Below are 72089 nucleotides of genomic sequence, written 5' to 3'. Positions count from 1 at the left end.
CTGCCTTGAAGGGCCTCAGAGTCCAGTAGAGACTTGGTCACACAAGTAACTCTGTCTACAGGCTGACCTTTAAGAGCACAGACCAAACACACTGATGAGCTCCAGTGGTTTTCTGGTAGCATCTTTAGAATGTTCAATGTATAGTATCATGTCACCAGCAAACAGTGACAGTTTTACTTCTTCTTTTGCGATTTGGATTCCTTTTATTTCTTTTTCTTTTCTGATTGCTATGGCTAGGACTTCCAAAACTATATTGAATAAAAGTAGATATTACTCACCCATTAAAAATAACAAAATAATACCATTTGTAACAACATGGATGGACCTGGAGATTATCATGCTAAGTGAAGCAAGTCAGACAGAGAAAGACAAATATCATATGATATCACTTATGTGTGGAATCCAATAAAAATGATACAAACGAACTTATTTATGAAACAGCCTCAGAGAACTTGAAATCAAACTTATGGATACCAAAGGGGAAATGTATGGGGGAGCGGTAAATTCGGAGCTTAGGACTGACATTAACACGCAACTATATATAAATAGATTACTAACAAGGACCTACCATATAACACAGGGGAGTATATTCAATATTTTGCAGTAACCTATATGGGAAAAGAATCTGAAAAAGTAAACCTGTGACTGATTTACCTTGCTGTGCACCTGAAACTAACACAGCATTGTAAATTAATTAAACTCCAATAAAGATAAGTTAAAACGTGCAGATCAAATGCTAGGGTGTGTAAGGAAAGTGGGGTTAAATCCCAAACCCATGGATGGTGGGGTGAGAGATGGTGGAGGTGAAAGGTGGTGGTTAGGACCTGGAGAAGCTTCTTGAAGCAGTAGGTCAGATTTGAATTGGTCCTGAGAGATTCGTAGGCTGGAATTCTCTAATGCATTATTGAAAGAAAGTTTGGTTTTTACTGTTCTACTTTTTTCTTACTTACCTGGAGTTTACTATACCCATCTTTCTGATGAGATAAGTAGCAATATACCCGTAGAAAATTTAGAAAATACAGTCTGAAGGAACAGGAAAAAATGACCTAGAAGCAAATATAGATACTTCATAAATATAAACTGATGAGACAGGTGTGTCTCCTAGATTGAGCTGGTTCTGGCTTCAAGTGCCCATCTCAAGCAATGAACATACATCAGGAAGTGTGAAAAATCACCTCTGATAACACTGATGGGTGACCTGCTATTTGTACACTTTTATAGTAATTGTATTAGATTCTGAGTGATTGCCCCACTTCTTGAAGTAAAGCATAGGATGACTTTGATGTGTTTAAATATTTCCAGGTATTTCATAATTCAGCAATCAGAGAAATCCAGTGAAATGGTAAAGCAGAAGAGGCAAGCATCATGAGTTCAAAAATAGTCAAGCCAAGAATCATCTGTCACAACACTTAGCAGCAGTCTACATTCCCAATTGCTCTGGGCTGTAATTCTGCTCACAGCCCTTATCCAAACTTTCTGCTGCTTGAAATACTGTGGCAGAGATGGTAAGCTCTCAGTGTAGAGTTCAGACCTGATCCCATGAAGTGGAAAGGATGTTGGAGCCCAGGGGAAGGTGTGGGGTCAGGAACCTTTTTTGTTGTATGTATGTGTATGCTTGTGAAGGCTCCAATCATTCTCTTGATTTTTGAATCACTCAAGAGCAGCTCACAAGGGGAAAAGATGGCATGGTTTCTGTAAATTCTTCTGCACAGCTTTCTTATGGCTATGGAGAAACTTTGCTGAAACATTTCATGCACATAAGGAATGGTTTGGCCAACTATGAACTCCAGGACCAAGTAAACAGTGCTCAGGCATGCTAAGGTGGATGGTCTCATCACTGTTGGATGGTGATGGCTGGAAGGATGTTCGAGAATAAATTGCACTGTGATAGCACAGCCTTCAAAGTGTAAAGTACAGATTCCTATGTGGCTTATGCACCAAAAATGAAAAAATTTTTGCATAGCTAAAATGCCATTTGAAAAGTGTATATATTTTTAAATTGGAAAAGAGACGAAAGAAAGTATATTAAACAAAGGTAATACTTCACGCACATTAAAATGTGTGAATGTTAAATATATTTATATAGCAGCAACTTAGGCTGAATTACTGCTTAATCAAACCATTGTGGTTGATGGCAAAGCAATAAAAAAAAGTAAATTGCTTAATAATATTTAATGAGACATGCTTGTGAATTACCTAGAGTCCATTCCATAACTCTCAAGGTATTAGAGTAATTAATTGTTGTCCATACTTTTAATCTCATTTTAGAAAAATTTCCCCTTGCTAGTCAACCTGCTTAAACAATCTAGGCCTATTATATCATATTTAAAAGATTTTTTTTTAGTGTGAATCATTTTTAAAGTCTTTACTGAATCTGTTACAGTATTGCTTCTGTTTTATGTTTTGGATTTTTGGCCCTGAGGTATGTGGGATCTTAGCTCCCTGACCAGGGATTGAACCTGCATGCCCTGCATCAGAAGGCCAAGTTCTAACTATTGAACCACCAGGGAAGTCCCTATTATACCATTTTTTTTGGAATCCAGAGTTTTCTTGGCAGTGGAATGAATTATTACATGGAAAACTGTATTTTTCATCCTTTTGGGGTAGATCAGTGAACAAGTTTGAAATGTCAGAAGGCCAGCTGTGGCTTTTGTCTACTTACTCCTTATGTCTTAGGCTGCGGATAAATGTGTTTGGACATGCTATTCTTTGAAAAATTCTGATGGTTTATTTTAACTCACTTGAGTATATCTCACTAAATTGGAGCCATTACATTTAACAGACATGAGGTTGAGGACAGCCTGTGCTAAAGATGGGCCAAGGAATATTGAATTCTCCTGAACTCTAGAAAGAAATGTTTGTGGTTTTATTCATCCAAGTGAAGAACAGTAACAGTGATTTCATATTTTTGATGTGGATTTAGAAGTTTCATGGCTTTCTTTATGTTTCTGGAGCCAAAAATAATTGTTGTTTTTGCACAAGACTTACAATCTTCTCAACATGACCTTGAAAAAGGTAGTTTTTTCTCCATTTACAGACAATGTTCAGAATGGTTTATTAACTTCCTAAAGATCTCAAGTTGAACTTTATATTCAAATGCCCTGAGACCAAATTTCATAAATGCTGCAATTTGTTCAACTGCAGTACATCCTTTGATAATACTGAGATAATTTTTGATACTTACAGCCACTTTCAGAAACTCCTAGCTTTTCCATCACATCAAACAAGATGAATCAGACTGTTGATACCATCACCTTAGCAGTGCACCCAAAATGAGCATGGGTGCCTTTCTGTAAATGTCTGCAAATTTTCATCATATTTCCTCTGTGCAGATTTATAGATCTCTTTTTAAAAAAATTTATTTTATAGTGGAGTCTAATTGATTTACCATGTTGTGCTAGTTTCAGGTGTACAGCAAAGTGAATCAGTTATACATGTGCATGTATCCTCTCTTTCAGATTCTTTTCCCATTTAGGTTATTACAGAGTATTGAGTAGAGTTTCCTATGCTATACACTAGGTCCTTATTAGCTGCCTATTTTATATGTAGCAGTGTAAACGCCTAAGCTATCCCACCCCTCTATTTTTCCCCTTTGGTAACCACAAGATTGTTTTTCATGTCTGTGAGTCTGTTTCTGTTTTGTGCTGTGCTTAGTCGCTCAGTCATGTCCCACACTTTGTGACCCCATGGACTGCAGCCCACCAGGCTCCTCTGTCCATGGGATTCTTAAGCAAGAATACTGGAATGGGTTGCCATTTCCTTCTCCAGGGGATCTTCCCAACCCAGGGATCAAACCCATGTCTCCTATGTCCCCCCCACCCACTTGGAGGTGGATTCTTTACCGACTGAGCCATCAGGCAAGCCCTATTTTGTAAATACATTGATTTGTATCATTTTTGTAAGAGTCACATTTAAGTGATATTATAGGACATTTTAGATTAAGAGATTTGCACCAAACTTCAAATTGAGAGCGCTTAGAAATATTGGTCAAAATGTGTAAAACTCTCAGTTAAAGGTATCGGAAAGCTAAGGATGCATCACAGAGCCAAGGTCCAGGCAAGGATGAGAGAACAGGGCCCTGACTTCATTCCCGTCAGTGTGATGCCAGGTCTGAGTGACTAAAGTGTTCTCAGCTCTCTGGGCTGAGGAAGCTGGTCTCCCAGCACCTGTGGTCCAGGCCCACAAAGGAGGAAATGCTCGGTACCCACCCAGCTTACTGGAGGAATGAAACATTTAAAGGAATTTAAGATGCTTTAAAAATTAAGTCTTTCTCATCTGCAGGACTGCTCTGCTATCCAAGGAGATTTATCCATGTTCCTGCTGCTGCTGCTGCTAAGTTGCTTCAGTTGTGTCCGACTCTGTGCGACCCCATAGATGGCAGCCCACCAGGCTCCCCCAGAACTCCTAATCTTGAATTGGTATAGATGCTGCACTGAAAGAATCAATCATATATGATATTATACGTGTTAGAAAATGAATTGCCAGTCCAGGTTCGATGCATGATACTGGATGCTTGGGGCTGGTGCACTGGGATGACCCAGAGGCATTGTACAGGGAGGGAGGAGGGAGAGGGTGTTCAGGATGGGGAACACGTGTATACCTGTGGCAGATTCATGTTGATGTATGGCAAAATCAATACAATATTGTAAAGTAATTAACCTCCAATTAAAATAAATAAATTTATATTAAAAAAAGATTAAAAAAGAGAAAGAATCAATCAATGTTATTCACCGAGAAACTTGATTTAGAACAAGCGACAGACAGAGCTTTCGAGGTCTCTAAGGCACTAAACATTCCATGGACATTTTTCACAGGGAAGAAATATGAAGCAAGCTTGTCTTTGGTGAGAAGGGGACATTTTCCTGACTGGCTTTCCCCAAACTACTCGCTTAGAGGTGCTGCAAAGTAAGGACTTAGCCATGTCTGGATGGAGAGAGGAAGGGGGAGGTGCTGAGACCAGTTAATGACATCAAGGTGACCCCCTTACTTGCAGCTGCAGTCTGATTCTCCGTTAGTTCCGTTTCAGAGCTATAAACTTTATCTTACACTATTATTATTTTCAAAAAAGATTATTTTTTAATAAGAAATTAAAAATAATTTTGTTTATTTATTTTTGGTGGTACTGGGCTTTTCTTCTTTGCAATGTGAGGGCTTTCCTCTAGTTTCTCTAGTTGTGGCAAGCAGGGGCTACTCTAGTTTTGACGAGTGAGACACCCCCACACATAGGTGCTTTAATAACATGGCTTAAAGAGAGGGTTTTTACTGTACAGACTATTCAGTGGTCTGTGGTGACCTAAATGGGAAGGAAATCTGATAAAGAGAGGTTATATAAAAACACATAGCTGATTCACTTTGTTGCACAACAGAAACTAACACAAGGTTGTAAAGTAACTATCCTCCAATAAAAATTAATTTAAAAAAAAAAAAAAAAAGAGGGCTTTCCTTGCCAGAAAGCAAGAAAAATAGCAGGAAAGCATTGTGACAGTGGGTGATAGCAGGCTTTTGTTTTCTTAGAGAGAGAGGATGTCAGATGTCAAACTGGCCTGCTGGGTGGTGGCTGGGGGCAGGCCAGCTGCCAGCATCCATCCCACTTGTTTTAGTAGCAGAATTAGGATGTGTCCCTCCCCCTGGCCCTCTGAGGTCTAGGTTTGCCCTCTCAGATGCCCTCTGGCCTCAACCTGTTGTGTGGTCTCTGAACAAGGGTCCAGCTGAGTGAGGCCAATGCTTCTTTGCAAAGAACCAGCACTTTTTCCACTCCCTTGGGAAAGTAAGAATGGACATGGATATGGGACTGTGTCATGGGAGGTCAGCCCGCCACGGGGACACCCAGACTTGCACAAAGGATAAAAATTCCCTTTAAACACTCAGTTCTTCTTTTTTCAAAAAGATATATTTTATTTATTTTTAATTTTATTCAAGATTCTGGCTTTATATTTGTTTATTTAGGGCTGCACTGGGTCTTCGTTCCTGCACTAGGGCTTTTCTCTAGTTGTGGTGAGTAGGGGCTACTCTCTAGTTGCAGTGTGCAGGCTTCTCTTGTTGTTGAGCACAGGCTCTGGGCACCTGGGCTTCAGTAGTTGTGGAGCTCTAGAACGTAGGCTCAATTGTTGTGGCACACGGGCTTAGTTGCTGCGCGGCAGGTGAACTCTTCCCAGAGCAGGGTCGAACCCATGGTCCCTGCATTGTCAGGCAGATTCTTAACCACTGGAGAAGGCCTCAGTTCTTCTTATATCCTTTAAATGAGATTGAACTTGCATACACAGTCACACACATGCACACCCACGAAAGTTAGTCCGTCGCTTGTCAGGAAGCCAGCTGTTTAAGGAACATTAGATGAGAGATGATTACATTTGAACCTGACTGTGGGGCCCGTGCACGTCCTATCTGCCTTCTCTGCTTTTTCTTCCTTTTCTAGCCATTATGAATTTATGAAAATACATCCAGTGGGAATACTCCTGTTTGTTTGGAACTATCCGAGATGCTATGTGACAAAATAAAAGAAGCAGCCTGGTCCCTGCCTTGGGGACCCTTGAACTTGGAGACAGACAAGCAAGTGATAAGGCAGTCAGCCCTCCAGTGTTGGAGGTGGGAAAGCTCTCTACCTTGTGAGCTAACTTGCTAATTAGCTCATTCTTGTGATTTTCTGTTTTAGAGGGTTTTCTTAAGCTCACTTGATGAGCTCAGTCTACTTCTTTTCTGTGGGTTTGTTTGTGAAATTCATTAATGCTGGTTTGCTTCATTTGGAGCTTCCCTGATGGCTCAGATGGTAAAGAATCTGCCTGCAATGCAGGAGATGTGGGTTTGATCCCTGGGTCAGGAAGATCCCCTGGAGGAGGGCCTGGCAACCCACTCCAGTATTCTTGACTGGAGAATCCCATGGACAGGGGATCCTGGCGGGCTACAGTCCACGGGGTCACAAAGAGTCGGGCATGACTGAGCAGCTAACACGCTTGCTTCATTTGAGGGAATAGACCTGGAAAGGCACAGTCTAGACCCTGTGTTGCTGGCTGTGCTGTGTGTTGGCTACTGAGGCCAGGGAGCTCCGTGGATGGTCAAGGGGACACATCACAGGTGCAGGGAGGGGTCCTCTGCTCTGAGTGCTGGGCTGGGTGCTGCCATACAGACACAGGCTCTGACTTCAATGAGCTTAACATGTTCTAGAGAGGACCCTCACCCTAACCTTATCCCTGACACGCACAAAGCAGAAAGGAACTGTTTCTGGTGAGAGACAATGAGCGAGGTTTTATGAAGTGGTTAGCAGATCAATTCTGTGCTGAGCAACACACAGAAGGTTCTGAGGGGCTTAGGGGGTGAACAGATCCACAGATGGAGCTGAAGGGGTTGGGAAGCTTGGTTTGTCAGTTTCTGTTGACCTTGGTGTGAACCTGGGCCATGTGTTTATACTTTCCCACTTTGAATCTGCAGTTCTCTTGCAAGTAAGGTATTTAGAAAATTCCATTTCCAGAAGCCTATTTGGAGACACAAGTTTGGCAGCTGGCAAGATAATGAACCCATTTCAATAGAATAAATCCTATTACTATTAATATTAAGCAGCCACAGAATGATTCATGAAGCTCCTTTCAAAATTCAGAAAATATTTAATCAAAAGGAGGGGGAGGAGAGAGAATAAATAGAAATCATGTCAGAAGTTAATTATCCTTGGCTTTCTTTTAAGAACCAGTTCAGCTGTATCTCAGGCTGACTGGTGCTGAGATCAAGTGAATGGATTTATTTTACTACTTAAAACTTTGCATTGGGCTGATAGAAATCTGACAAAAGGTTCTAAACGTCCAGGGAGCTGATGATTTTTTGCTGGTCAAGTGAATGCCCTAAGGTTTGTAAGTTCTGTGTTTGGGTTTTCTTGATCTGTGGATTTTGCTTCTCTCTCTCTCTCCTTCCATCATGTCCCTCATTTCTTCCACCTTCTGTTTTCAACATGGAAATAGATATTCCGTGTGCTCTAGGAGATGCTCTTAAGGGCACAGGTTAGTCCCTTGACATCTTTCAACCACTGACACTCTCTTTTAGTCTTTTTTGGTACCAAAAAAATAAAGACTTCACACATCACCTTCACAAAGCTGGAGTCTCTTTTAAGGAATTCTTGGTCCAGCATCACCAATAAGAGTCTTTCTTTGGCCATCTGCTGGCGTCCCTGTATCTCCCACTCTTTCTCCTCAGGGGGTGCATTCGTGCTGTCTCTCCTGTCCTGGGATCATGCATGGCCTGTTGAGATCATTCTCGGCCTCCTGCATTTTACATCATCTCCCACTGCTATTTTTGACATTCTCTTGCGGTCTTGCACACCCTCCATGGGCATGTGATCCAAAAAGTTCATTCCTATATTTAATTGGAGTCTCCATCCATACCAGTTTGATTGCCCTAGTTTTCAGTAATGGCTCTTAGAAGACTTTGTGTCTTGTTATGCCTTTCTGCATCTGGGAAGGACCTCTCACTTTCCTTCCCAAAGAACATTCCCTTCATTCCCTTTCCTCCTCCCCACCCACCTCACACGTCAGTCCTTGACCACCTGCTTTCTTGCTGCTCCTCTGTTTCTGTTGCCTTTATTCAGAAATCCATCCATATGAATCCTTTGTCACCAGATTCCTTGATAGTGTTTTCAGCTCTTTAGCACAAAAGGTCAAAGGAACTTTTCTGGCAAAGGCAGAACTCTCTCTAAAGGGGAAGGACTTGAGGGCCCCAAGGTGTTCAGTGTGCATTCTCACTTGTGTCCTACTCTTTTGCAACCCCATGGACTGTATGTACCCTGCCAGGCTTCTCTGTCCATGGGATTCTCCAGGCAAGAATACTGGAGTGGGTTGCCATTTCCTTCTCCAGGGGATCTTCCTGACCCAGGGATCAAACCCGTGTCTCTTGGCAGGTGAGTTCTTTACCACTGGGCCACCTGGGAAGCCCAAGGATAGATTACCAGCAGGAAAGTGCATATTTTTCAGCTTATGTGGTGATCAGACTCGAAGTCCTGGAGACCACATCTTTATGGAAAGGGTTACCCATCCTTATCCAGACAGAGCTGGAAGAAGACAGCACCTTCCAAGCTTCCTTATATATTTCATAGCAATTTGAGTTTTCCATCTTGGCACATCTTTTCAGTCAGTAGGGCTTGAAAAGGGAAATGGAGTGAGTCTGTGTGTGTGAGAGAGACGTAGAGATTCAGCAGCAGAAGCCAGGCCAGATGGCGTCTGTCTTGCAGGAGCACCTCCTCTGTCACCCTCGACAGCACAGGGTGATGCCAATCTTCCAGCCACTGGTCAGCTCCCTCACTCTCAGAATCAGCTCCCTCACTCTCAGAATCAACTCAGAAGTAATAAGATAAGAATTTTCATGTCTCTCATGAAGAAAAATAAAGGCTCATTTTCCTTCCAAATCCTGAGACCTTTTCTTTCCTGAATCTAGTTTTATGAGAAGAGTGTGGGGCTGTGTTGTGGCTGAGAGAGACGCCTCCACAGAAGGAGGCTGATGTGATGCCTCATCACAAGGCGAGCTGATGCCTCACAGGAATCTGCTTTGCCTTCTGGAGGGACTGATAACCAGCATCAAGCTTATTGGCCACGAGGGGCCTGGGTCCTCAGCACGCACAGGCTTCAGGCTGGGGGGGATCAGGTCACTGCTGTTATCATCCATGTCACCAAAGGTGACTGCCCGTGGCCCTTGAGCGCTCTTGGCTACCAGCAAGACCATGAGAACCTGGTGAGATGGCTATGCATGGCAGTCCTCCTCTGGAAATGTTATAACTATAATGTGTGGGCAAACAAGTATCTCCATCAACTACGTGAGTGCCAGGTGGCAGCATCTCTGATGCTTAGAAATAAAAGATTGAATTTCCTCTTCAGGAGAAGAGACTTCAGGCTAATTGCTCATTGCTCCTGCCTCAGAGCTTTGTCCCTTTGCAGCTCTCACACAGCTGTGGTATAATACAGCCACTTCCCTGAATGCACACACTCAGTTAATAATGATTTACACTTCCTGTTCTGGCTGCCGTCAGAGCAACAGTGACAAATCTCCTTGCTTAAATCTGGTGGGACACAACTTCTTATGGTTTGCTAAATACCCTTCCAAGCTGGCAGTAACTTGCACAAGGGGACAAGCCCAAGCTCATCTGATGGAAATTTTTTCTTATGGTGTTGATACCACATTGTCTAAACCTGTGCAATTTTCCAAAGGTGCTTTGGAGCTTATTGTTGTTGTTCAGTCGTGTCTGACTCTTTGAGACCCCACAGACTGCAGCATGCCAGGCTTCCCTGTCCTTCACTATCTCGCAGAATTTGTTCAAACTTGTGTCCATTGAGTCTGTGATGCCATCCAACCATCTCATCCTCTGTTTTCCCCTTCTCCTTCTGCTCTTAATCTTTCCTAGCATCAGGGACTTTTCCAGTGAGTCAGCTCTTCACATCAGGTGGCCAAAGTACTGGAACTTTAGCTTCAGCACCTTCAGTCCTTCCATTAAGTATTCAACATTGATTTCCTTTATGATTGTCTGGTTGATCTCCTTGCTGTCCAAGGGACGCTCAAGACTCTTCTCGTTAAGTCATGTCTGACTCTTTGTGATCCCATGGACTGTAGCTTACTAGGCTTCTCTGTCCATAGGATCCTCCAGGCAAGAATACTGCAGTGGGTTGCCATTTCCTTCTCCAGGGGATTTTCCCAACCCAGTGATCAAACCTGGATCTCCCGCATTGCAGGTGGGTTCTTCACCAACTGAGCCACCAGGGAAGTGTTTTCTCTGGTGCAAGGATCAGAAATGCATTCAAACAAAATTAAGTCTAGGAAGGCATCTTATTATAAAGGTACTTGTTCCCCAGAGAAGATGGAGGTGGAGGGGCTTCATTCTATAATCATCTGGAGGAAGGTGACAGTGACTATCTATGCTGCTGCTGCTGCTATGTCACTTCAGTTTTGTCCGACTCTGTGTGACCCCATCAGGCTCCCCCCGTCCCTGGGATTCTCCAGGCAAGAACACTGGAGTGGGTTGCCATTTACTTCTCCAATGCATGAAAGTGAAAAGTGAAAGTGAAGTCGCTCAGTCATATCTGACTCTTAGTAACCCCATGGACTGTAGCCCACCAGGCTCCTCCATCCATGGGATTTTCCAGGCAAGAGTATTGGAGTGGGGTGCCATTGCCTTCTATGGACCATCTATGAAGTTTCACTTACTTACACTTGGTTTGGTATGGAGCCCCCAGTCTTAGGTCAACTCAACCTGATACAGTAGTTCTGGCCTTCAGCATCAAGTACTATAAAGCATCTTAGTTCCAAATTAGAATGGTTATGTCCATTAAACCATGTGGCCACCCATAGGGTCAGTCATGCAAAGCTAAGAAGGCAATTGGTTTTGGCCAAGTGATGAATGTGGCTGATTTTCCAGGGTCTATGGATTCAGTTCAGTTCAGTTCAGTTCAGTAGCTCAGTCATGTCCGACTCTGCGATCCCATGAATTGCAGCACACCAGGCCTCCCTGTCCATCACCAACTCCCGGAGTTCACTCAAACTCATGTCCATTGAGTCGGTGATGCCATCCAGCCATCTCATCCTTGGTCGTCCCCTTCTCCTCCTGCCCCCAATCCCTCCCAGCATCAGAGTCTTTTCCAATGAATCAACTCTTCACATGAGGTAGCACAAAGTACTGGAGTTTCAGCTTTAGCATCATTCCTTCCAATGAACACCCAAGACTAATCTCCTTTTTAGAATGGACTGGTTGGACCTCCTTGAAGTCCAAGGGACTCTCAAGAGTCTTCTCCAACACCACAGTTCAAAAGCATCAGTTCTTTGATGCTCAGCTTTCTTCACAGTCCAACTTTCACATCCATACATGACCACTGGAAAAACCATAGCCTTGACTAGACGGACTTTGTTGGCAAAGTAATGTCTCTGCTTTTGAATATGCTATCTAGGTTGGTCATAACTTTCTTTCCAAGGAGTAAGGGTCTTTTAATTTCATGGCTGCAATCACCATCTGCAGTGATTTTGGAGCCCCCCAAAATAAAGTCTGACACTGTTTCCACTGTTTCTCATTATTTCCAGGAAGTGATGGGACCAGAAGCCATGATCTTAGTTTCCTGAATATTGAGCTTTAAGCCAACTTTTTCACTCTCCTCTTTCACTTTCATCAACAGGCTTTTATTCCCGTCCGAGGCCAAGGGCAGCAGCCGGGAGGAGCTACCCAACGCCCGAGGTCAGGGGCGGTGGCAGAGTGGAGCAACCCCACGTCCAAGGAGCGGTGGTTGCGTGGGTGCAGGAGGGCCAAGAGGAGCTACTCCACGTTAAACATCAGGAGGGGCGGCAGTGAGGAGATACCCCTCGTCCAAGATAAGGAGCAGCGGCTGCACTTTGCTGGAGCAGCCGTGAAGAGATATCCCAAGTCCAAGGTAAGAGAAACCCAAGTAAGATGGTAGGTGTGGCGAGAGGGCATCAGAGGGCAGATACACTGAAACCATAATCACAGAAAACTAGTCAATCTAATCACATGGACCACAGCCTTGTCTAACTCGATGAAACTAAGCCATGCCATGTGGGGCCACCCAAGACGGGTGGGTCATGGTGGAGAGGTCTGACAGAATGTGGTCCACTGGAGAAGGGAATGGCAAACTACTATAGTATTCTTGCCTTGAGAACCCCATGAACAGTATGAAAAGGCAAAATGATAGGATACTGAAAGAGGAACTCCCCAGGTTGGTAGGTGCCCAATATGCTACTGGAGATCAGTGGAGAAATAACTCTAGAAAGAATGAAGGGATGGAGCCAAAGCAAAAACAATACCCAGCTGTGGATGTGACTGGTGACAGAAGCAAGGTCCAATGCTGTAAAGAGCAATATTGCATAGGAACCTGGAATGTCACGTCCATGAATCAAGGCAAATTGGAAGTGGTCAAACAGGAGATGGCAAGAGTGAATGTCGACATTTTAGGAATCAGCAAACTAAGATGGACTGGAATGGGTGAATTTAACTCAGATGACCATTATATCTACTACTGCGGGCAGGAATCCTTTAGAAGAAATGGAGTAGCCATCATGGTCAACAAGAGTCCAAAATGCAGTACTTGGATGCAGTCTCAAAAACGACAGAATGATCTCTGTTCTTTTCCAAGGCAAACCATTCAATATCACAGTAATCCAGGTCTATGCCCCAACCAGTAATGCTGAAGAAGCTGAAGTTGAACGGTTCTATGAAGACCTACAAGACCTTTTAGAACTAACATCCAAAAAAGATGTCCTTTTCATTATAGGGGACTGGAATGCAAAAGTAGGAAGTCAAGAAACATCTGGAGCAACAGGCAAATTTGGTCTTAGAGAATGGGTCTATGGGTAAAACAGGTTAAATTAGAAGAAAAGTTACACATAGAGATTAAGTAATCCATGTGGAATGTGCCAAGTTACTTTCCCTCATGAAAAATAAAAAAACAAAAAAGGTTTTTCACTACTTTTCTCTGTTTAGCTCAGTTCAGTTCAGTCGCTCAGTCGTGTCCGACTCTTTGCGAGCCCATGAATCACAGCACGCCAGGTCTCCCTGTCCATCACCAACCCCCGGAGTTCACTCAGATTCCCGTCCATCGAGTCAGTGATGCCATCCAGCCATCTCATCCTCTGTCATCCCCTTCTTCTCCTGCCCCCAATCCCTCCCAACATTAAAGTCTTTTCCAATGAGTCAACTCTTCGCATGATCCTATTTAAGGCTGAATTATAGATTCAATGATCTCTCCCACGCCCTGATGAATATAATTCTCTTCCCCCAAACAAGCTATTTTATTATTAACAGTAGGATAGTATTAACCCAACTAGACACATGGATGTTAGTGATGTGCTTTTATGGGACAGGTCAAATATAGAAAGAAAAGTAGACTTTGGAATCACCCTCCATAATCAGTATGAAATGGAACAGCATTTTCAAACTTGAGTAATGTTTAATCTTTTTAAAATTTTAGTAAATTCTTTATTGTGATAAAACATTGCATAAAATTTAACATTTTAAACATTTTGAAGCGTAAAATTCAAAGGCATCAATTACATTCACATTTTGTACAACCACCACCACTATCTATTTATAAAATCCCAAATGGAAACTCAGAAATCATTGGGCAATAACTCCCCCTATTCCCCCCTCCAACCAGTTCCTAGTGATCTGAAGCCTCTATGAATATGCCTGTTCTAGATATTTCATGGAAGTAGAATATATAGAATTAGTCCCTTGTGTCTGTCTTGTTTCACTTAGATAAGATTTTCAGGGTTTATTCATGCTGCAGCCGTGTCAGAAAGTCTTTCCTTTCATGACTAAACAATATTCCATTCTATGTATGAACTACGTTTTGCTTCACTTGTCAGTGAACATTTGGGTTATTTTTACATTTGAGCTATTGCAAATAATGCTGCTATAAACATTGGTGTAAAATATATATTTTATTCCCTGTTTTTAATTCTTTAAAATACATACCTAGGACTGAAGCTTCTGGGTCATGTAGTAATTCTCTATTTAATCCTTTGATGAACTATCAACTTGTTTTCCACAGCAGCTGCCTTGTTTTACATTTTTACCATCATTTATAGGGTTCCAATTTCTTCAAACTTTGCCAATGCTTGTCACTTTCCATTTTTTAAGATTATAACTATCCCAGGAGGTATGAAGTGGCATCTTACCTCCTGTGATTTTGATTTGCATTTACTTAGTGACTACCGATACTGAGTATTTTTTCATGTGCTTATAAGATATTTATATAACTTTGGGAAAATGTCTATTTCAGCCTTTTGCCCTCTTTGGTAAATTTTCAATTTCAGTTATTATATTTTGAGCTCCAGATTTTTTGCTTGCTCTTCTCTATAGTTTCTCTTTGTTGACATTTTCATTTTGTTCATAGATTGCTTTCCATTTTCTAAGTGTTTATGTGATCATGTTTTCTGGAGACCTTTGGGCTAAAGAGAGTTCTTTAATTTTTTTAAATATAAATTTATTTATTTTGATTGGAGGTTAATTAGTTTACAATGTTGTATTGGTTTTGCCATGCATCAACATGACCTGTGGCAGATAGTTCTTTTAAAATCTTTGTCTAGTAAGTCCAATGATTGGACTTCTTCAGGGATGGTTCACTTCAGTTCAGTTCAGTCGCTCAGTCATGTCTGATTCTTTGTGACTCCATGGACTGCAGCACGCCAGGCTTTCCTGTCCATCACCAACTCCTGGAGCTTGCTCGAACTCATGTCCATTGAGTTGGTAACCATCTCATACTCTGTTATACCCTTCTCGTCCTGCCTTCAATCTTTCCCAGCATCAGGGTCTTTCAGTTCTTTGCATCAAGTGGCCAAAGTATTGGAGCTTCAGTTTCAGTATCAGTCCTTCCAGTGAATATTCAGGACTGATTTCCTTTAGGATTGACTGGTTTGATCTCCTCACAGTCCAAAGAACTCTTGAGTCTTCAACACACAGTTCTAAAGCATCAGTTCTTGGGTGCTCAGGTTTCTTTATGGTCCAACTGTCATATTCATACATGACTACTAGAAAAAGCATACCTTTGACTAGATGGAACTTTGTTGGCAAAGTAATGTCTCTGCTTTTTAATACATTGTCTAGGTTGGTCAATGCTTTTCTTTCAAGGAGCAAGCATCTTTTAATTTCATGGCTGCAGTCACCATCTGTCTGGGATGGTTGCTGTCCATTTATTATGTTATTTTGTGTGGGTGATACATTCCTGTTTCTTTGTATGCCTTGAATTTTTTGTTGATATTTGGAATTTTGAGTATTATAATGTGGGTCTTCTCCTTCCCCAAGGTTTGCCCATTTGTGATTGCTGAAAGTTGTCTAGATAATTCATTTAGTGACTTTTCCAAAGTGTTTAGGAAAGTTGTATTCCTTGCTTGTGGTCACTGAAGTCTGTTCCTTTGGGTTGTGTTAAGCTGATCTGTTGACAGAGGTTTCTTTGGATGCCAAGGATTAAAACCAATAACAACACCCCTTCCAGTCTTGGAATATTGTTCCTTGCTGAATTATTCCTTCAAATGCTGGCCAGTTTTGCCCTGAGCTTAGACATCTGTGAGAGGTAAAAATTAGGGTTCTCTCAGTGTTTCCTGAGCATGTGCCTTGTTTTGCCTATGCACGTGGCTTCCTAAATTCCCCTGAGTACACCGGTGTTATTGAATTTCTTAAATCCTTAATGCACTTCTCCCAGCTTTTCTTCTTGAGGACATAAGCAGTCATTGTTTGCCCTCACCATTTTACCCCTGGTCATGTGTGTTGTTGATCACTTTCCACTACTTTTCTATCCCAGATGATTTCCACATTAGACACAACAGAGTTGAACACCTTGCTTTAGTCCTTCGGGCAGCCTAGAGCAGACATAGAAGATCTGTAAGAGAGATCATCTGGGAAGAGAGATCATCACCTTTAAAATCATCTGTGATTCAGGGGAAGCCTAACATGGGAGAAAATGCTATAAAAATTTCCTATGACTTTCAGCTTGCCTTTTTCCTGATTCAGCATCCTCTTGATGACTGTTCTCCACAGTTCTGACAGTGTTGGTTTTGACAGTTTCTGCTTTTTTTTTTTTTTTTTTTAAATATATTTCTAAGGCCCCAACTCGGTCAGGAACTTGAAACTGCCTATTCTTTCATTTTTCTGATATCTCTTTAATAGTGGTTTACTTTTTTCCCCAAGAAGAGGCACTGGGTTAGTTTTTAATGCAGGACTTGAAAAACTAGAGCCTGTGTAGCAAATATCAGCCTGATGCCTGCTTTAATAAATGAGATTTTATTGGAATGGTCATGCTCATTTGCTTAGGTATTATGTTTGGTATCTTTCCTGCAGCTAAGATGCTGCTGCTGCTGCTGCTGCTAAGTCGCTTCAGTCGTGTCCGACTCTGTGCGACCCCATAGATGGCAGCCCACCAGGCTCCGCTGTCCCTGGGATTCTCCAGGCAAGAACACTGAAGTGGGTTGCCATTTCCTTCTCCAGTGCATGAAAATGAAAAGTGAAAGTGAAGTCGCTCTGTCGTGTCTGACTCTTCACAACCCCATGGACTGCAGCCTACCAGGCTCCTCCATCCATGGGATTTTCCAGGCAAGAATACTGGAGTGGGTTGCCATTGCCTTCTCCAAAGTTGTATAACTTCAACTGGGAATGTGTGGCTCATAAAACCTGATATTTACTATCTGAACCTTTACAGAAAAAGTTTGCAGACCCTATTTTAAAGAAAATGATGTTTGTGGACCTTTTACTGTTTAATTGAAATGGTTTCCTTTTAATTATGCAATAATTTAATAATTATTTTAAATTTTAATTAAATAATAAATAAAAATTATAATTCCATTTAATTATGTTACTTAAATATATATTAACAAAATTGCATATACTTTTTTGTACTTATAACATTCATAAACGCATGAAGCAAATTTATAAAGGAGATAAAAACCAAAAAAAATTGATGCATTAAAGTTAACAAGTTGACTTAATGTAAGGTTCTTTTGATGAGATAAAATTGGTGATGCTGGGTTTGAGTTGAGAAATTACTTACCTCTTTTTAGTCCTTGATGACTTGATTTTTGATTGTGAAAATGATTTCATTATATCATGATTATTACCATTTTCATTTTTCCCATTTAACAATGAACTTGCTAGGTAAGCTAGCAAACATCCTTTGCTCTCAAAAGCCAATCATCTCAATCATGCATCTTTTCTCAATTTCAGGTCTCTAGGGTCAGCACTCAGATGAAGTTTTCCATAAAAGGGATTTATGTAGGAAGGGTTCTCAGGAGAATTGAAAAAGAGAGTAGTGTACACCAGCTAGGGAAAGGAAAGAAATCAAGCAGGTGTCTGATTTCCAAAGATTCCAGTCTCAGACTGCAGTGCAGGGTTTCTTTTTTATTAGCTTCGAGCATCTGTGCTATGTAAGTCATAGGGAAACTCGGTTCTTGCACATTTTTGTATTCAAATGACCATGCAGTTTTATCAGTGCAGTGGGTGCAATGCCTGTTGGCCACTTGGCTCCCTCTTGGAGAAGATGCATCACTTGTCATCAAGTCTCTCTGTTCTTTTCTCATCAGTCCTTGGTGGTCAAGTTACACATTTCTCAGACACACTATGTGATTTCTGGTGTCAGTATTTCCTGAATGCTTTCCTAGTCACTCCCTGATAGCTCAGTTGGTAAAGAATCTTCCTGCAATGCAGGAGACCCTGGTTCAATTCCTGGGTTGGGAAGATCCGCTGGAGGAGGGATAGGCTACTCACTCCAGTATTCTTGGGCTTCCCTTGTGGCTCAGTTGGTAAAGAATCCGCCTGCAATGTGGGAGACCTGGGTTTGATTCCTGGGTTGGGAATATCTCTAGAAAAGGGAAAGGCTATCCACTCCAGTATTCTGGCCTGGGAGAATTCCACAGACAGTATAGTCCATGGGGTCACAAAGAGTCAGAACAACTGAGCGACTTTCACTCCCTAGTTGCTCAGCTCGTAAAGAACCTGCCTGCACATGAGTCTGGGTAGGCTCCGGGAGTTGGTGATGGACAGGGAGGCCTGGCGTGCAGCAGCTCATGGGGTCACAAAGAGTCAGACATGAGAGCGACTGAACTGAAATGAACTGCCAATGCAGGAGATGCAAGAGACATGGATTCAGTCCCTGGACTGGGAGATCCCTTGGAGGAGGAAATGGCAACCCACTCCAATATTCTCGCCTGGAAAATTCCATGGATAGAGGACCCCTACAGTCCGTGGGGTCACAAGAGTTGGACATGACTGAGTGCACACACACACAATAATTCATGAAATAATTTAAGGAATTTATGTCTTACTCTGTGGTCGTGTCTTTAATTATGAAGGATCTCTACTGTTTCTGTTTCTGTTACACATGGTAGAATGAGTTAATGAGTTCAACAGTCAATGGAGCATGACTCTGTCTTTTGGACACGTGGCAGGGCAGGTCCAGGGCAGTGTGATACACTCCTCACCATGTATAAAATGGAGGCTAGTGAGAACCTGCTTTAGAGCACAGGGAACTCAGCTCAGTGCTCCATGGTGACCTGAATGGGAAGGAAATCCAGAAAAGAGGGGATGTATTAATACATATGGGGCTTCCCAGGTGGTGCTGGTGGTAAAGAAACCACCTACCAATGAAGGAGATGCAAGAGATGTGGGTTCAATCCCTGGGTCAGGAAGATCCCCTGGAGGAGGCCATGGCAACCCTCTCTGGCATTCTTGCCTGGAAAATCCCATGGACAGAGGAGCCTGGCAGGCTATAGTCCATAGGGTCACACAGCATTGGACACAGCTGAAATGGCAGCAGGCAAGCATGCATGTATACACACAGCTGATTCACTTTGCTGTACAGCAGAAATGAACACAACATTGTAAAGCAACTGTACTCCAATAAAAATTAAAAAAAAAAATTATTGCCCTAGATGATGATATGGTTCTAGTACATCTGTAAACACAAATCAAACATAAGCTCTAGGGAAAATATTTGATGGAAATGCATTATTTAAAATATTATCTCAAAATAAATAAATTAATTAAAAATATGATCAAGGACATTAAGACTCCTGATTACGTGCTGGTAGGTTGCTTAGGGTCTGTGGACAAGATTTGGAAGGCTAAGTGATGTTAGACTTGTAAATAAGTATGTGACTTGGTATTTAGGTTTTAACTGTCTCATGAGGCAGAATAACTGTGTCACACGTGTATGGCAGAGCCTCACTGAACAAGGTACAGGAGAGGTGCTGTCCTAAAAACTCTGGAACTGAGCCGAGATTGTTCAAGACAAAAGGAATTGTACACAAGCACTTTTACTAAAGGGCTTCCCACATGGCTCAGTGGTAAAGAATTCCCCTGCCAATACAGAAGCATAGGTTTGATCCCTAGGTAGGGAAGATACCCTGAAGAAAGAAATGGCAACCCACTCCAGTATTTTTGCCTGGAGAATCCCATGGACAGAGGAGCCTGGCAGGTTACAGTCCTTGGGTCACAAAGAGCTGGATATGACTGAAGTGACTTAGCACCCACGCACACATACAAAATGGCACTGGGCCATCTTGCAGTGCCAACAAGTAAAGAAGTGCTCAAAGACACACAACACACACACACACACACACACACACACGCGCACACACACACACGCGCACACACACACACACGATATTTCACAGGGACCCAGAAGGGAACTGAAAGAGTCCTTAGTAGCCAGAGCTTGAAACATTTGAGCAAGCATATGAAAAACTGGATTTTACTGGATTATAACTCAGTATAAAATAAATAGCCAGAAGTCCATACTCATATAAAAATGAATGAATAAATAAATGGGAAAAACTCTACAAATATCCTGTACTGAAGAATTCCAAATAATTTAAGACTGACCTTTTTACAGAAAAACAAACAAGTGATTTTTGCAGTAGGTAGAACTTGACTCACACCAGCTTTTCCTTGTGATCAAACTTAGCTCCATCAGTGTTAAATCTTATTGACAGTATATACCCTTGATACGAGGTGATGAAAATGACATTTTCCCTGCTGTGGTTTTCCTCCCCAGTCTAATCATGAGGAAACACAATCAGATAAAACTCAAACTGAAGGACAGTCTACAAAATACCTGACTTGTACTCTTCAAAACTGTCAAAGCTGTCAGAAGAACTGTCAGTATGGAGATGGGTCTAAGAAGACATAACAGCTAAAGGTGTTATGATTCCGTGGATGGAATACAGGAACAGAAAAAGGACAGGAAGTAAAAAATAGGAATTCTTATAAAGTATGGCGTTTAAGCTAATAATGCTGTCTCATTGTTGGTTCATTAGTTGTGACACATGTTCCGTGGTCATGTACATGTATTAATGTACTATGTAATGTGCCGCATACACAAAAATGTGTGATGTTAATTACTGGAGACACTGAGTGCAGGGGATACAGGGATCATACATGTGAAGAGATGATATGCGAATAATACATATTAGTTACAGTTGAGATTTTCAGGAGGGAGTCAATACATAAGACCCCTTTCCTTTTTTAAAAAAAACTTTTTATTTTGTATTGAAACATATCCTATTAACAATATTATGACAGTTTCAGGTGGACAGCAGAGTGACTCTGCCATACATATACATGTATCCATTCTCCCCCAAACTCCGCTCCTATCCAGGCTGCCACATGACATTGAGCAGAGGAGTTCAGTTCAGAAGTAACCAAAAAATTGGCAGGAATGGGGCAAACAGGGCCCCAAATACCAGCTTTATTACTGGTGCCCTCAGGATTGGAAAATGTGGCTTGTGTGCAGTTGCAGCGGGCTTTCTGCTACTTTGTCCCAGAATTCACTTAACCTTCACGGTTACAGGCTTCACTGTGAGCTCCTGTACCTGGTGGGGATCAGCCAGAGCCAATTGCCCTGTAGGTAGGCAGGTAAGACAGGAATGTCCACAGGAGCTGAGCCACACACACCTGCTTCATTTGCCCAACGTGTGAGTTAAATATCCTACCCCTTCTTATGAGGAGAGGGAGAAGGGATGCAGGTGACCAGGAGCCTGCTCTAAGTCAAGTCCTTCCCAGTACACCAGGGGAGCCAGGGAAAGGGAAGGCTCTGTCTCACAATTACCACTGACACCCAGGAAGGTGCAGCTGGCAACTTCCCTGGTGGTCCAACGGTTAAGAGTCCACCTTGCAATACTGGGGACACAAGTTTGATCCCTGGTCAGGGAACTAAGATCCCACGTTAGATGGAGCAACTAAGCCCTCATGCCACAGCTAAGACCAGACGCAGCCACATAAATAAAAAATTTAAAAAAGAAGATGCAGATGGATAAGACAAATCAACTGCACAGGGTACCTCCTAGTTTCCTGCTGCTCCTGCACTTTGCCATACGTCACAGGTTTATGAACTAAGCAGTTAATTGTGAAAGAGTTTCATGGATCAGTTGTGAAATTGTTTTGAGTTCCTGTGATTGTTTTAATTCTTTTACACTGATTTTGTCAAGTGATATAATTAGACTTTTGGAAAGTCACTGAAACCATGCTGTGTTCTAGTTCTTCTGTCAGACCTTGTAGGGGAGTACGTAACATCCCCCAGGCCCGGCTGAGTGGAGGTGACCAGTTGTAGAAGGGAAGGCAAGAGGTGTAGAAGGTTCTGCACATTATTATGAAAAGCCAATATCCAGCAAAAGTTTTTCTCAGGGGCAAATTTTGAGAAAATTCGCTTTCAGCCTAAAAACTAGAGATTATTCTATAAAATTTTAAGTGATTTTTAACCAGAACATATAAGGAAATAAGAAATATATTTTATTCCTCTTCACAAAGAATCTTTCTGAGCTTTGCCTTTAGTTCTGCTTTTAAAAATTGTGACAAGTTTAAACACCTGAAATTTGGATAGACTGGGCTTCCCTGGTGTCTTCGCAGTAAAGAATTTGCTGGTCAACGCAGGAGATTTGATTCCTGGGTTGAGAAGATCCCCTGGAGAGGGAAACGGCAACCCACCCCAGGATTCCTGTTTGGGAAATCCCTTGGATAGAGGAGCCTGGCAGGGCTGCAGTCCATGGGGTCCACGGAGTTGCAAAGACTTGGACATGATTGGGTGACTAAACAACAATAACAATTCGAATAAACAATAAAAATTTAATGATAATTCTGCAAGAAGGGATTTAAAAGAAAATAACTTTGGACAATTCTACATAGATAAATAACAGGGAGATGGGTTATTCCACCACTTGAAAATGTGTATATATAGTAATTTAGAGGAAGAAGTGTTGAACCCGGAATACGATGTGCATAGCAATTTTTTTCGTCAGTATAATATTAAATAATTTTAGATTTACAGGAGATCTACAAAGATAAAAAGAGCTGCAATATATATGTTTCACTCAGCGTCTCCTATTGTGTTTTTCCCAATTTGCTGGGATACAATTGACATGTAACACTGTGTTAGTATAGAGTGTATAATGTGATGATTCGATACATGTGTATATTGCAAAATATTTACCACAATAAGCCTAGTTAACACATTCTTCACTTCACACCATTTAATTGCTGTCATGGTGAGAACATTAAAGCAGTATACTCCCACAGCAACTTCAAGTATACAGAACAGTATCGTTGACTAACAGCACCATGCTCTGCATTAGATCCCTGGAAATCATTCACCTTGTAAGGGCAAGTTTGGGCCCTTGAACATACCTCTCAGCTTGTCCTCCACCCTACAATCATTGGGAACCACCACTCTGCTCTTTGTTTCCATGATTCAATGTTTTTACATTCCACCTATGCGTGATACATGTATTTGTGTTTGCCTGACTTATTTCACATTGCATAATACCCTCAAGGCCCATCCATGTTGTTGCAAACGGCAGAATTTCCTTCCTTTATATGGCTATATATATACATATGCACACACACATATATACATACATATATATATAATATAATATAATATATGTACTCTATCTTATTTATCCTTTTGTCTGTTGATGGACCATCTGGGTTGTTTACATGTCTTGACTAATGTTTTGGCTACTGTGACTAAAGCCACGTAAATATCGAAGTACAGATACCTCATATATATATTTATCTCTTCAAATATCTATGCAGAAATGAAATTACTGCATCACAGACTAGTTCTATTCTTAATTTTTTTGAGGAATCTCTATATTGTTCTCCACAGTGGCTATACCAAGTATATTCTCACCAACAGTGCACCAGGATTCCCTGTTCTCCACATCCTCACTGGCATTTGTTATCTCCTGCACTATAAGGCCTAGATGCTTGGGTTTTGAAGGTATGTATTTACTTAACCATTAAATTCTCTGTGAGTGGTTACTTAAAAGATCCCATACTCCCATTTGGTCCTTTCAGGGATGTATGGGATCAGTGCTAACTTCCTGTTGGCTGCATCTAATCTTTTGTGTCCCATTTGCTTGCTAAATGTTCGCTTTCTCTTTCACTAGGCATATATCACTTCCTGAGACAGCTGTTCTTTTCTCTTGCTTTGGAGACTTTGCTTAGAGCTGCATCCTGATGATGTGAAGCACTTACCTCTGCCATGTGTTGTTAATCTGTTCTTTAATGGTCAACTCAAAATCAAACCTTTCCATCTTATTTAGATGATCATGGTGCTGTTTTACATCTTGGAAACACTTTCATAAAAACACAATGGGAATAAAAGTCAAGGTGCCTGAGAGCACGGAGCTTGAATTTAGATTCCTTAGATTCTTCTGTTGTTAAATGGAGCTGGAAGCCCAGGGACTGATCTCTCATTCTTTGGGTCACCTGCTTGTTGCTGGCACAGTTTCTACCCATCAAGTGTGGACGTTTGTTCTTGCATCGATGCCACTAACAATTTCATATTTGATATTTGTGTGATGTGTTCTGCTTCCGGCTTAACTGCTTGCTGAAAGCCCTGGACCAAAGCTTTTGGTGTTCCAAGCTGGGAAGGCACAAGGAAACCTGATAGAGACAATTTTTTTTCTGCTGCTTTCACCATCTTCAGCCCAGTAACAGTCAATATGTAGTATAAATGTCAGACATTCTCCAATAAGGATCTTGGCTGTATTGATCCCATCCTAATCTCACAGGTTTCTGATTTGAATTCTCTGTGAAACTCAATAGCGAGTGACCTGGTGAACTGCTGAGCCAAGTTCCTCATGGGTGATATCTTCCTCTACAATGCTTATTTGCATTTCTAGGCTGAGTCCTTCGTTACTCTGAGCATCTATTTCCAGGGTGTGGAGAGAAGATGGTGATGATGTCACCGAGCTGTCGTATGGATGGCATTGATGGCGTGTGTGCAGCAGCCAGCATGGCGCATGGTCAACGGGCTAGGTCCCTGAGTGCAGGGCAGTCTTCACATGGTAGGAAGATCCACCTCCAGGCATGAGCTCCCCAATAAGGAGTTATATTCCTGAGCCTTATCCTGTGTGCTCTTATCCTGTATCATCCACAAGGGGTGGGACATTCAGTCGCTCATCAAAGCTGCTCAGTTCCTGTTTAAATCTCACCAGAACATAAACTCCAGGAGGGCAAGAACTGTATCCCTAGGGTTTACCTCTGTATCCTTGGAGCCAGCCCAGTGTCAGACACAGTTTAGATATTTAATTCCCTTCCCCCACCACCCTTGCTGCAGGAACCCCACCTTGAATTGGACCTAAAACTGCCCTGAAAAAGCAAACCGCTCCAGAATTCGAGTCTCCTGACTCTCGAAGCCTGTGCTAGGAGGGGGTCTAACTCTGAGCTGGGGTGGATACCAGAGTTGAGGGAAAGGGAGAGCAAGCAGGGGCTCCCACATCCAGGAGGGCAACAGGGGAACCGACATATGTACATCATCCTCCGGGTGCTCGGCTCATGATAGATTCTAATTGCCTGGAAATTTATACAGCGACAGCAGCTGTTATTTGACTTCAAAGTGGCTCAAGGTACAGGTAAGCATCCCCAAACTACTTCATCATTCTAGCAATAAAATTGCCCAAACCTGCTTTGCCACTCTCCAATCTCTGCATAATTGTTGCGCTCAAAATTTACTCAATTGTTCAGTCTTTTTTTCCTTTTAAGTTGAGGATCCTTTTGACAATCAAACACGAGCTATAAATTCTCCTTCCAGAAACCTGAAGACACACATGCATATACAGTTTTTATTCAGATGCTAAGTCCTGCCCAGCTGTTTGCAGCCCCATGAACTGCAGCACACCAGGCTTCCTTGTCCCTCACCTTCTCCGAGTTTGCCCAAGTTCATGTCCACTGAATTGGTGATGCCATCCAATCATCTCATCCTCTGTTGCCCTCTTCTCCTCCTGCCTTAAATCTTTCCTCACGTCAGGTCTTTTCCAGTGAGTCAGCTGTTTGCATTAGGTGGCAAAAGTATTGGAGCTTCAGTTTTAGCATCAGTCCTTCCAGTGAATATTCAGGGTTGATTTTGTTTAGGATTGACTGGTTTGATTTCCTTGCAGTTCAAGGGGCTCTCAAGAGTCTTCTCCAACACCACAGTTCAAAAGCATCAATTCTTTGGCACTCAGCTTTCTTTGTAGTCCAACTCTCACATCCAAGAACCCCATGAACATACACAATGGACATGTGATTTCTTTTTTTTTTTCTTTTTTTGCTGTTTAGAATACTGATGCCTTTTTAATTAAAGAACTAATAGATCTTCTAAAAACAACTTTGGATCCCCATTTCCAAAGACCCCACTTCCATGGACTAGTTTGAAAACCAAGTTTAGAGCACTTCATACATTTAGTTAAGGATAAACATATATAATATGTCTATTGCAAGATGCTAGAGCTACAGAGCTATCTCTGAAAATGTATGTCATGTTCAGTTCATTTTATAAACAACGCAGCTGTGAACACTCTTACATTTGTCTCTTAGGGAACATACGTGTGCCTCTCTGCTGGAGATACTGCTAGGAATGGAATTGCTAGTTCATAAATTACGTGTTTTTGACAGGTGTTATAAGTATCCAAAGTGATCATACCATCTTACATGCACAGAAATAATGGAAAAGAATTCAGGTTGCTTCTCATCCTCAGCACTGTTCGGTATCATCAGTTTTGTTTCCTAGTCACCAATTGCCTGTGCTTGAAGTGGTATCTCATTGTGGTTTTTATTTGCACTTCAATGATTCCTAATGAGATTGAACACATTTTCATGTGAATTGGCACCTTGATGTCCTCCTTTAAGAAATGTCTGCTAGTACGGGGATGATCCAGAGAGATGATATGGGGTGGGAGGTGGGAGGGGGGTTCAGGATTGGGAACTCATGTACACCCGTGGCGGATTCATGTCAATGTATGGCAAAACCAATACAGTATTGTAAAGCAAAATAAAGTAAAAATAAAAATTAAAAAAAAAAAAGAGAAATGTCTGCTCAAGTTCTTTACTCATTAAAAAAATTAGGTAGACTGTCTTTTTCTTATTGATTTTCTTTATATATTCTAAGATTTTTGATGTTATGTATGTAGAGCAAATTCTGCTTCCCATTCTGACCTACTTTTTCATGTTCTTAATGCTGCTGCTGCTGCTGCTGCTAAGTCGCTTCAATCATGTCCGACTCTGTGCTACTCCATGGACGGCAGCCCACCAGGCTCCTCTGTCCCTGGGATTTTCCAGGTAAGAATATTGGAGTGGGTTGCCATTTCCTTTTCCAATGCATGCATGCATGCACGCTAAGTCACTTCAGTCATGTCTGACTCTGGTTCTTAATGGAAATGTTCTTTTTATAAAAAAAAGTATAATTTATAATTTTTATAAGATTCTGATTTGTTAAGTGTCTCCATGACCTTTGTGTTTCTTTAAAATTTTATTTAAGAAATCTTTGCTAATATCAAGGTCATGAATATATCCTAGATTATGAAGTAAATAGCTGTTTATTGTCTGATTTATTGTTGCTGTAAAGGAGCTTAAGAATCCAGTATCAAGTGAGTGTTTGCAGCCATAAGTGATGAAGGGCTCAATATGATAATTATGTTCAGGAATTTAAAGACAGCATCAGAGTGCCCTTAACTTCCAGCTTCCTAGGATCAAGGAGTGAAATTCAAAGTCCAGGTTAGAAATATATTGGGGATTTTCCCTTTGGAGGATGGTAAACTACAGAATTCAAGGCAGATTTTCCCACCAGTTTCCAGTGAATTCCTTACACTGTGAACATAAGGGTCATTTGTGAGCTTATCATCTATGGGTCATAAGAGTCAGACAGAACTGAGCAACTGAACTGAACATCTACATATCTTATATGTTTCATGTTTTCATTGTTTCTGTGATGAGGATAAGCTTGCACAGATGGAAATTTATGTTTTAAAATATTTTTTATATCAGCTTCCACCTGATATTTACATTTGGATTCTGTCTGCCATTACGCGGGAGGTACAGAGACATGGCCTCTGACCCCGAGAATTATTGTCATCGTCCCAGCAGATTTTTCCCTCATGTGACTGACCTCAGTGATCAGATACTCCCCAAGAGGAGGGGGGTCTGCTTCGTGTGTGTCTGTATTTGGTTTCTCTAAAGCTTTTGCATCTCTTCTTGCAAGCATTAGCCATTGCCTGAATTTTAATGATGATTTATCTAAATATGAGTTCTACTCAGTTTCTGCAGCTCCATGAATTTTAATCTGTAGGTGCTGTCAGTTCCAGTCACTCCACTTTACATAAGCTGTTTCACTAATGGCTGCACATGTTGGCACTGCCAGCAGAAAGCCCTGAACAGCCCACAGTCGTCATGGACAGTAAGGGCCCCCAGGTCAGTTTGAAGAGAAGGAGCGTCTTTGAAACAAAGGCCTGACTCATCTGCTCTTCTGGAGAGGATGCGGCGATTCACCTCTGGCCTCATGTGGTCACAGGGAATGGACAGAATTGATTCGCAGGTTGCTAGGTCACCAGGGAAAACAGATGTAGGAGGGGAGGTTTAGCATGCAGGTAAAGCCATGGCCATGGACATCTTATAGACATTTCAGAGAAGTCCTAGAATTTCTTCAAACATCCAAAAAATTCAAAGATGGATTGGCAGAGACCCAGGAGAAAGTCACAAAGTCCTGTAAACAGAAGAACCTGTCCTAGAAAGTGTTATTTGGACGTCATCAGTATCCTGAACTTGTGAGGTATGACCAACTTGGAAGATACTTGTTTTCTGTATTAAAACATGATGCTGGGGACTTTGCTGGTGGTCCAGTGGTTAAGACTTTGCCTTCCAATGCAGGAAGTACAGGTTCGATCCCCGGCTAGGAGCTAAGATTCCATAGGCTTCGCGGCCAAAACACAAAATAAAAAACAGAAGCAGTATTGTAGCAAATTCAATAAAGACTTTAAAAATAGTCCACATAAAAAAATCTAAAAACAACAACAATACACCCACAATGCTGAGGCAACTAAGGGAGCTGTTGAACTTTAGATGCAGGTATAGGTGTAGGTACAGGTATAGGTAGGCAGGCAGGTAGGTAGGTAGGTATGTAGATAACAATTAGCACAGCATAGATTACAGTCTGTGGTAACCTCTCTCTATATATTTACACATACATAAATACACATACAGAGAAGGCAATGGCACCCCACTCCAGCACTCTTGCCTGGAAAATCCCATGGACGGAGGAGCCTGGTGGGCCACAGTCCATGAGGTTGCTAAGAGTCGGACATGACTGAGCGACTTCACTTTCACTTTTCACTTTCATGCATTGGAGAAGGAAATGGCAACCCACTCCAGTGTTCTTGCCTGGAGAATCCAGGGACGGGGGAGCCTTATGGGCTGCTGTCTGTGGGGTCGCACAGAGTCAGACACGACTGAAGTGACTTAGCAGCAGCAGCAAATACACATACACATAAAATACATGTGTAGATACACACATGCTCATATGTATGTGCATATATAATATGTGTGTGTGTGTGTGTGTGTGTGTGTGTGTGCACGTGTGCTCAGTCGTGTTCCGACTCTTTGCGACACCATGGGCTATAGCCCACCAGGCTCCTCTGTCCATGGTATTTCCAGGGAAGAATACTGGACCGGGTTGTCATGCCCTCTTTCAGGGGATCTTCTCAATCCAGGGCTCTAACCCACGTTTCTCATGTCTCCTGCATTGACAGGGTTCTTTACTCTTAGGGCCACTATTTGCAGCTATTTCTATTGCATCCTCATGATGGTATTTGGCAAATGAGTCATTGTTTTAATGTATTCAGTGAGTATTTCCAAATACTTGATGAAGGTATCATGAAGATGGATACATGGACCTAGGAGATGATCATCTGAGAAGGAACATAAACCTTAAGCATAAGTAATTTTTAAATTCCATAATACATGGGTTTGCCCCATTTTTCCTCAGTACACTGTGACATACAGCAGGGGCACCATAGCTCATCAGTGATGGTGTGTTGACTAATGAATTGGTTTCTGCAATGAGAGACAGAAACGAATGTGTCTAGAGAATGTGGTCATTCAGTTCAGTTCAGTTCAGTTCAGTCACTCAGTGGTGTCTGACTCTTTGCGACCCCATGAATCGCAGCACGCCAGGCCTCCCTGTCCATCACCATCTCCCGGAGTTCACTCAGACTCAGGTCGGTCAAGTCAGTGATGCCATCCAGCCATCTCATCCTCTGTCGTCCCCTTCTTCTCCTGCCGCCAATCCCTCCCAGCATCAAAGTCTTTTCCAATGAGTCAACTCTTCGCATGAGGTGGCCAAAGGACTGGAGTTTCAGCTTTAGCATCATTCCTTCCAAAGAAATCCCAGGGCTGATCTCCTTCAGAATGGACTGGTTGGATCTCCTTGCAGTCCAAGGGACTCTCAAGAGTCTTCTCCAACACCACAGTTCAAAAGCATCAATTCTTTGGCACTCAGCCTTCTTCACAGTCCAACTCTCACATCCATACATGACTACTGGAAAAACCATAGCCTTGACTAGACAGACCTTAGTTGGCAAAGTAATGTCTCTGCTTTTGAATATGCTATCTAGGTTGGTCATAACTTTTCTTCCAAGGAGTAAGTGTCTTTTAATTTCATGGCTGCAATCACCATCTGCAGTGATTTTCATTACTGTGCTTCTTTTACAAGAAAAGAAACTCAGGCTGAGTGGGCTTATTGGTTTATCATGTCAAATAGCCTTTATGTCAGGCCAACATATTGGACTCAGATCTTCTAATTTCAAATTCTAAATACTACTTCACATTGCCATCAGAGAACTTCAGGCAAAGTCACTTGCAAAAATAAAAATAGGAAATTATCTGCATGCTCCACAAAAGGGAAAATGAGTACGTAAATCATAATACTGTTTGATGGCAGAAATAATGTGTCCATTAAATATGGTGTTACAAAGAATGATCCTTCCAGACAGTTCTTTCGCCACTATACTGTGTGTATGGGGGGAGAGGAGAGTGTGGGTTTAGGAGAGAAGAGAGGTGAGCGTGGAAGGAGACAGCGGTGCAGACAAGTACATGTTTTGCACAACTAAAACTCTATTCCAATAGAAATTGAACAAGCAAAGAAGAGAATCTTCCCAAATGCATTTTACCATGGCATTTCTCTTTTTCTTCTTTTTTTACCTCCTTACAGTGTTTTTCTACTCCACTTCATCTTCTTTTGCCTTCTTCTTTCTTTTTGTTCTTTTTTTTTTAAATAAGTTTCCAAATTTTGTATAATATGAGAATATTGCACTTATAAAGAGGAAAAGAATTCTAAGGAGAAAAATGACTTCCAAGTGAAATGATCCCAGTGTGGGAAGGCTGCATGTGAGCATTAAGGCATCTGAAAGATGAGTGAGGAGATTTAGAATAAGGGGATGTGTATGGAAAATAGACCATTCCCCACGAGGATGCGTGGAGACCCCAGCCAGGGCAGCTTAGCTTGTTGAAGCAAAGGCTGTTGAGTGGAAAAGAACAGAAAGAGCTTGGTAAGGTAGGTGAGGGCCCAGCGAAGAGTTTGGAAGGGGCTGATCGTCAGGTTTCAGGACGGTGACTTGGTTTTATATAATTGAAATAGAGCCTCATATTTTTAGCACAATCTTTAGGAACAAACTGGCTGTCTGTTCTGTCTGAATGCGCAGAAGGCAGAAACTGCTTTGTTTTCTCCAAACCAATAAAATCGTGAGAAATAGTTATGTTCACAAGTAGATGTTAAATCTAGGCCACATAGTTGCCAAAAAACACAGGACATTTGGCAAGCTTGAGCTGCAGCTATTAAGCATTAGGGCCTATTACTGAATATTTATTGTCTGCACCATTCCTGAAGTGGGTAATCTGAGCATCCTCCACAGTTTATAGAGGTATTTCTGTCCCAGTCATGAACACGCTGGTGAGTTTTGGCAGCTTGGAAGTCAGCACTAGTTCTGCACCGATGTTTTCATGGCCCAGTGGTAGATTTTGTACACATTTCAAATGAGTATAATATAGTACAGATGCTTTGAATCTACTATGTTTCAGCTTCATATAGTTTTACCTGGAATTTTTCCCCTCTTTTCAGGAATGTCCTACTTCTATTTTTATTAGTTAAGAAAACACTTAGTTCTAAATTGTAGCAATGCATTCCCACCATGGAGTCTGCTGGGCCACCCTTGGCTCTGAAGAGTCTCATTGTTTACCTTTGACTCTTTTTGGTTGTGTCTTAACCAGATGACCTTAATATAAAGGTGCACTACTTACTTATTTAAATCTGTTTCTTTCTTGGATTTTGATGACAGAATTAAGTCCTCAAACTTACTAATTTCTTGACCTTGGACAAGTTACTTAAAACCTCATGCCTCTGTATCCTCATGTAAGAGTAGAAGTAACAATACTTTGCTTGTGAAATTTTAAAAATGAATTTATTTTATTAATTATCATTATTCTTTTAGCTCTTTGTATTGGGTCTTCACTGCCGCATGGCTTTTCTCTAGTTGCAGTGAACGGGGCCGCTCTTTTTCGCAATGCACAGGCTTTTCACTGTGGCGGCTTCTCTTGTTTCAGAGCACAGGCTCTAGGGCACTCAGGCTTCAGTGGCTGCAGCCCACGGGCTCAGCAGGTACAGCTCCTGGGCTCCAGAGCACAGGCTCAATAGTTGTGGCACATGGGCTTGCTCAGTTGCTCTGAGGCATAGGGAAGCTTCCCAGACCTGGGATCAAACCTGTGTAGCCTGTATTGGCAAATGGTTCTTTACCACTGAGCAATTAGGGAAGCCCTACTCGTAAGATTTAGGGCAGCAGTGCTGGAAACAACAGACTGGTGCTGAGTATGGCCTTCTGGGCCCGGGATGATGGCCCCACCCAAGGATAGTTTGGCATCCACATTCATTCTGTCATCCCTCACTCTGAATTAAACTTCAAATCCAGTAGCATTAATAGATGGCAAAGTTAAATTTCATAGCGATTTTTGAACTTTCATTCTGCTAAGGTGGCTTAAATGCCAGTAGAAAAATGATGTTTGTAAATCATTTGTAAATTTCTTTTGTGCCAATTGCTTTTTCCAAAGACAAGGAATGGCATGTTGGAGAGCATCCCCTAGCATGTTTAAAGGCAGAAATGGACTGATAGAAAATTCATGGCATAAAGAGATGTCTGCCCCGTTCTATAACATTGAGAACCACCTAGATCTAATGCCCAATGACCTAAGGTGGAGCTTATGAAATAATAATAGAAATAAAGTGCATAGTAAGTGTAATGCACTTGAATCATCCCGGAACCATCGCCCCTGCCCCGTCTGCCCTTATTGTTGTTTAGTTGCTCAGTCATGTCTGACTCTTTGTGACCCCATAAACTGCAGCACACCAGGCTTACCTGTCCTTCACCATCTCCAAGAGCTTGCTCAAACTCGTATCCACTGAGTCAGTGATGCCATCAAAGCATCTCATCCTCTGTTGTCCCCTTCTCCTCCTGTTGTCAATCTTGCCCAGCATCAGGGTCTTTTCTAATGAGCTCTTTGCATCATGTGGCCAAAGTATTGGAGCTTCAGGTTTAGCATCAGTACTTCCAGTAAATACTCAGGGTCGATTTCCTTTAGAATTGGCTGGATTGATCTCTTTGCAGTCCAAAGGACTCTCAAGAGTCTTCTCCAACACTACAGTTCAAAAGCATCAATTCTTCAGCCTTCTTTATGGTCCAGCTCTCACATCCATACATGCCCTGGTCCGTGGAAAAATTGTCTTCCAAGAAACTGGTCACTGGTGCCAAAAAGGTTGGGGACCCCTTGTCTAGATGGTAAACCTGTCAAATGCCAGGATATCACCATCTGCCCTTTCAGGCTTAAGTAACTTTGATGCCAAGAACTAATCCATTTATTTGGCTCTGGCTCCAAAAGCTAATTAAACCGGAAAATTAGATATGAAGCAAATATATTTCAAGTCCCTGCCAAATTTTCAGCAAAAACTGCCCAAATCTTGGTGCAGATTCAGGAGCAATTAACTTGTTGCCACTTACCACTTGGCTTCTTATAGATTTTGTATCTTCAAAGAGAGCAGTAGCATATTATATAATGTGGCAGGACTTATTGTATCAGAACATGGGAACTCATGGGATACTTGTTGACAACACAATTTAACATCAATTTCTCAAGCGTTTTATACGCAGACACAGAAGTGAGTACAATATGTCCTGAGCCAGTTTCAAAATGTAGGGTTAATAGGGTATGATTGATGATGGGATTAATGTTCTCTGTTTAAGAGCCTGGAGCATCCTATGGCTTCAGTAGTGGAGGTTTTGGTGCCTCCGTCATCCCAGAGTCCTGTGAAGCTGGTAAGCAGCGATGCTCAAGTGGGGAAGGGTAATGAAGGTGAGTTTCAGGGGCACAGGTTCAGGACACTAACAGGGAGGTGTAAAGAGGCCTCTCAGCAGATTGAAAATTAGCAAAAAATAGGCTTGGTTACACTCTCCGCAGGTCCACGTTCTTCCTTCTTGCCTCACATCGTGACACCCACTTCCACCTCCCACTATACACACACACACAAGGAGCAGCCTGTAAGGTGGAGTTTGTCCACCCTTTATAAGGGCTCATCAAGGAATACTGGGGCTTCAGAAGCTTGTATTTGCAGAGGAGAGGAGCAAGAGATCTAGGAGCTCTGACTCTGCTTTTCTAGTGGGAGCTGGGAGTGGGGAGTAAAGGGACACAGGAGCTTTGGTTTCAGCTGAGCTGATGCTAACATCCCACTGGGTTATAGCTTCAGATTGGAGCAGAGCAACAGAGTCTTTTGACACTGAATAGCCTTGATTCTGGGGCGTCCATTCTTCTGCCATTCCTTGGATCATCCGAGGTCAAGGTTGAGCTCCAAAGACTTGACAAAGACCCAGCACCTTAGCTGTTAAAATATATTTTAGTGGTGCACTCTTATCTATGTAAAAAACTGGCTACTTCCTCAATATATGCTCATTGATTTTTATTTAAATAATATACATATTCTACCCTACATCTAAAATAAAACATCGTCATAAAAAAGCACAAAGACTAAACATATTTTTTAAAAACTCAATTTTGAAATAGAATAAATGGAAGTTGTTGTGGTTTCCTCCAGTGCTTCAAAGGACCGCTTTGGAACATGTGATGCAGACAAGCGTTCTAGGGTTGTGGGGAGATGAGATTGCCTTTCAGAAGCTGAGGTTTAAACTGAGCATATCGACTGGGAAAGCACAACAGGGGTGAGCGGGTGCTTCAGTTTGGGAAGGAAACCTGGACTCATCCCTCGGAACTGCATTTATGACAGCAAAACTGATCCTATTGACTCCAAATGATCAGAACTGGTATCTAAACACACTCCTCTCCTCCATGAAGATTGCTCTAGAGTCAAGCTGCATGTGTAGATAGAAGGCAAAAGTGATGCAAGGTGGGGACTTCCCTGGTGGTGCAATGGTTAAGAATCCATCTGCCAATGCAGGAGACATGGTTTCGATCCCTGGTCTGGGACGGTCCCACTTGTTGTGAAACAACTAAGCTTGTGCCTAGAGCCTGGGCTCCATAACAAAGAGTAGCCCTCCCTCTCTGCAACTAGAGAAAGTTGATGTGCAGCAACAAAGACCCATAGCAACCAAAAATAAATAAATAAATAATTTTTAAAAAGTATTCGAGGTGAACCCTCCTTATTTTTAGAATATAAACCAGTAGGATACCCTCATATTTTCATGGTGGACTCTGAGATTGAAAAAGTCTTTTAGGAAGAATAGTTCTATCCCCTTTCTCTCATCATTGTAGGCTGTAGGAGGTGACTGGAAACTCAGGAATTCACGAGAAAGAAATGCTCAAGCCCTGAATTTAAGAAATCTTTCTGGAATCCAGATGAGGAATTTTGAGGTGACCTGAGAATCAACAGAAAGATCAGTTCAAAAGGGGGACAAGGTACTATGAACATAATTTCTTTCTCAGCCAGAGAAGCAATGTGGATTTCTGAGAAAACATATGCTTCTGTGTGCAATGCCAAACAAGACTGCTCTGCTGGTGAGGCGTGTGACTCAGGCGTCTCCTGAGAAAATGAACAGTAGGAGATTTATTGCAGGAATCAACTTGTGCGGTTCTGGAGGCTGGCAAGTCTCATCTGCCATCTGCAAGCTTCAGACCCTAGAGCCTACAGGTATGGTTCAGTCTGAGTCCAAAGTCTAAGAACCCAGACAGCCAATGGTGTAAATCCCTTTCTGGGCAGGAGAAGATGAACTGTGATGCCCCCACTTAAGCCCTGAGGCAGGAAAGAGGGTGACTCCTTCCTTCATCCTTCCTCCCTCTGCCTTGTCCTGTTCAGTGGGCTGGAGACCGATCACTCGCATTCAGAAGGACCATCTGTGGATTCCACTGATGCAAATGCTAATTTCACTGCAGAGCTCACACCCACACCCAGAAACAGTGCTTCATCTGGGCTTCCTGGGGTTCAAGTTGACATGGAAAATCAATCATCAGGGAAGTCATAAGGAATGTCAACAACTTTGAGACACAAGTCAGAAGGGCTTGAAGAGGGAAGGACAGATGGTGAAACTTTCCACTTGAGTATTAAGTGAAATGAGTCTCAACAGCCACCTCAGTGAGATTTTGAGGTAGAAGATTTAGTGAATGAGAGATGGTGATACATTTAATTTTATGGGTCCAGTGCCGTAATTTTCAGGTGTGCAAAATGCTAACAACTAGTCTTTATGCAGCTGTTATGATGATATTAACGAGCATCAAACTATATTTAAAGATCTTTGTAGTTTCTCTCCTACTTTAAAATACTTCAACATTAACAGGGTCCCTCAAATAACTAGCAGGGGCTTCCCTGATACCTCAGTTGGTAAAGGATCTGCCTGCAAAGCAGGAGATCCCAGTTCAATTCCTGGGTCAGGAAGATCCCCTGGAGAAGGGAAAGGCTACATACTCCAGTATTCTGACCTGGAGAATTTCATGGACTGTGTAGTCCATGGGATTGCAAAGAGTTAGACATGATTGGACGACTCACTTCACTTCAGTTCCAGATAACTTGAAAGAATCCACCTGCAGTTCAGCTTATCCAGTATTCATCTGCTAAAACTGCCTCCATATAGCATTTGCTTTTAAATTAGCTGTCAAGACGGTTTTGTTAGAAATGAGCTCCTTTGTTTATAGAACTCCGGTAAAATAAATGAGGAGCGAGCGAGGGCCTTGCCAAAGGGACGGAAAAGCACGAATTTTGTTCTGCTGGCCTTTGACACAGATATTTTCCCAGCTATGTTGTCACCAATCCTCTGGAGAAGAAGAGAACAGAGGATATGTCAAGCTCTGTAACTTTTCTCAGATAAATAGCCACCCATCCATCTCCGCATTGGAGAGGAACTGCCAGCGAATACTAATGGCTGTGGGATCCGCCTCATTGATCTTCATCAGTCTGGTGTATTAGCCTTGGTGTCGCCTGTGAGCTGGGACCCGCCATTCTGCAACCTGCCACGTCCTCCTTCTCCCCCGGCAACTTTCCTTTTAACCTTGGAGTCATTCATCCAGGCAGTGTCCTTGACACTGAGAGTCTAATGGTGGGTGATGGGATGGGCTCGGAAGGTGCTCAGCTCAGGGCAGGAGCCTGGGCACCACTGCTTGGTGACTTGAGTGGCAGAGCCAGGGAGGACCATGCACTGCCAACCTCGCACTCCTGCCTGGTGTCTCAGCTTCACCTTTTCCTCAAGGGACGGGGCTTAGAAAGTATCAGCTCAGGGTGTCTCGTGTTTTCCTTCTGCTAAGATATTGTGGTTATAGCAGCTGCAGATGAATTTTACATAAAAATCTGAAATGACTCCCCTTTCCTTATTTCTCATAGCAGATTTATTCTCTAGGAAATTAATGGGTTATGGCTGCCGTGGGAAGAGTGGGGAGAAGGATAGTTAGGGAGTTTGGGATGGACATGTACACACTGCTGTATTTAAAATGGATAATCAACAAGGACCCACTGTGCAGCACAGGGAATTCTTGCTCAATGTTATGTGGCAGCCTGGATGGGAGGGGAGTTTGTGGGAAAATGGATACATGTATATGTATGGCTGAATTCCTTCGCTGTTCACCTGAAACTATCTCAACATTGTTAATTGGCTATACCCCAATATAAAATTAAAAGTTTAGAATAAAGAACTGACTCAAATATGTTCCTTTTTATAGCAGAGTAATATTCCATTGTGTATATATACTACAACTTCCTTCTCCATTCTTCTGCGGATGGACACCTAGTTTTCTTCCCTATCCTAGCTATTGTAAACAGTGCTGCAATGAACACTGGGGTACCTGTGTCTCTTTCAGTTCTGATTTCCTTAGGGTATATGCCTAGGTGTGGGATTGCTGGATTGTACGGTACTTTTATTTCTAGTTTTTTAAGGAATCTCCCCACTGTTCTCTATAGTAGTTGTATCAGTTTGCACTCCCACCAACAGTGTAAGAGGATTCCATTTCCTCCACATCCTCTCCAGCATTTATTGTTTGTAGCCTCTCTGGTGATGGTCATCCCTCAATCTTTCCTAGCATCAGGGTCTTCTCCAATGGGTCAGCTCTTTGAGTCAGGTGGCTGAAGGAATGGAGCTTCAGCATTAGTCTTTCTAATGAATTATTCAGGGTTGATTTCCTTTAGAATTGACTGGTTTAATCTCCCTGCAGTCCAAGGGACTCTCAAGATTCTTTTCCAGTACCACAGTTCGAAAACATCAATTCTTTGGTGTTCAGCCTTCTTTATGATCAAACTCACATGTGTATATGACTACTGGAAACAAACAAACAAACATAGCTTTGACTAGGCAGACCTTTGTCTAAATCCCCTAGTTCCATAATTTGCGCTCAGAAGGACAAAGTAAAATGTGAAATCGAATTTATCGGTATGGGTCAGCTTCTCCAAAACACAAGGAGTCTCCTTCTTGCTGCGTTAACAACTTGTTAGCAGTCAGAAAAAACAGAGGTGCTAATGAAGCACTAATCACCCCCCCACACACACACACACCCTTTTAAGCAACTAATTATGACTAACAGCTATGCATCCCTATCAGCTTTAAAACCTAATGAATTCAACCTTCTGAAGAAAAATGATTAATGAGCATGGTCTGTACAGAACTTACTAAGAAAAGGTGAGGGAGGCTATTGAGAGTAAAATGTTGAAAATGTTGCAGGTTGCAGAATGGCTTTATTTCAATCTGTTATTTGAAATATTAAAAAAAAAAAGGAGAGATGTCTTCATTGCTCGTTTTTATAAGCCATCTGGAGTTTCAGCCAGCATTCAAGTCCCAGGGCCAAGAGAAATTGACAATGTAAGCCTCTCTCCTTGAAACAGCCAAGGAGTGCTTTCTTTCTACAGCACTAGTACCTCATTTGCAAGTTTTAAGAGAGCTTTGCAAGCTTGAGGGGTTTGGGGCTCCGAGGCAGGAGTGAACTGTGCTCGTGTTTGTCCCTGTTGGTTCGTCATCTGGATTTTGTGCTGCTTAATGTCCTTTTCAATGACTGAGTGCATAACTGCCCTGTGGCTACATATTAACTATTTTGGGACTTTGCAATTTCTCCTGGTTTCCAGTGCATGCTCATCATTAAGTTTGTACAGTGTTCTTGAATGATAACATAGAAGCCGAACACAAACATTAATAGGAAGCTATCTTTTAGAAAACAATTGAATGAACGAGGTTTTTATTTTAAGCTTTGGATTGTGTAAGAGCTTTCCCATCAACCTGGTCTTGAAAGCAAATTTATGCTGGTCACATGCATGCCTGCCCAGGGCTCACAGTTTCACTCCTGGTGCCTCACCCTAGTCTGGAGCTGCCCAAATTCCACTCAGTCTGACCTCCAGCTTTCACTGTGCATCTTCATCCACCAAGTTGTCATTGTTTAGTCTCTCAGTCATGTCCGACTCATGACCTCATGGACTGCAGTCCACCTGGTTCCTCTGTCCATAGGATTCTCCAGCCAAGAACACCGGAGTTGGTTGCCATGCCCTCAATCAGGGAATCTTCCCAACCCAGATATTGAACCTGTATCTTCTGCACTGGCAGGTGGATTCTTTACAGCTGAGCCTCCAAGGCAGCCTTTATCCCCCAAGCATGCTGTCCCAAAGGAGAGCTGCGAGTTCTTTCACAAGCCTGCTCCTCCTGGACCTCGTGTTCTTCTGGGGTGTCCACCGCCCTGCCAGGCTGGCACCTCTCAGTGCTGACACAGTAGGTCTGTCTGCCTCTGAGTTCTGCCCTCTGATTTCTATCCTTTGAAGGACAGCAAAGCCAGGTTTCTTGTGTCCCAATGTTATAAAATCTTCCAACTTTCTCAGTTTCAACTTACATCCTTCTCTCTTACAAGGTTCTAAAGATATAATCCTGGCCCTAGACTGGGAAGGACAGAATGGTAGCTGATAGGAGCCATTGCCTCCTGATGGTGACACTACTACTGTTCATGCCTGGTCTCCCTGAGTTACAAAGTGTGATGGTTGCCTTTGCCTGGAGCTCAACAGATGTGCTCAACTCTCAGACCAGTTTTTTGACAACCAAGCCAATAAGCTTTCATTAAAACGTTCCCTTCACAATCTTGAGTTTACTACTCAGTCTTCCCAGATCCGGGAGGCGGGGAGGGGTGGGGGGTACCATGTTTAGAAGAACGTGCTTCACTTCTCCAAAATTTAGGGGCTCTGCTGCTATTTCACTGCTTTTCCACTTTAACCTGGAGGATTTTGGTGATAATTTAGTTGTGAGTGTTTGCTACTTGACCTTCACTCACTCATGTGATGACCAGCTTTTATATAAATGTGGTCTTTAGAGCAGTTAAACATAAAACACATGGATCTGTTTTAGGGTGTGTGTATCTATATGCCCATATGTAAATGCAACACAGCATGTTTACCAAAGTGTAATAACCTTACCTTTCACCCCGAGGTTTAATAGTTAAGTAAGAGCAGATGGCTAAATTCTTAAGAGTGGATACAGTGGTTAACCCTCTACTTCTTCCTGGGGCACCACCTTCGTGTTAGCATTAGAGATCATTGTATAAAAGATGTCAAGTGAATCCTTTGACTATTTATCAAGTTACTGACTCCAGACAGAATTTCACTGTTGCTTATACAAGTGTGTAAGAGCTTGGATTAGAGGACAGCATCGTAGGTCTGAATCTGGGTTCTGTCCCATGTTAACTCTGTAACTTGGAGCAAGCTACAGTGCTTGGTTTTTGCCTTCATTTTATTGTTCATAAAACTGGGATAATAATAGTACAAAGGACTTCCTCAGCAGTCTGGTAGTTAAAAGTCTGCTTTCCAAAGGAGGACACATGGGTTTGATCCCTGGTCAAGGAACTAAGATCCCACAAATACAGAACCACAAATGGCACTGCTGCTGCTGCTGCTGCTAAGCCACTTCCGTCGTGTCCGACTCTGTGCAACCCCGTGGATGGCAGCCCACCAGGCTCCCCCTTCCCTGGGATTCTCCAGGCAAGAACACTGGAGTGGGTTGCCATTTCCTTCTCCAATGCATGAAAGTGAAAAGTGAAGTCGCTCAGTCGTGTCTGACTCTTTGTGACCCCATGGACTGCAGCCTACCAGGCTCCTCCATCCATGGGATTTTCCAGGCAAGAGTACTGGAGTGGGGTTCCATTGCCTTCTCTGCAAATGGCACTAGAAAATGTGAAGATTTCTATGCAAGAACAGCTGACCTTATCTTGTACCATACACAAAGATTAATTCAAAATGGATGATAGACTTAAATACAAAAGAAAAAAGTATAATAGTACATATACTATAAAGTTGCAAAGGTTAAATGAGTTACTGTTAATACTTGCATAGCATTTAATACATTGCTTGTAGAGAATAGGGCTTTCCCAGTGGCACTAAGGGTAAAGAACCCAGCTTCCAGGGCAAGCGACCTGAGACATGGGTTCGATCCTTGGATCAGGAAGATGCCTTGGAAGAGGCCATGGTAACCCACTCCAGTATTTTTGCCTGGGAAATCCCATGGACAGAGGAGCCTGGTGGGCTACTGTCTATGAGGTGGCAAAGAGTCAGACATAACTGAAGCAACTTAGCACACACGCACACACTGTACAGAATAAGAGCATAAACTGTTAGCTCTTGGCTTATTACTTCTCACATCATTAAACTGCTGGTTTTAAGATGACAGTTATTTGTTTGTTGATTTTTGGAAATTAAAACTGAGTACCCCACAAAAAAAGAAAGAAAATTAAAATGAGACACTGAATAGAGAATGGAGAAGCAAAGAGAGAATCAAAAACCAGGACCTGGATCATAAATTGAGTGTTACAGTCAGGACCTACAACATCAGTTGAATTAAGGGCTCTTCCAAGAGAGTCTGGATTTCAAATATTCTGTGCAGTCATTCCTATAACAAATTTTATTTGAAACAATGCTCCCTGCAGTCATATCCACAGAAAATTTTAAACCCAAATGATAGCTCTGATCAGGGCCAGGAAATTCCACTTGAACAAACTGTAAGGAGGATCCTAAACCAGGTCCATGAAGCTTGAAGGAGTTTAACGGCCCCAAATCAACAGGGCAGTACAGATAGGTTGAGGTCAACCCTGCAAAGTCTATCTTTCTCCTTCTCAAGTCCATGGTGGCACCAATCATTAGCTGGGGAAAAGAGTGTCGTTCACGTCAGGCTCACATTACTAGTCAAAAGCTGGGCGTTCATGAGCTAAACAGACCCTGATGGGCAGACTCTGACTGTGTCTTAAGCTTCTGTTACCTACTGGAAATTATCTCACTGCCTCTCAGCCAATCTTAATGTTAACAAGTGTCCTGAAGAAAACAGTTCAACATTTTAAAAATAAAAACACGAGTCTTTCTCTAGCTTATACTTTGCCAGGCAGGGAATGGCTGTTTTCTTCTTTGTATAATATGTTCTCTGCTTCAAAGCTTCAAAAACATCCTGAAAGTCTGAAAAATCCATTCCTATGCAAGAAGCCTAAAAGAACTTCTTTTAAGGCAAAATCAGTGGCATGCAGTCTAATGCATATTTTGTATCTTGGTTTAATCCATCTACTGATGTAAACCTTTAATCCCCAATCTCCCCTCTCGTTTAGGGAGTGCTGGGAGAAAGTGGTCAAAATTGGGATTATATGGCTTAATACTAACAGCAGTTGATGCTTACGCTCTCAAAGCATTGCATAGTCGAGGAACCAGGTTGCTTAGGCTGTCAGTAAGCGATGGATCCTGACGAGGCAGGTCCCCTGTTACTGGGTGGTGAAGTAGGAGGTTGGCTCTCATTTTTTTTGGAGGTTCCACTTGCAGCTGTTTTTAAAAGCCTTCTCTTATGAATAGTCACATATGTAGAAAACAAACTTATGGCTACTGGGGGAGAAAAGAGGGGAGAGATAAATTGGAAGACTGGGATCAACATATACACACTATTAGATATAACATAGAAAATAGATAACTAATAAGGACCTACTATATAGCACAAGAAACTCTACTCAGTGCTCAGTAATGATCTATATGGGAAAATAATCTAATAAAGCGGGGATATATGTGTACATATAGCTGACTCTCTGTGCTGTACACCTGAAACTAACACAACATTGTAAATCAACTAGACTCCAATGATTATTTTTGAAAAGGGTTTCCCTCCTGAGAATTAAGCGTGAACGTTTGTAATATTTCAGTGTCTGACATTTCATCTTTCTAGATAAAAGTGGATTGTTAGCAAAGGCTCACAGGCATGCTCTGTATCGAAAGGTGGATGGATGCACCTGTTGAGACTCAACTCAACACCTTCTCATTTCCCACTGCTAAAGAGAGCTAATTTCCCATCTCTAACTCGAAGTGCTTTTGGCTCTTTTGTTGAAATAATTCATCATGGAACATCTGGCCAACTCATAAAGCTTTGCAGCTTCAAATAAAAAGCCTAAGTTGTTCTGGGTATATCAGCATTCCTTTTGATTATTAATATGAAGAACGAGTTGAGTGTCGTTGGACATCAATTCGAAGGAAATGTGACAAGTGAAACTTTTTCTTGGTGCATCTAATGTTGCACAAGTGTGGAATTCTCTTCTCCTGAGAGCTCTGTCTCCCCTTTTGGTGAGCTTGGCAACGTAAACATTTTGATTTTGATTACACCATCTGGGTGAAATTACCTAGTTCTGCACTGAGCTTTTTGAGGGTTTCCTTTAAAGTCTTTCTCATTTGGATGTTAGTTCCTGTATATTTTTATTGTTATTATTATTGTGCAACCATAAAACTGACTTTGTGGTTGAATTCAGTTCAGTATAAACATGGTAGATGCTAAATGCACCAATTTTGATATAATTTGATAAGCAAATCAATCTTCCGTGAAAAAATGAGCTCTGTGGTTTGGGGATGGGTGTATATCAGAAAATAACCCACAGAGCTTATAAAAATATGCCTGGTGTGGAATTTCCAAATGTTAAAAAATTTATTTTGTACATTACATATTTGCCCCAAACCCTCAAAACATCAGGTTTGTTTAAAGGAATGTAAAATCAGAACACTAATATTGGAACATAATTCAAGAAACCAAGTAAAGTAATGAAGAAAACAAAGCATTCCAATTTTAGTTACTAAATAACAGCTAAATAACAGCAAGCAAAACACTTTAGGTCTTAAGCTCTCTTTCAGTCAAGATAAGTAAGGAAATGTGTCCAGTTAAGTAACTAAGAATGAGAAAAGAGGAAACATGGCTTCCCTTTGAGAGAGAGACAAACAGCTCTTACTCAAATGGTTCTTCTATGGAGCCACCGAGAATTTAAATCTTGCCAAACACATACACTTGGATGAATATACATATTTAGTAGACTGATTTATCTCTCAAACAGCTATTCCCTCAATTGCAAATAGCAATTGAGAACCTAAGGTGTATGAGAAGGAGGTAATTAACACAAAAAGGCAGAGTTTCTAGATATGGTCTTGAGAGTAAATGTATATGATATTTTTTTTCTGATCTCCTCTGTGAATTAAGTGGTATGGGTTGTCAGCTACAATATCATCATCTAATTATGGCACACATTGCATCATTATAATAAATATATAAATATAATGGCAATTGTAGCTGTAATCTCCTGTCATAAATGTGGTTCTGAATTTGTAGAGGGTGCCTAGAATAGTTCATGGTAAAGTATCTGTTCAGATTGTCTCCATCTTTGGAGACAATCACTAAGGAACCTGGGCTATGGTTTTAATCTGTTTAATTGCTCCTGTGTACTAAGTTGCTTCAGCTGTGTCTGACTCTTTGCGACCTTATGTATCATAGCCTGTGAAGTCCCTCTGTCCATGGGATTTGTCAGGCGAGAATACTGGAGTGGGTTGCTGTGCCTTCATGCAGGGGACCTTCCCAACTGAGGAATCAAATCCGCGTCTCTTATGTCTCCAGGCTCTTGTGGATTTAGAGTAACAGCCCTAGTCTTTTGTAAAAGAATTGCCATCAAATCAGGATTTCTGCCCCTCTGGGTCCTTTCTCATCTACTGAATGAAATAGGAAGCTGACCTGTGTGATGGGTTTGGCCAGTAGGGAGCATGATCGAGGGGTCAGAGCCAGGGGGCAGGGTTTGAGAGTTTGGAGAAGTTATTCCTTTGGACCCTTCCCTCCAGTTGTGTGATGTGACCTGCTGTGGCCACGACTCCTACCATGCAGCCCTCCCCACTTACTGGCTGCCTGGCCACCCTTCCTACCTGCTGCCCCCCTTGATCCTTTGGAGCAGTGGTTCTCTGATACTGCCAGCTCCAGGTGATACATGGCCATTTCTGTAAACAATCCTTGTTAAATTCTCCTCAAATGATCCAATTTGAGTTAGCTCTCTGTGACTTGCCTAGACATCCATCAGGATCTAGGCAATCACAAATACCTAATTCAAATTGGGTAATTTATATATGGGGCTTCCCTGGTGGCTCAGATGGTGAAGAATCTGCCTGCAATGTGGGAGACCTGGGTTTGATCCCTAGATTGGGAAGACCCCTGGTAAAGGAAATGGCAACCCACTCTAGTATTCTTGCCTGGGAAATCCCATGGACAGAGGAGCCTGGCTGGGCTACAGTCCACCGGGTTGCAAAGAGCAACATGGCTGAGCAACTAACACTTTCACTTTCACTTCATATATATTATATATATAATATAAAATATATGACATGAATTGGGGCTTTAAACTCAATATTGAAAATGATCTCTTTGAAAGTTTGGCTTAAAAATGTAAGATTCCTCAATCTTAATTATCTTATAATGACTCAAATAATTTTAAAAATCAAGGAAATCATAATAAAAAACAACACTCTGTTAAGCATTTACACTCTTCCTTTCACTTAAATCTCACCCAAATCCTTTGTAGTGTATATGATCTCCATTTACACATGAAGAAACAGCTTAAGAGAGTCTATAGGACAAGGATGGCAGGGAGAAAGGTCCAGATTAACACCTGTGTTTGAATTCTCCCCTCGGGCTTCAATAGGATGAATAGGTGATTCAGACACAGGGAAGGAGCTGGAAAGAAGGGTCAGCTGAGAAAGATCCCCATTAGGAGAAGAAAAGAAAGGTGAAAGCAAAGTTGAATAAGAGAGTAATCCAGGGACTTCTCCAGTGGTCCAGTGGTTAGGACTCCACCTTCCAGGGCAGGGGGTGCATGTTCACTGGTCAGGGAGCTAAGATCCCACATGGCACATAGTGCAGAACCACAAATGGCACTAGAAAACTTGAATCAGTTCAGTTCAATCGCTCAGTCGTGTCTGACTCTTTGCAGCCCCATTAACCGCAGCACGCCAGGCCTCCCTGTCCATCACCAACTCCCAGAGTTCACTCAAACTCATGTCCATTGAGTCGGTGATGCCATCCAACTATCTCATCCTCTGTCTTCCCCTTCTCCTCCTGTCTTCAATCTTTCCCAGCATCAGGGTCAGCTGATTTTCAAATGAGTCAGCTCTTTGCATCAGGTGGCCAAAGTATTGGAGTTTCAGCTTCAACATCAGTCCTTCCAATGAACATTCAGGACTGATCTCTTTTAGGATGGACTGGTTGGATCTCCTTGCAGTCCAAGGGACTCTCAAGAGTCTTCTCCAACACCACAGTTCAAAAGCATCAATTCTGCTGTGCTCAGCTTTCTTTATAGTCCAACTCTCACATCCATATATGACTACTGGAAAAACCACAGCCTTGACTAGATGGACATTTGTTGGCCAAGTATTGTCTCTGCTTTTTAATATGCTGCCTTAGGTTGGTCATAAGTTTACTTCCAAGGAGTAAGCATCTATGCAAGAAAACTTGCATACCTCTATGCAAAAAAATAACAACAACAACTGATCACACCTTACACAATATACAAAGATTAACTCAAAGTGTATCATAGACCTAAAATGCAAAACCTAAAAAGAATTTAAAAAATATTTTTAATTAAAAAAGGAGAATATCCAACAAAGAAGTCAAACTGAATGGTTGGAAGAAAGCACTGGGCAAAAAAGCAAAATGGGAAAGACAGGGAAGATATGAGCTTGGAGAGAGTGAGGGAAATTGGGAAGGTCTTGGAAATGGCATCTTACATAATCTGGCCTTGCATCTCTTACCTCCCCAGACTCAAACTTGAAGGAAAGGGGAGGAAATAGAAGAGGGGAAGGGAAAGAGGGTCAGAGTTGGGCCATGGGAAGAGGCAGGTAAGAGACAAATGATCCATCAGGGCCATTTTTGTAAAAGAAAAAATGCCAATGGTTTATTATTATTATCTAGTCAAACCTACTATCAAGTCTTAAACTTTGTGGAATTTTTTTAAACTAATTCATTTATCTTCTGGTTTTTATTTTTTAAGCCAGACTGTGTGGCATGTGGGATCTTAGTTCCCCAACCAGGGATGGAACTCACTACCCCTACACTGGCGGCAGGGAGTCTTAACCAACAGGGAAGTCCCTTAGTGAAATTTTAAATGAGAGAACATTCTGGAGGCAGGAAGCATCTTTTCAAATGAAATAGACTATATCCTGAGCAACTGAACACTCGCTTCCTATTCAAATAATGCTACCGGGACAGTCAGGGTGAACACGTCAGTGTTAGGACTGCATGTTGACCAGTTTTGAACCTGATTATCCAGTGTTTTCACTTCCTACCAAGTAAAACTTTTGAAAATACTTGACAGGTGATGCTTGACCTTTCAAGTTAAGCAAGTTTGTACCGTTATATTCTAACATGACTCAAACATTAATTTTATCACTCACTCTCTTGTCTTTCACCATTTGCTGTTATGACAATTTGCTTCTTAAGTAAAACTGGCACATGATGAACCTTTACACACGTGACAGGTATTTTCATTAAAACCATCTGGCGGCCCCAGTGTACAGCATATTAAAAAGCAAAGACAATACTTTGTCAACAAATGTCCATCTAGTCAAGGCTATGGTTTTTCCAGTAGTCATATGTGGATCTGAGCCAGTTACTGAGGGTGGGAGGAGGTGCAGCCACTCCACTAATCTACTTGGGTTTTTGTTTCTTTGTGTGTTTTTTGTTGTTGTTGTTTTTGCTCCTTTCTTGATCATTTCCACTCATTTCTCTGTCTCCCTTTATAGCAGACACCCTCTGGATCATTTCCCGCAGGTCATGCCCTCCTCTGCCTTTTCACTGGACATATACTGCTCAAGTCTTTGTCCCCAACACCCACTGACACTGTCCTTATCAAGGTGACCTGTAATTTGCATTCTGTCCCATCAGGGGTCACTTCCCAGCCCTCATCTTATTCTAACAGCCATCTGTCACATGGGACCATGACCGATGTGGGACAAATTTTTCCCGTGGCTCCCAAGACACCCCATGTTCATTTCCCCCACCTGTCTGGCTGCTCCTTCTCCTTGCCCTAAACTCCAAATGGTGCCTCAGACCTTGGTTCTTGAGATTGTCCTAACCACCCCATCCCACATCTTCAAATGCCATGACTAGCCTGAAAGTGTTAGTTGCTCAGTCATGCCTGACTTGCAACCCCATGGACTGTACCAGGCTCCTCTGTTCTTGGGATACAGGCTATAATACTGGAGTGGATTGCAATTCCCTTCTCCAGGGATCTTCCTGACCTGGCTATTAAACCCACATCTCCTGCATTGGCAGGGGGATTTGTTACCAATGATCCCCCAGGGACATCTTCATTGTGCTTCCCCTCAAAATCCCAAATTACAAGGAGACAGAGAGCAGCTCCTGCTCGTGCTTGAAGGGCTCAGTATGAGCTACAGCTTGCAGGCAACAATGGGTCTGCATTGTCTGCCACCCATTATCTGGGAGGATTTAAAGGGATGATAATTTTCTCCTTTCTTCCTTCTCTGAAATTCAAAGAACACACTCCTCCAGCCAGACAAACACATTAAGCATTTTTTAAAAATGAGGAACCCAAAATAACTTGGAGTGACCAAACAAAGAAAACAAGGATTTTAAGAACTCTTTTTTTTTCCTCTCTACACAAGTGCAATTTTCAAAAGGGGAAAAAAGAAAATTTGGCAGGTTTTTTCGTTACTAATTAAAAAGCTATTTTAATGGCACAGCAGAACATTTAGGAAAAGTTAAAGAACCGAGGAACATGACAGAACTGAATGAATGCCGTTAAAATGTAATCTAAACCTCACGTGACAGTTTTTAAAAAGCATTTAGTGGATGGAACTCCCAACTGACCTTTATTGGCACTTAAACATACATTGAAATCATAGTAAAGTGAAATTCCCAGAATATAGGTTGGTCTCCTTGTGAATACCTTGGTAAACATAATCTGCTTTATTTCATTTTTATCTTTTGTTTCCTCTTATATGGTGATAATCATTGTAAAAACTTTAGTGCGCTTAGAATAAGCGTGATCTAGACCCCACTCCAGTACTCTTGCCTGGAAAATCCCACGGGCAGAGAAGCCTGGTAGGCTGCAGTCCATGGGGTCGCGAAGAGTCGAACACGACTGAGCGACTTCACTTTCACTTTTCACTTTTTATGCATTGAAGAAGGAAATGGCAATCCACTCCAGTGTTCTTGCCTGGAGAATCCCAGGGATGGAGGAACCTGATGGGCTGCTATCTATCAGTTCAGTTCAGTTCACTTTAATCGCTCAGTCGTGTCCGACTCCTTGCGACCTCATGAATTGCAGCACGCCAGTCCTCCCTGTCCATCACCAACTCCTGGAGTTCACTCAGACTCACGTCCATCGAGTCAGTGATGCCATCCAGCCATCTCATCCTCTGTCGTCCCCTTCTCCTCCTGCCCCCAATCTCTCCCAGCATCAGAGTCTTTTCCAATGAGTCAACTCTTCGCATGAGGTGGCCAAAGTACTGGAGTTTCAGCTTTAGCATCATTCCTTCCAAAGAAATCCCAGGGCTGATCTCCTTCAGAATGGACTGATTGGATCTCCTTGCAGTCCAAGGGACTCTCAAGAGTCTTCTCCAACACCGCAGTTCAAAAGCATCAATTCTTCAGCGCTCAGCCTTCTTCGCAGTCCAACTCTCACATCCATACATGACCACAGGAAAAACCATAGCCTTGACTAGATGGACCTTAGTCGGCAAAGTAATGTCTCTGCTTTTGAATATGCTATCTAGGTTGCTCATAATTTTTCTTCCAAGGAGTAAGTGTCTTTTAATTTCATGGCTGCAATCACCATTTGCAGTGATTTTGGAGCCCAAAACAATAAAGTCTGACACTGTTTCCACTGTTTCCCCATCTTTTTCCCATGAAGTGATGGGATCGGATGCCATGATCTTCGTTTTCTGAAGGTTGAGCTTTAAACCAACTTTTTCACTCTCCACTTTCACTTTCATCAAGAGGCTTTTTAGTTCCTCTTCACTTTCTGCCATAAGGGTGGTGTCATCTGCATATCTGAGGTGATTGATATTTCTCCCGGCAATCTTGATTCCAGCTTGTGATTCTTCCAGCCCAGCATTTCTCATGATGTACTCTGCATATAAGTTAAATAAGCAGGGTGACAATATACAGCCTTGACGCAGCCCTTTGCCTATTTTGAACCAGTCTGTTGTTCCATGTCCAGTTCTAACTGATGCTTCCTGACTTGCATACAGATTTCTCAAGAGGCAGGTCAGGTGATCTGGTATCTATGGGGTCGCACAAAGTCAGACACAACTGAAGCAACTTAGCAGCAGTGACCTGAATATTCATTGGAAGGACTGAGGTGAAGCTGAAGCTCCAATACTTAGGCCATCTGATGTGAAGAACTGACTCATTGGAAAAGACCCTGGGAAAGACTGAAGGTAGGGGGAGAAGCAGGCGACAGAGGATGAGATGGTTAGAAGGTATCACTGACTCAATGGACGTGAGTTTGAGCAAACTCTGGAAGATAGTGAAGGACAGGGAAGCCTGGTGTGCTGCAGTCAATGGGATCTCAAAGAGTCAGACATGACTGAGCGACTGACTGAACAATAATTAGTGACCACGAATTGATTCTGTGATGGTTTGGAATCTCGTAATGCTCCAGGGTTATGGCTGCCAGCATTCTCTGTGTAGTCATTATTCCTGAGTGTGTGATTATGGAAGATGACATAAAACCAAATGGCTAATAAACCTAGGACAACTCAAGGACAGCAGTTCCTCAGAGGCACTGGCTTTCTTGACATTTACCTGTTTATTCAGGTGAGTCAGACAATTAAATCATTTTTGCTGAAACAATGCTTTCTGTTCTTGTGGGAGGTTTACACACTGGTCCTACTCATCCTGCCCTGTTTAGAAGCACTGGGCATCTGCTCGTTACAAACACCTTCACAACCTGGTGTAGTTCAACTCATTTATCCTCACAATGTGAGAGACTCAGCAAAATGGAAAGCACATCTACCTCCTGCATCTCTGGCTTCAAGAGCAATTTCGTACTACCTGGAAATCGATTCCATCTGATTACAAGAGAAATCTCAATTTAATTCTGTGTGTTGGGAATGGCAAACCACTCCAGTGTTCTCGCCTAGAGAGTTCCATGGACAGAGGAGCCTGGCTGGCTACAGTCCATGGGGTGGCAAAGAGTCGGACATGACTGAGCGACCATTACTTAGCTGTTATGTAATGAGATGTCAAATCTCACCAGAAAAACAAACACATTGTTTTTCGAGTTCCTCTTGGCTATGAGTTATTAATGAACCAATATTCATATTCTTCATCTGTGGTGTAGATTCATAAATAAAGCCACAACTTTGCTGTCTTAAGGTTCAAAGTCCCTTTCAGGGAAGGCTGCTCTGCCTGTGAATGTCCAAGGATGCAAACAGCCAAGGCAGGCAGAGCCCAGTGCACTCCGCTTGCGTGTCAGCTGCTCTGCAACGGTAAGGTTTGGTTTTGCTGTTCAGTTTCATGAGGCTGTCGGACCTCCTGGTGAAATGGGGGTTCCTGTGTACTAATATCATCATGGGTTCTGCTACCACTGCTGAATTTCATCCTTGAGAAACAATGTCCTCTTGGTCTGCAGTGATGTCCCCAACACAGTGCTTATGTGATGTGTCAGGGTTTAGATTGGCCACCCAGGCTCAGGGGCCTGTGGCTTGTGGTTTAGGTGTAATATCCAAATGTCATTGCCAAGACCAATGTCAAGCAGCTTCCCCCAGGAATACGGCTAGACCATTTATTCTATATTGTCATAACCACTGACTGGGTGCTTTCTGTCCTGAAGAAGTACACTTATTGGTTTTTGAAAGTATTTTATATATTAGAAGTTTGCAAAGAATGGTAGGGAATTTTCTTTATTTCAGACTATCAAATGGAACTAGCAGTGTGACAAATCTCTGCCTTACTATAGCAATACAAATGCTCCTGAATTTCCCTAAGACTGGGTCCAGCTTCAGTCTCTGAACAAAAAAGTAGCCAGATTCAGTACAATTATCTCTTTACATGCTTCTGGAAAGACCAAGTGTTCCGGGTGTGGAGTCTTCATTGTGTACATACAAGTCCAATTTGGCAGTGTAACCATGAGAGGTGAAGCCCTGGAGAAGTGACTCCCCCAACCAAATGAACAAGCAGTTGATGAATAAGATCAGGAATTAAGGTTCAATTTCATGATTAGCAAAGTTGTCTCTGTGGTTGTCTCATTCCCTCACAGTAGTAGGTCACAGCAGGAGGACCACGATACTTAGGGGGCCGGGTGGGCTGCTCTGGGCAACTTTCTGAGGAGTTCCTGCCACTTGCCTTTGCCATTTCTAGGCTTCTGACAATTTCTCTCTCTGTGTTTCCAAAATCATCTAAGAGAAGTTCATTTAATCAGTCACAACCTGTCATATTTGTCACATATGTTTCCTTTTGTAGAAATTAGAACAATTCTTTCATTTGAGAGTTTTAAACATTTTTGCTTAGAATCCTTGCAGTGTCTGATAAAAGCGCATGAGCAGCATCCACACACCTGGTGTCCTGGTCCCTTTGTGGGAGGTTCTGGTACCCAGCTTTCTTTGCAGACCCATCTTGGCTCTTTCAATAGGCTCTGGCAAAGCACTGTTTATCACTGGTAAATAATCCATAAAGTAAATCACTCACATATTAAAACTTTAATAATTTATCAGCTTAAGCTGAGATTCATTGTCTTTTTTCAAGATGAATAGAGCTAACAAGATATATTTGAACGGTAATGCCTCATATTTAATATTGGCAATTTATCATTGATAATAGACCTGTTAATGTGGTTCATTTATGAGTAAAAACAATACAGCTGATTTTAATATTTCTATTTTTTTAGATGTATCTCTCCATTTTGCCTGCTCTGACACCAGAGGCATGCTTAGGAAGCAGGAAGTCAGAATTTAACTTTGGCATGCAGGACAATTAGCCCTTGTTTAATTAGACTTGAACTTGTCCCAAGCCCATGCTTTAATAGTGTTCATGCCTTATTTCATTCTAATCTAACAATAATCCAGTGAGCAGGTACTACAAATACACGGCCCCACCATGCAGCTGTCTGATCCATGTGTGCTGAATAAATGACTCATCCCAGTGAAAAGGAGGCTTAGGGAGTTGAAGTAACTTATTCAAAGGAGAAGGGGGTGGCAGAGGATGAGATGGTTGGATGGCGTCACCGACTCAATGAACATGTATCTAAGCAAACTCTGGGAGAGAGTGAAGGACAGAAGAGCCTAGCATGCTGCAGTCCCATGGGGTCACAAAGAGCTGGACACAATTGAGAGACTGAACAACAACATACTAAAAGCCACCCAGCTTCTACCTGCGAGAACTAAATCTGAATCCAGATGCAAGCCTGAGCTCCTGGCCATGCTTCTCTCTCAACTAGAACAGAAGTTAGAACTGGAAGACAGACAGCTGAGGGACAGATGATCTTGCAGCAAACAGGAACTGGACTGAGTGAAGCCACATCTGAGGCCACATGGTTCATCTACACCATCTGCAGAGGTTCCAACCCCTCTATCCTCAGGTGTCTTTGGTGGGTTCTCTTCAATTTACCAAGACTGTGCAAAATTCATTCTGCCCTGCTTGTTTTGATGCTGTTGGTTTTAACCCTCTTGCCCTTTGTGATTCCAGATTCCAGCAGATGTCTCAAGGGGAATCAGTCTAAGCGTAGGATCACACCCCTGCCCCCTCTTCATCACCTGGACTTGATGCCCATTTTGCTTCATGTGGCAGTCTCACACTGTTAGATCTCAAACATGTCTGTCCTGTATTGTGAGATGACCGAAAGTTCTACTGGTTACTTTTTTCCCCGCCACTGGCCTTGCGCCAGCCTGTTGCCTGCCCTCAGCCTCCCATCCACCCCCTGAAAGTTGGCAATGCCCCAGGAAAAACAAGAACAGCTGCAGGATTTAGGCTCACCTCTCTGAAGTCCCTTCCCACGAGGACCTTTGCCACCTGGCCCGTATAGTCACCTTGGCTAATCAACACCAACTTCAAACAGATTTCCTTCTTTCTTTTTAGTGACGTGACCAGTTTTCTCGTTGTTCTTGGAGGCAGTGTTGGTCTGCTGCACCTAGTTTATTACAGCAGAAATGGACTCTGCAGTGAATTCGTTTAAGCTGCAGTATTTCCCATCAGGGTGTGCTGTCTTTATAAGTTACTTTCCAAAGAGTGTCCTACTTGGTTTTATAGACTGAAGTTCCCTCTTCATAAATCTGTAGTGGATGGCTGCTAAGAAACTGGATGAATAATAAAAAATAAGTCGATCTTTATGCCGTATTATATTTTATATTAATCAGCAAGTTTTGTACTGGCACACCAGGCTGAGTTCCCCAGAAGTTGCAGAGACAAGCCAAGCGAATAAGGCTACTAAAATTCTGTCTGTGTACCTAAATCTACAGACAGAAGCATATTCATGTCTAGCAAAATTTTATAGCAAGCACACATACATTCATACCAGCATATGTGGAGCTTTGGGAATATAATTCAAATAGTACCAAACTGTGATATGGGTATAATGATTGGAATTCAACATTAAAATTAATCAAATTAGACAGCAGTCTAATTATTCAGTCTAAATCCCTGCCCATTACATTAGCATTAAGGAAGCAATATCTGATTTTGAGGGGATAAAATTCACAAGGCCTGGATTACTGTCTTTGTTATTTGACCCTAAGCAATAGAATTTTCCCTAGGTCCATTTTATCCTCTAAAAGGGACCAGTATTTTTTATATTATTCTTGTCATGCGGCTGTTTAGAGAGGAAAATTAGGTCATAGACATAAAAATGCTGTGGAAAGTTCAATGCGTCTAAAATTATGCGTTATTATTAGCTTTAAAAAGTTTCAAGGAATTAGCAATGCATGAATAGAGAAATTCAGCAACTTCGCACCTGGGCGTCTGACTCAGGAAATGGCTTTTTAGAAAAAGCAGGCAGGAGGGCGCAGAGCAGAGTGAGCTAACAGGAGCTTAGTGTCAAGGTAGGTAGGCGGCCAGGCACCATGCTGATTTCAGAGAAGCCAGGCAGCCTCTGCGTCTCCATGCATGGTCCCCTTCCTCTCCTCTTGCAGCTCCCAAACACTTCCAAGTGCACGCACGCTCACACACACAGGCACGCACACACACACACACATGCACATATTCAGTGCTTGCCTACTCTAGGGTCAAAACCTAAAGCGGCATCGTGAGGTCACTAACTCTATAGGAACAAGCCTCTCAAGATAGCACTCTCAAGCCATTTTTGTCGTGTGTCTTCTTTTTTAAAAAAAATAAATTTATTTATGAGTAAGGCTTGTGTTCCTGCTCAAGAATGACATCTGCTACTGGAGGACCCAAAGTGCCAGAGAACTCTGGGTTACAGGAAAGACATGCCAAAGCTGGATGTGAGAGGAAAGAGGAAAGTAGAATCCACAGGAAACATGGAAATAACCGCAGCTCTGGGCTCTTACACACCACAACTGAGAATTTGTGTTGCTGCTGTGTGGCTTCCCAAGGTCTCTGTGTCAAGTGAGGGTCTAAGGTGGTGAAAGAGGGAACGTTATCTTTCAAGTCAAATGAACTATTTGCCTTTCCCCGATTTAAGAGTGTTGTCCAGAGAAACAGAACCAATGGGGTAAATATCAATAAAGAATCTCTGTCCCTCTAGGGCTTGCCTGGTGGCTCAGCGATAAAGAAGCTGCCTGCCAATGCAAGAGACACAGATTTGATTCCTGGGTCAGGGAGACCCTCTGGAGAAGGGCATGGCAACCCACTCCAGTATTCTTGCCTGGGAAACCCCATGGACAAAGGAGCCTGGCAGACTGCAGTTCATGATGTAGCGAAGAGTCAAACACAACTGAACAACTCAGCATGCACGCAGATCTCTCTACATATACACATACAGATTGACTAACCGTTTCGCACATATATATGAAGAGATCACATAGGCAAAGGTATTAATATATGAGATCTGTTCTTCATAAGGAATTGGCTCCTGCATCCATGGGATCTGGGAGCCCCCACCTGCAGGCTGCAGACCCTGGAGAGATGACGGTGCAGGAGCCCAGTGGCCACCAGCTGGAGAATTCCATTTTGCTGGGGGAGGCAGGACTTTTGTTCTTTTTAGGCCTTCTGCTGCCTGGGTGAGGCCCACTCACAGAAGAAATTCATATGCTTTACCCAAAGTTCCCCAGTTTAAATGTTGACCTCACCCCTCCACATCCTCCAGGTTGGTGATTAAGTTCACCACTTCCCTTGAGGCATGTGAGCTCTCTCCTTGAAATGGAAAAACATTAGGAAAAAGTGATGCTCCTTATAAATTCTGAGCAAATAGACCCTGTTTCAGTAGCATTACTGCACCTGTAATTCCTGCTGATCAGAAGACCCTACAAAGGTCTAGGTCAGCAAAAGCCACACCACCATGTGTCTGTGAAGGAAAAAGTGTTTTTCAAAGAAATGAGCACCTTCTCCATCGTGGCAGCTTCTCTAAGTGTCCATCAACAGATGAACAGATAAAAAAGATGTGCTACATGTATACAAAGGAACATTACTCAGATATAAAAAAGCATGAAGTAATGCCATCTACAGCAACATGGACGCAACTAGAGATTAGCATAGAGTGAGGTGAGTCGGGAAGAGAAAGACAAATACCGCCGTGATATCACTTATATGTGGAATCTAAAATAAGACACAAATGAGCTCATGTGCAAGACAGGAACGGACTCACAGACATAGAGAACAGACAGGTGGTTGCCAAGGGGGAGGAGGGGTGGGGGAGGGATGGACTGGGAGATTGGGGTTAGGGGTGCAAGCTATTATGCATAAAATGGGTGAACCATAAGATTCTACTGTAAAGCACAGGAAACTATGTTCAATATCCTGTGATAAGCCATAATGGAAAAGAATACGAAAAAGATTATATATATATATGCATTATGTATGTATGTATAACTGACTCACTTTGTTGTACAGCAGAAATTAACACAACGTTGTAAATCAGCTATACACTAAAACCAATGAGAAACAAAAACTAAAGTGAACAACTTTCTGTTGTGTCTAAGCGGCTGTGCTTTCTGTTTTTAAGGGGATAATTTACTAAACAAGATATGTAGTGGCATTCAGACTTACCCGTTTCACGAGGTGAAGCTTTATTGCAATGACAACTTTATAACATTTCCCCCTCATCCTGAGATGACTTCCTGGGGACGGAGGCTGGTACCCTCCGCTCACCAGCTGCCGTGTGCTTGCACACGCCAGCAATAATCAAGGTCTGCTCTGAGACTGCAGGTGACCCAGTCTGTATATGACATACTAGAGGATAGAGGAGAACATTACCCAGATTTCCCTGCTATGTGTGTGAGGCTGACAACGTGGCTTGCTCAGAGGCAGAGTGGGCTCCGGGGGTCAAGTTCATGGTTTCTGAAAGAAGGAGCTTATCAGTTTCTCCACATGTCCTTCCTATATGGAGCCAGAAGCAGGCTGAGCTCAAAGCCGGAGCTGCAATCAGAATCTCCCGGGCTTTTGTCAGCTTCCAGAAGAAGCCAGCTTCTTAGAATTAACGATTGGCTTTATTATTATTTTAGTTTTATATTAATAACATTTCCAAGTGTGCATGATTTCTATCGCAGGAGAAGAGCTTTGCTGGCTGAATGGTCACCAGTTTAAACTGAGGATTGCATAACTTGGCCTCAGGCAGGAGACATTTATCATCCTTATCTTCAGACCCTCTCCCTCCTACTTGAGTTCAGAAACACATTTCAGCAAAGAGCTGTCCAGGTAAATAGATGATGTCTCTCTGTGTTAAATTTATGGCTCAGTTACAATCAATCTTATGCTATCAGCTTTCAGTTGTCTGTACATAATTAATATAAACAAAGCAGGGTACCATCGTTTCTTATACCACTTTGTTCCAAGCTGGAAAAAATGAAATCAGCGCCTGCCTTAGAAGTAATTGGCTCCAGCATATGATCTTAGAATGTCTAGATAGGCAAAATGGGAAAGAGAAAATCCCTTTGAGTATGATTTATTCCGGTTTTGTAGATTTGTAACCATTCCCTTCTCCAGGGGATCCTCCCAATCCAGAGATCGAACCTGGGTCTCCTGCATTGCAGACAGATTCTTTACCATCTGAGCCACCAGGGAAGCCCCAAGTGATATTCACCTTACTGAAATTAACAGCTCAGATTGTTGTTTTTCCTCCACCCCACTGTTTCCGGCCTGTTACCTGGGTTGGGGGAAACGAACCTGCTCAGGTCAGCTCTAAAGCTTCTGCCTGTGGCATGGAAGGTGTGGTGACCAGGTGAGCTATGTGTTCTGCACCAAAGTGGCTCCCTGATGTATAATTACATGACCCTCCTGGGCTGTTCGGCTTGACTGCTAAGTCTTGCTACATGTCTATTGTGACAAATGACTGAAGGCAATCCCCGTAAATGATCTGCCTTTTAAAACCAAAGAATACCTATAATTAAACCAGCTGAACCCATTTCTTGTCTTATAACAAGGCCATTCAATGAAAACAAAATGGCTTGCGTGGAATGACTTGCAGGCTTTACAATCAGATCCTTCGTGTGGCAGACCCATATGTACAGCTGTTTATCAGTTTTGGTCTGAGGCATTAGGTGTGCTACAGATATTGGACCCTAATTTCTCCACTGAAAACTTTATTAAGCATCCTTTAGTTTGGCCAGATAGACATCTGTGTTTCTAGATTAATGTATTAGGCATTTTTAAATCCTAGAGACACACAGAGCTGCTTTGCAGAAATTTCAATATGTGCCCAAAGGATTATCATGGATCCATAGAGGGTACTATTATGTATATTCACTGCTTGCCCTGCAAAAGACTGAGCCTTTCAGCAAATCTTCACACACACAAAAGCAGCAGAGCTTCTGTATTTCGGCATCACTGTGGATTGTTTGATAATAGGTGTCACCTTGGCACTTCATTCCAAGGGTTCTTGAAATGTATTTCCTCCTGAATTTCAATGGCTCAAGTATGTGCAGTGTGACTGTATTTATGCAGCTTTGAAGAACAGCAGAATATTTAATGGCACACACAAACAATTTAGGGTTAACTCAAATATAGAAAAATGATAGTCAAATGAAAAACCAGCATCCAGTTCTAACTTGTAACATACCTTCCCTAATATGCAAAGCATGTATGTGAATTAAGAAAATAATGCATGCCCTCATTAGGGTTGGGTACAGCTTGAACAAAATAATTTACTCCAAAATAAATGCAGGTTCGCAGGAGGCTTACATCATAGCCACCTTGTTAGAAACTGGAAAAGGCTGATGAATAAGTGAGCACCAAGTGTTTCCCTGAAAGATTCAAAGATGAGCAGGCAAGTGAGACCACGGGAAGACACATCCTCATCAACACCATTGGAAGGTGGTGCCCAGAACCTCAGCAGCAGCAGGTCAGTAACGCAGTAGAGCTACCTTAGCCAGCAGTCCGTTGATCCAGCAATTAAACCAGATCGAACAAAGACATATACATGTCTCTGTGTGTTTATATCACAGTGATTTTGAGAGAGGGAGTAAATGAAAAGAAAATCTAAATCTCTAATGATAGGATATTCGTGAGAAAATTACAGTATAGTCATACACTAGGGTAATAGGCAGCTACTGAAATAAACTTATCGAAATCTATTTATTGACATGAAAAGATGTTGATTGCACATTTTACTGGGAAAAAAATTAAGCTATAGCTCTGTAGCACAAACTATTTTTAAATGAATTCTAACATCAAGATATTAAAACATCGACAAGAGTGCATACCATGTCAACAGCAGCTCTAGATGGATTTTTCCCCCCATTTGGCTTATCTGTATCCCCTCACTTTCCTTTTCTCTCTTTTTTTAGTAAACGAATATAAATTTTGCAGTAAAAAATAAAAGTTACATGTTTTAAAAATAGAACACACGCATCTAGAAGAGAATTCTCTCTCGCTGTCACCTTGGGGAACTATAAAAACCTAATGATTTGGTATAAAACTACTTCTGTGCCTCTTCACCAGAATCATTTTCTAGACTGAAAAAGGATCCATCTTCATCCATCTTGCTAAGATGGCATCTTTGGCAGTTCTTAGTCCCTGTATTATCTTTTAAGAAGAATTCAACCCCTGAAGTAACCTGTCCTTAAGGCTGAGAACTGAAAACCTCCTTGTAACCTGATTAAGAATGATAAGTTGCAGTGGTGAAACCATCTGTAAGATTCCTTTGATGATATCTAAATACATATATTTTCATAGTTGTATATTTTTTCATAAAAATAAGTACAAATGTCAGGGTTTTCCCAATGCACAGTGGTAAACAATCTGCTTGCCAAAGCAGGAGACTTGGGTTTGATACCTGGGTCAGGAAGATCCTCTGAATGAGGAAATGGCAACCTACTCCAGTACTCTTGCTGGGAGAATCCCATGGACAGAGGAGCCTGGTGGGATATAGTCCTTGGGGTCACAAAGAGTTGGATATGACTGAGCCACTAAAGAACAATAAAATTCTAGGCTGAATTCATTACTATATAGCCATGACTATGATATACATTTTTATCTTTAGATTTCAAAACAAATTAAAATACAAATATTTTGTGGCCCGTAAAAGTCCAGTTGGCCCTGGACACAGTGCCTCCATGCCTGACTGGGCAGATGGGGCTGTTGGCCTGGAGCACAGCGTTTCACCCCTGGTTGCCAATGTATGTAATGACACAGCCTGAACACTCAGAGCTGTGTGGCCACATCCTACTTTGGCGCTCTATTTCCTGGGGTCACGAGCTTAGTTCAGACTGGGTCTATAGGGTGGCCCTCTATGCGCCTAGAACACAGCAGGAGCTCTCCAGGAGGGCCCGAGTGTCCTCCCTGGATGAGGCTGTTCTCCCAGGTTTTCCAATGGACAGAGGCTCCCACTGCCGGCTTGGCAAGTTGTGGCCTGGTGGGTCCTGACCTTCCTGGCACCCTCCTCTGCTTCTGATCACAGCAGCTGACCCCAGGAACACAGTTATCTACCTGCCCACCATTCAGGCCTTCATCATTCATTCACAGCCACAACTCTTTTCTTTATTTTTGCAGCTGAAACATTTGGTGAACATTGCAGGAGGTAGCACAGGACAGAGATAGGAACTTGGACTTCAGAATAAACAGCTCTGACCTGAATGTTGGTTGGGTCACTAAGCTGTATAACCTTAAGGCAATTACTTGCTTTCTCTGAGTGTCAGAGAGTGTCTCTGTTTTTCCTTTCAATGTAGGTAATGATGCTTTGCTTGTGGAACAGTGTGAGGAACAGAAGAAGCAGGGGAGGCAGAAGCCTGACTTTCTTCACCAAAGAAGCTCATTAAATATCCACGTTTTTCTCCTTCTCACCCTCCATCCACCCCAGGCAGCAGTCCAAACAAACATTGGTTATGGACAAATATTAAACCCATTTTCAAAGGATGGAGAGCAAGGGAGAAATGTAAGGAAAGAGGTTGCCTGTTTCCAAAGACAATTTTCAAAGAGGCAACAGATGAGGAGCCCTGCCCAGGCCGGGCCAGGTCCCTCCAACTGGGAGGGCCATCCACTCTCTTTGGGCAGCAGGTGGACTCCCAGTGTCAGACTTGGGCCTGTGGGCTGCTTTTTGGGATGTCCAGGCTATCTGAGCTAAGCTGCTTCCTGTGCCCACACCACTTTCTCTTTCCCTGCAGCCCCTGCCTTGCCCACAGGATCACATCTACAATGGAATCCCTCTCTACCTCCTCCAGGAAGACCTCCATGCTCAGTATAGCTGCAGGATGCCTGACAGCTTTGCCCATTCTCATTGTTGGCTGCATCTCACATTCCTTTCTCCATTCTGGTCTAAGGTACTCTTAGTCTACTCTGGGGTGTTTGGTTCCTTCATCTCCTAACATATCTCTCCCTGTCAACCCAGAGAATCCCCCACTAGAAAAACTGCAGCAGAACCAAAGAATATAAGAGGCCATCAATGTCAGCTCCTGTAGCTTCACCCGCTCTCGGGGGAGATGTCTTGCTGGTGTGAGACATGGCCACCTGTCTGGGACTCTCACTGTGAGGTGCAGATCAGTAGCAGGGGATGGATGGAGGAGGATTTAGTGGGGCTGAACTGTAGGACTAGAGTGGTAGACTGGGGTCCAGCAAGTAGGGAGAGGCTGGGATAGTGGCGACCAGTGTACTCCCAGGTGTGAGGCAGCCAACCCACATTTCAGATGGAGGCACCTGCAATGACACATCATTTCTACGAGTAACACTTTTCCAGAACCCCTCACGAGTGTTAACCACACTAGACATGCTTTGGGCGAATGGGTTCTCTGGGGGGAATACTACCTATAAATCCTAGGTTCTTTTAAGAGAGTAGACATCCAGGAGTTTGCAAAAACTAAATGAGAGGATTAGGATTTCTATAAGGCTGGTTACTAGTGGTACAGGCTGGATGGGTGAGCAAAGCCAACTAAATATAGATTTCCCAGGAATATCAGGGATCTTAGCTCACAGCTCAAGCTCACACACATTTTGTTTCACCAAGTACTCAGGGATCTTGACTCCCTTGAGGCTTCAGTAATTTTCATTGAGAGGCAGAGTTTTTTTACATTTTAAATTAATTACTTTACAATATTGTAGTGGTTTTGACATACATTGACATAAATCAGCTATGGGTGTATGTGTGCCCCCCATCCTGAAACCCCTCCCACCTCCCTCCCCATCCCATCAGATTCTTCTGATCCATGAACATTGTATATTTCTCCATCTATTCATGTCATCTTTGATTTCTTTCATCAGTGTTTTATAGTTTTCTATAGGTAGACTTATTTCTGAGTATTTTATTCTTTTCATTGCAATGGTGAATGGAATTGTTTCCTTAATTTCTCTTTCTGTTTTCTCATTGTTAATGCATAGGAATGCAAAGGATTTCTGTGTGTTGATTTTGTATCCTGCAACTTTGCTATATTCATTGATTAGCTCTAGTAATTTTCTGGGGGTGTCTTTAGGATTTTCTGTATAGGGGATCATGTCATCTGCAAACAGTGAGAGTTTTACTTCTTCTTTTCCAACCTGGATTCTTTTTATTTCTTTTTCTTCTCTGATTGCTGTGGCTAAAAGTTCCAAAACTATGTTGAATGATAGTGGTGAGAGTGGGCATCCTTGTCTTGTTCCTGACTTTAGGGGAAATGCATTCAATTTTTCACCAATGAGGATAATGTTTGATGTGGGTTTACCATATATGACTTTTATTATGTTGAGGTATGTCCCTTCTATGCCTGCTTTCTGGAGTGTTTTTATCATAAATGGATGTTGAATTTTGTCAAAGGCTTTCTCTGCATCTATTGAGATAATCATATGGTTTTTATCATTCAATTTGTTACTGTGGTATATCACATTGATTGGTTTGTAAATACTGAAGAATCCTTGCATCCCTGAGATGCCCACTTGGTCATAATGTATGATCTTTTTAATATGTTGTTTGATTCTGTTTGATAGAGTTTTGTTGAGGATTTTTGCTTCTAAGTTCATCAGTGATATTGGACTTTAGTTTTCTTTTTCTTTTTTTTTTTTTTTTTGTGGCATCTTTGTCTGGTATTGGTATTAGGGTGATGGTGGCCTCATAAAATGAGTTTGGAAGTTTACCTTCCTCTGCAATTTTCTGGAAGAGTTTGAGCAGGATAGGTGTTAGCTCTTCTCTAAATTTTTGGTAGAATTCACCTATGAAGCCATCTGGTTCTGGGCTTTTGTTTGTTGGAAGATTTTTGATTACAGTTTAGATTTCCATGCTTTTGATGGGTCTGTTAAGATTTTCTGTTTCTTCCTGGTTCAGTTTTGGAAGGTTATACTTTTCTAAGAATTTCTCCATTTGTTCCAAGTTGTCCATTTTATTGGCATATAGTTGCTGATAGTAGTCTCTTATGATCCTTTGTATTTCTGTGTTGTCTGTTGTGATTTCTCCATTTTCATTTCTAATTTTGTTGATTGGATTCTTCTCCCTTTTTTTCTTGATGAGTCTGGCTAATGGTTTGTCTATTTTATTTATCTTCTCACAAAACCAGCTTTTAGTTTTGTTGATTTATGCTATAGTCTGCTTTGTTTCTTTTTCATTTATTTCTGCCCTAATTTTTATGATTTCTTTCCTTCTGCTAACCCTGGGATTATTCATTTCTTCTTTTTCTAGTTGCTTAGGTGTAAAGTTAGGTTGTTTATTTGATTTTTCTGTTTTTTCTTGAGGTAAGCTTATATTGCTATGAACCTTCCCCTTAGCACTGCTTGTACGGAATCCCATGTTTTGGGTTGTTCTGTTTCCATTTTCATTTGTTTCTATGCATATTTTGATTTCTTTTTTTATTTCTTCTGTGATTTGTTGGTTATTCAGAAGTGTGTTGTTTAGCCTCCATATGTTCATATTTTTAATTGATTTTTTTCCCTGCAGTTGACATCTAACCTTACTGCACTGTGATCAGAAAAGATGCTTGAAATAATTTCAATTTTTTGAATTTACCTAGGCTAGAAGGATATGGCAACCCACTTCAGTGTTCTTGCCTGGAGAATCCCAGGGACGGGGAGCCTGTTGGGCTGCCGTCTACGGGGTTGCACAGAGTTGGACACGACTGAAGTGACTTAGCAGCAGCAGTAGCAGCAGGCTAGATTTATGGACCAGGATGTGATCTACACTGGAGAAGGTTCTGTGTGCACTTTAGAAAAAGGTAAAATTCATTGTTTTGGGGTAAAATGTCCTATGCATATCTATTAGGTCTAACTGGTCCATTCTATCATTTAAAGTTTGTGTTTTCTTGCTAATTTTCTGTTTGGTTGATTTAACCATAGGTGTGAGTGGGGTATTAAAGTCTCCCACTGTTATTGTGTTACTGTTCATTTCGCCTTTCATACTTGTTAGCATTTGCATATTATGGTGCTCCTATGTTGGGTGCATATATATTTATAATTGTTATATCTTCTTCTTGGATTGCTCCTTTGATCATTATGTAGTGTCCTTTTTTGTCTCTTTTCACAGCCTTTATTTCAAAGTCTATTTTATCTGATATGAGTATTGCTACTCTTACTTTCTTTTGGTCTCCATTTGCATGAAATATCTTTTCCAGTCCTTCACTTTCGGTCTGTATGTGTCCATTGTTTTGCAGTGGGTCTCTTGTAGACAGCATATATAGGGGTCTTGTTTTTGTATCCATTCAGCCAGTCTTTATCTTTTGGTTGGGGCATTCAACCCATTTACATTTAAGGTAATTATTGATAAGCATGATCCTGTTGAAATTTACTTTGTTGTTTTGGGTTCTAGTTTATAAACCTTTTCTGTGTTTCCTGCCTTGAGAAGATACTTTAGCATTTGTTGGAAAGCTGGTTTGGTGGTGCTGAATTCCCTTAGCTTTTGCTTGTCTGTAAAGCTTTTGATTTCTCCTTCATATTTGAATGAGATCCTTGCTGTGCATAGTAATCTGGGTTGTAGGTTTTTCTCTGTCATCACTTTAAGTATGTTCTGCCATTTCCTTCTGGCCTGAAGAGTTTCTATTGAAAGATCTGCAGTTATCCTTATGGGAATCCTCTTGTGTGTTATTTGTTGCTTTTCCTTGCTGCTTTTAATATTTGTTCTTTGTATTTGACCTTCATTAATTTGATTAATTTGTGGCTTGGGGTGTTTTGCCTTGGGTTTATCCTGTTTGAGACTCTCTGGGTTTCTTGGACTTGGGTGGCTATTTCCTTCCCCATTTTAGGAAAGTTTTCAACTATTATCTCCTCAAGTATTTTCTCATGGTCTTTCTTTTTTTCTTCTTCTTCTGGGAGTCCTATGATTTGAATGTTGGGGTGTTTAACATTGTTGCAGAGGTCTCTGATGTTGTCCTCATTTCTTTTCATCCTTTTTTCTTTTTTCCTGTCTGCTTCATTTATTTCCACCGTTCTATCTTCCACCTCACTTATCCTATCTTCTGCCTCAGTTGTTCTACTGTTGGCTCCCTCCAGAGTGCTTTTGATCTCAGTTATTGCATTATTCATTATTGACTGACTCTTTTTCATTTCTTCTAGGTCCTTGTTAAACATTTCTTGCATTTTCACAATCTTGTCTCTAGTCTATTTATCTGTAACTCCATTTTGTTTTCAAGATTTTGGATTGTCTTTACTATCATTATTCTGAATTCTTTTTCAAGTAAACTCTCTCCTCCTCTTTTGCTTGGTTTAGTGGGCATTTATCATGCTCCTTTACCTGCTGAATATTTCTCTGCCTTTTCATTTTGTTTAGATTGCTGTGTTTGGGCTGGCCTTTCTATAGGCTGAAAGTTTTTGGTTCCTCTTTATTGTGGAGTTTGCTCCCTGTGGGTGGGGTTGGACAAGTGGTTTGTCAAGGTTTCCTGGTTAGGGCAGCTTGCATCTGTGTTCTGGTGGGTGGAGCTGGATCTCTTCTCTGGAGTGCAATGAAGTGCGCAGTAGTGAGTTTTGGGGTGTTTATGGGTTTGGTGTGACTTTCGGCAGCCTGTATTTTAATGTTCAGGGTTGTGTTCCCAAGTTGCTGGAGAATTAGCATGTTATGTCTTGCTCTGAAACTTGTTGGCTCTGGGGTGGAGCTTGGTTTCAGTGTAGGTATGGAGGCTTTTAGATGAGCTCTTATCGATTAATGTTCCCTGGAGTCTGGAGTTTTCTGGTGTTCTCAATTTTTGGATTTACGCCTCCTGCCACTGGCTTTCGGTCTTATTCTTACAGTAGCCTCAAGACTTTTCCATCCATACAGCACAGATGATAAAACATCTAGGTTAATGGTGAAAAGATTCTCCACAGTGAGGGACAGCCAGAGAGGTTCACAAAGTTACATGGAGACAAGAAGAGGGAGGAGGGAGATAGAGGTGACCAGGAGGAGAATAGGGGGAATCAAAAGAAGAGAGAGCAATCTAGCCAGCCATCAATTCCCTATGTGCTCTCCCACTCTGGAACACCCAGAGAGGTCCATGAGTTACATGGAGAAAAGAAGTGAGAGGAGGGAGATAGAGATGACCAGGAGGAGAAGAGGGGGAGTCAAAAGGGGAGAGACAAATCTAGTCATAATCGGTTCCCTCAGTGTTCTCCACAGCCCAGAACACCCAGAGAGCTTCACAGAGTTAAGTAGAGAAGACGAAGAGGGAGGGAGGAGATAGAGGTGACCTGGGGGAGAAAAGGGAGAGTCGAAAGGGGAGAGAGAAATCAAACCAGTAATCACACCCCTAAGTAAAAATGGGTACTGAAGATTAGATTCTGAAAGGTACAAAATTGATAACAAATACCAAAAAGCAAAGATTAAAAATCTAGAGCAGATGGTAGACTCTCAAAAATACAATATTAAAAATACAAAACAAAATCAAACACAAAAATTATAAAATATATTTATATGAAATTTGCTTTTAAAATAGGGTCTTTTTTTGCAAGGTAATAGTAGGTTATAAAAATGAAAATTAAAGGCATAATAAAGAACTTAAAAATAAAAAAATAAAAAAATGATAAAAGCAAAAATATATCTGGGACTTTCTCTGGAGCTGTTGAGGGCAGGGTGGGTCAGTTCAGTTTCAGATAGTTCCTTGTTCCAGCTTATACTTCTTTGAAAGGTCTATAGGCCCCTTCCAGTGCTTAGTCAATATTAACTACAGGGTTTTAATCTGTTGCAGCTGTCAATTCCAGAGCAGTTCCCTCTTCCTTGTTTATGTTGACTTCCTCTGTTTGCGAGTCTCTTAGTGTATAATTTCTGCCCTGACACAAGGGGGCGAAGGTGGCCACTTATTTAGGCTCACTTGTTCAGTTGTGTTGTGGGGAGGGAAGAACACTGCAAACAATTATCACTGGTGTGTGTGAGGAGTGCTCACAGTGTATGGACCACACTGGGTTTGCCCCAGCTCACAGTGGCATGTGCTTTTCTGGTCTACACTGCTCAGGCTCCAAGTTGCTCTGCAGGGGTGCAGTCCAAAGTGGGCTCTCCGTTTTGTGCAATTTTCAGGTCTAAGCTGCTCAGGTTCAGGTTCTCCGGTACTCCACAAAGGCACAGACTCGGTTGGCTGTGTGTTTTGTGCCCATCCCAGGTCTGAGCAGCTCAGGCAACCAGGTGCTTGGTGAGCACAGTGTCCCAGGTGGGCCATGTGTCTTAATCACCTCCCCAGTCCTGGCGGCTTGGTTTCCCGGGTGTGCTGTGAGAGTGCCATCTCAGTTGTGCTGTGTGTCTCCTCTGGGGAGCTATTTCAGGCTGTAATCCTCCTGGCAGATAGCGACCATCCAGGATCCCAGGAAGACTTGATTAGCAACTAGGAGCCTGCTCACAGTTTGGTGGAAGATGCTGTCTCTGGGGCTGAGATTGCTCCTTGCCTTCCAGCTCTGGCTGTCACACACCTGACTCTCTGCCTCTGGCTGGGGGGGGCGGGGGGGGGGGGGGTCTGGTCCTTATCTGGCTAGCTCTCCTTTGGTATTCGCTCAATACTTTGTTCTGTGAGCAGGCCAGTCTGTGCCTTAGGTTAGGGCCTTTCTCGAGAAAGTTCTCTCTCCCTCTCTTTTTATCTTTCTCTGGCTATACAGTTTGGGTTGCTATCTCACATTAGCTTTCTCAGGTTGTCCTCAGGGCATTGGTCCTTACCCTAAGCATGCAACCCGAGCCCCCCTGTCCAGCCCCCGCTCACTGGTGGCAGACGTGAGTGTCTGGGCTACTTCTCCACTGGGAGTTGTGGTTAGGGATGTATTCTGTGGGGTTTTTTTCCTCCTGGTTATGTTGCCCTCTGAGATTCTAAAACTCCCCACAGACCCACTGGTGAGAGGGCTTCCTGCTGTTTAGAACCTCCACTGCTTCCTCCGCAGGATGGGTCTCCATCCCTAACTCTTCTGTCTCTCTTTTTGTCTTTTATATTTTGCCCTACCTCCTTTCAAAGAGAATGGGCTGCCTTTCTGTGTGCCTGGTGTCCTCCGCCAGCATTCAGAAGTTGTTCTATGGAAGTTGCTCAGCATTCAAATGATCTTTTGATGAATTTGTGGGGGAGAAAGTGGTCTCCCCATCCTATTCCTCTGCCATCTTAGGACCGCCCCCGAGGTAGAGTTTTACATGTAATTTTCTTTATGCTAAAATTGACATCAGGGTTTGGGATTTGAGAAAACATTGGGGTCCCTCAATGTTGAACATCTATTATTGGCTGGAAGCAAAAGTGTTGATCACTCAGTCTTGTCTGCAAGCCCATGGACTGTAGCCCACCAGGCCCCTCTGTCCATGGGATTTCTCAGGCAAGAATTTTAAAGTGGGTTTCCATTTCCTTCTCCAGGAGATCTTTCTGACCAAGGGATTGAACCCTGGTCTCCTGCAATGGCAGGTGGATTCTTTACACTGAGCCACAGGGAAGTCCCAGTGAAAGTGTTAGAATATATATTGTCATTCAGCTCATGGGCCTGGATTTGTCCTAAACTGGCATAAAAGATCAACACACATTAAATACTGAACTTGAAGTACACAATGCCCATAGTATTTTTGCAAACTACCCATTTAGAAATCCTGTTGAAATAAAGATAGCATGACATGCCTAGTTCTGATTCTTCTAGATATTTTCTCCTTTCCTACATACTCATAACATGTCCTGGATAAAAGCTAGGCTGGCTAGAGTGTGTGTCCACCCATTTCTCCACTTTCAAAGGCAGAGCCACATCTGTCTGTCAGCCGCTCTTATTCTGTATCTTTGCATCCTTCACTCTTCACTAGAGATCATGATAGAGACCTGGTGATTTTATTCACAATTTCCGAACTGACTGGTGCATAACTCATTTGGGGACAGGCATCAATTCATTCACTGTCACCAGATGCAATTACACACACTCACACACAGACACACACACACACACACACACATACATTTTCCATGTAACTCATCCTTCTGACCTCTGTAAGTGATGGTTTCCCTGTCTTTGAACGCAGAGAAAGCCATTTCCACGACATCCAAGCTAGCAACAAAGCAGTAAGATTCAGGTTTCTCCTGGCATCAATCAGCCTGCTTCTAACAGTGGAGGACAGCCCTGCCTTTGTTATCTGTGTTCCAAATATAATTTTTTTTTAAGTGCGTTTTGAGTCTTTGGTTTGGAGGGTCATTTCAGATGGGCTCTCGCTGCCTTGGTCCTCAGTGCCACACTGCCTTTTCCTCTCATCCTTTCTCTCTTTCTCTGTATATTCTTCCTAAGCAACATTAAAGCCCCCCTCCCATTTTTGTCCAAGTCTTTCTTCAAGGTTTTGATCCCCTTTGTAATCCTGTCCCTCAGACCAACAGGGTCTGAGGCCACGAGGCCCTGACCCTAACCCTTGCCCACGGGTGTGCACACACACTCACTTATCACCCGGACACTGTAATCTGAGGACTCAGTCGCCTGTTCTTTGCAAACTTGTGTGACTCAGCTGGATCATTGTTTTTTATGATGCCGTGTGAATCCTTGTTCTGTAAACTCTTTAGCTGCGCATGGTTTTCCCTGTCATGGGAAGTTCTAAAATAAAGTAGGATCACTTGCCCACAATTCAGGTGACACTGTTCTTCACAAGTGCATGGTGCTCAGTCATGTCTGACTCCTTGTGACCCCATGGACTGCAGCCGGCCAGGCTTCTCTGTCCATGGGATTTCCCAAGCAAGAATACTGAAGTGGGTTGCTGTTGCCTCTTCCAAAGGATCTTCCTGACCCAGGGATCAAACCCACGTCTCCTGTATTGGCAGGAGGGTTTTTTACCACTGAGGCACCAGGGAAGCCCTGTTCTTCACAAGTCAGCACAGATAAGGAGGCAAAATGAACATGACTGGTAACCCGTTTACTCTCACCACGTTTGTTATATTTAGACTAGTCTTTTCTGTCCATGTCAGAACTGAATGAGAGTTGGGAACACAGCAAAGAATAACTACTGAGCGATTAATTAGAGTCACGTTTGTTTTCTGTCAATTTTATTTGAACAGAACTCTCCTAAATTTAATGAGATTCTTAAATTTTCTTAAGAAGAATTGGTATGCATGAATTTTTGACTATGTGTGAGCATAGGAAGCTTGCATTTCTAACAGAAGATTCAATTCATTAACTAAGTAAAGCACTTAGAAAAATCTCATAATGATAAGTGTTCAATAAATTCAAGCTTTTATAATAATTCTTGTAACTTCACCAGCATTTTTACATTATGAGAGATAGTCACAAGGCTTCATTTAATGAAGCATATGGCTATTTTAAAGTAGAATAGGAACCCACACAGTGAATTGGCAGATGGACACACTCTGGTTCTATCTTATGTTACTTATGATTCTTAATATAGCATTTTCATGATCTACACCAGAGTTGAATATGTTTTAAAATGCCAGTTGTTAAAGATATATCCTTGTATAGGAAGCCTTATGTTCTGGCTCCAAGAATAGAAAATTCATAACTCACACCAGAGAAGAATGATTAACAAAGGAAACTTACCTTTGGTTCTTCTGAGCGACCATTTCTACCTGGGGGTAGAAAAGGGAAGGGAAGGGGAGAAGGGAAAGGCGGCAGGGAAGCCTTGATGTCTTTGGTCCTGGTTGACAGGGGCTCCGTTCAGAAGT

The sequence above is a fragment of the Budorcas taxicolor genome, chromosome 11 (genome assembly GCF_023091745.1).
Source record: "Budorcas taxicolor isolate Tak-1 chromosome 11, Takin1.1, whole genome shotgun sequence".
Lineage (NCBI taxonomy): Eukaryota > Metazoa > Chordata > Mammalia > Artiodactyla > Bovidae > Budorcas > Budorcas taxicolor.
Note: the sequence above shows the minus strand (reverse complement) of the source record.